This window comes from Paroedura picta, chromosome 8, assembly GCF_049243985.1.
Source record: "Paroedura picta isolate Pp20150507F chromosome 8, Ppicta_v3.0, whole genome shotgun sequence".
Classification (NCBI taxonomy): Eukaryota; Metazoa; Chordata; class Lepidosauria; order Squamata; family Gekkonidae; genus Paroedura; species Paroedura picta.
Window position 1 is genome coordinate 30,123,286 of NC_135376.1, and position 72,089 is coordinate 30,195,374.

The following is a 72,089-nucleotide window of genomic DNA, read 5'->3' on the forward strand; positions in this document are numbered from 1 at the left end:
GGGCTACGGTATCTAAATGAGAATCTCTCATACACCCCAGGCCAGCAGTTAAGATATGGAGAGGCATGGAGACCAAAGCCACGCCTCCCATGTACTTGATATGCTGAGGTACAATGTCTCTGTACACAGAGGCTCCATTTAGACATTACAGCAATTAGTTACTGAAGGACTTATTCTGTGTACGTATGTCTAATTTACTTTTAAAGTCATGTAGTGGTCATCATGTAGCAGTGAGTTCCACAAGATAATGCACTGTGTGAAGAAGTACTTTTGCCTGTCTTGAATCTACCAAGCATAACCGATTTTGGGTTTCACTGTGTATATTATGAGGAAGCTTTTTATGTTTATTTTTTTCTGTGTCATGTATCATTTTATAATTCTCTTTCATGTCCACTCCTACTTATCCCCCCCCCACACACACACACACACAACTGAAAAGCCTCCGCCATTTTAGCTCCTCAGACTGACATCCATTTGGGTGTTGCGCTGCCTTTTTTCAGTATTCCTGCAAAGAGAAGGAAGCTGATAAATCTAGTTTCATGCACTGCAGTTTTCATGAAGCTGAAAACAAACAAGATTGCCTTTAAACTAGCGTTCCTTCTCTTTTCCAGCACTACACTGTTTCATGTCTGAAAAAGGTAAGGGGGAAAGCTTTCTACTTGAGAATCATTGCCAGAGGGAACTGAAACCTAGGTTTTATTGCTTCATGGGGCCTGAACAGAGCATATATACTTTTGATTTCACATAACTGGAGACTGGGGATAAAATATCACAGATCTAGGGCAAAATAATTTCTCACAAAGGGCAGGCCTCAGTCTTTCTTTCTTTCTTTCTTTCTTTCTTTCTTTCTTTCTTTCTTTCTTTCTTTCTTTCTTTCTTTCTTTCTTTCTTTCTACAACCCCCATCTTGTCTTAAAATTTAATTTCAACTTTAACAAGTTGAAACATGTGCTCTTCCTGCTGCTGCTCTTTTGGTTAGTGAGAAAAATATTTAATGGCTGCCATTGCAATTTTCTTCTGGCTGACTTTTGGGGGAAACTCAGAAATGACATCATGTTGCTCTGGGAATTGCCAAAAACTCAGTGGCTTTATGGCATGTTTGAAGTCCCAAAGGGGGTTCTTTCCCCATCCATTAGTTCCTTAGTTGGCATGGCTAAAGCAGGATATTATCATCTGAAGCATATAAAAGTAACTGATGGATGCTCAGTACTTTCTAGAAGGGGGTAAACATCTACTTACTCTGACCTGGATGACCCAGGCAAGCCCAATCTGATCAACTAAGTAGGCGGTTAGTATTTGGATGAGTAACCTCCAAATTCCAGGGTCACTGTGCAGATGAAGGCATGGCTAACCGCTTCTATTAGTCTCCTGCCTTGAAAACCCTTTGGGGTCACCATAAGTCACCTGTGACTTGACGGCTCTTTACGTGCACAGTAATATCTACTTACAAGAACTGAACAAATGAAGAAATATAAATATGACATAACTGCAGTCTCTCTCCCGACACTGTAAATACACTCAAAATATGGCAATAAGATAAATCATTGGAGCTGAAGTTGCATACATTTGTAGCCATAACTTCATGGAGGTACCACTGAAATATTTTTCAGGCTTCAAGGCACCAGGAAGTGATGTCTGATGGCTACACCTCCTTGCCACTCCCCCCGAAAGTGAAAGGCACCTTGGCAGGCAAAGGTTTAAATGTCTGGGGGGCATCCCAGTTCTATCCCTTACAGGCCAATCATTGGCTACTTTGAGAGGGCATGGGTCAACCTGCCCAAATAAGGGTAGAATTTTGTTTTGTTTTTTAAATTAAAAACCCTTTTCCTTCCCTCTTTACTTGGCAGGCACAGGGTGGAAGGGTTCTCCTCAGCCACCATTTTGAAAAACCCCGTTGCCATGATACCATTGAGGGGTCTTCACAGTACTGTGGTTGGGAAACCCTATGGTAGAAGAACAGTTTCCTGACAGTCTCTGGCTTTCTTCCATCTAACAACCCATTATGGGATTTCCTTTTCCTCATCCCAAATGTTTCTGCTCATTATCATTTGAACAAAGTATTCCTCTTTATTTCTAAACTAATCTTTCCCCAGCAAATGCTGGTATTTTTCCAGATGCTTCAAGCAGGTTCCTTTACTAAGAGCATCTGGAATTTTTCACTGGGTATGTGACATTCAGCTGTCTCTCAGCGATACCAAAATCTACATATCAATTGCTTTGCTTCTGTGGAAAATCTGGTTTCACAACAGCCAGTCCTACCTGGAGAGGCAGCTTTCAGCTAACCTTTGAACATAAACAGAAGGTGGATTAGACATTTTCCACCAAAGCAGTGAATTTTACAAAGGTTACCTGCAGGGTGAGAAGTCATTTTATCACATAAGGTATTAGCTTTTGTTTGGGAAAATAGGCACCTGGGAATGTAAGACATAAACTTCAAAAGCCTTTTAGAGAAGATGGTTTAAGCTCCACTGTCTTTTGCACTCTATTATTATGCTGTCAATTACATTTATTGTCACAATAGGTTTCTGAAGGGGATGTTTAATGGTCATAATTTGAACAAAGTTATTTGAAATCTCCTTTGAATGTCATAGTATTATCTTCAGAATACAACACATTTGATAGCAATAAATACATTATGAAGCTGAAACAAATTTAAATCAGCATTTACTCTGTTTTAACGCGTGTTTTGTTATATTATTTGAGACATTATAGCATTATCGTCATTTTAGCTCACAGTAATACATTGATTAAGAGCCTCTTTTGGTGCAGAGCGGTAAGCAGCAGAAATGCTGTCTGAAGCAACGTCCATAAGGTTGGGAGTTCAATCCCAGCAGCCGGCTCAAGGTTGACTCAGCCTTCCATCCTTCTGAGGTTGGTAAAATGAGAACCCAGCTTGCTGGGTGGTAAAACGGTAATGACTGGGGAAGGCACTGGCAAACCACCCTGTATTGAGTCTGCCATGAAAACGCTGGAGGGCGTCACCCCAAGGGTCAGACATGACTTGGTGCTTGCACAGGGGATACCTTTACCTTTAATACATTGATTAGTAATAAAAAGTCAGGTTTTAAAAACAATCATGATGAACTATCTTTGGGCATGAAAGGGAATAGATTTTCCCTCTGTTTTTGTTTTCAAAGGGGGAGGGGTGCAATTTGAGGCTCGAAGAAAATTACCTGAGAAATCTGTGTGGAGGGAGAAAGCCTGTGTGGAGGGAGAAACACTCAACAGTCTCTGTAGTGTTTTTCCCACCCTCACACCTGCCCTCCTCTCTCCATTTCCAGATCAAGTATTTGTTTTTAAATGGTGTGGTCCGTGTTGCTGCAAGACCACAAAGCTACATGCCCTCCATAAGAATGAAACGTTCTCCTTGTTGTGCTCATTAATTTTGTGACTCAGCAGCCAAAACAGATTCCTGTGTGTGTTTTCTGGTGGTGGGGTATGAACGGGGAAAGAGGGGGAGGGGCGTGTGATGAAGCTGCCCTCTCCCTATTAGCTTGGCATCCATGCTCTGTGTTTTGAATTGTTACTGTGAACACACAATCAGGGTTCAGTTACCATGGCCAGTTTATCAAGAATGTACCCAAAAATAGAGACTATTATGAGAATCCCGTAAAGAGATCTATGGGGGAACATTTCATTGTTGTGGCATGATCCCACGGCAATATGGAAATGTTAGGGTTTTTTAAAAAAATGTTTTAGTGTTGTGGCATAATCCCCCTATAGCATCGCGGAAGTACACTTTTTTTTCTAAATTAATTTTAGGGCTCAGCGGGGAAGGATGGGATTGGTGGCATGCGGTGATTGACAAGCCAAGGAGCGGGGGGGGGGGATTGGAGGGAGAGAAGTGTGGCTTGTTCTTCCTTGCTGCCTTGTTGGGAGGCAAAAGGCCATGACAAGGCAGCAAAATAACACAGGGATAACACAGAATAACTCCTGTAAGGAAGTTTGCAAACACATGGCTTCCAAATGCGCATTTGCAGGCAGGAGGCGGCACAAGTTTTCTGCCTCCCTGCGGAATCAGTCTAAGTCTCTTACTTGGATAGCCCTACAGAGTCACCACCACAAGTTGGCCATGGCTTGGCCACATTTTATACACATGCACCCTTTCAGTGGACCTTGCAAACATCATGGGGGATGCAGGGAGGATCTGCAACAAGAAGGTCAAGCTGCAGACAATTGTCTCCACATTGCCACAGTGGGAAGCACTGCCCGAAAGCAGAAAAGGACAGGTTTCCAAACCGGTGCCTGCATGCTGCTGAATTGTAAAAAGCACATTCAGAAGACATCTGACCTCCTCATTCTTTCTAGATCCTCCATTAAGAATTTGGCCCTGCTGCTTTCTTTTATTTGTTTAATTCATTTGTACCCCACTTCCCCCCCCCATGGGAATCTAAAGTGGCTAACATCGTTTTTGTCTTCTCCATTTTATCCACACAATGACCCCATGAAATAGGTTAGGCTGAGAGTATGACTGGCCCAAGGTCACTCTGCAGTTTTCCATGGCATAAGTGGGGAATTGAACCTTGGCCCTTCTGGATACTAGCCCATTGCTCTAGACCAGTGGTCCCCAACCCCTGGTCCAGGGACTGGTACCAGTCCGTTGATCAGTCGGTACCGGGCCACGGCTCCTCCTCCTTGTCCTCCTCCCCGGCTGCTGCCTCGGGGATTGCCCTGCCATTCTGCCACCAGCTCACCTTTGGTGCTCTCCAGTGGCCGCCATGGCTGGGGCTCCCCCTCAGCATGCACTGTGCAGCTGCTGCTGGCAGCGCCCCCCAGCGGGGGGCGGGAGGTCAGGGGTACAGGCGGGAAAGCAAGCAGAGCAGGGGCTCAGGCGGCAGTGGCAACATCCCTCAGCAAAAGACTACTCTCACCCCCCCCCCACAGCCTCAGTAAAATTGTCAAGCGTTGACTGGTCTCCAGTGATAAAAAAGGTTGGGGACCACTGTTCTATACCACTATACCTCACCGGCTCTCATTTTCTTGGCTACTTAGTTGACAGACTAGTAGGCATCTCGATTTCCTGTGACCTTTTCTGTGATTGTGGACTCTGCAGGTGTTTGTACTTTCTGTGCATCCAACTGCTGCCTCTTCTCCTACTATCTGAAGCTATGACTGTTTCTGATTCAGACTTTCTGATGCAGTAATTTTCCATCAGTTTCCCAAGCCTACCTGGCCAAGGCTACTTGCTTGCTTAGGAGGAAGCAGAGGTTCTTAGGTGTCAGTGCTTCTTTTAAAACCTCTGCTTTTCTTTTCAGAAGCTTGACGTCATGTGCTGATGAGTCATGGCTTTTAACAGAACTGCAAGCAGGGGCTGTAGGCTTTGTTTGCAGCATCTGCTCTGTTAGTCATTCACAAAAAGAAAGTTCATAAGAAGCTCAAGGGAAATGCTTGTGTGAAGAAGTAATTAAATTTCTATTTCCATTGTAAGAGCTTATTTGTTTTAGGTACAGAGCTGAATATAGACAAGGAGGTGATAGAGACCTCTCTCTCCACACCTTTATAAATAATCCCCATGCATTGATTCAATAACTTAGATTTAATGAAAGCCATTGTCACATCCAGAACTATTGGTCCATACATTTGATTCAACCTTGGCGGAACAAAAGTAGCTTTTAGGCCAGGTTATAATTAGCATAGGCCCGTCCAATCCAGTGACAAAAGTGCTGGCTGTAGTGGAATGGATAACACAGTTTGATACATTTGGATGCAGCATGAAGTTATACCTCTAAGCAAGCAGCTGTAAATGTTCCTCAATAGAAATAAAGAGAACACAAACTGGGGAAATTGGAGGTTGCTTGACTAAAGTGGGACTGCTGATTGAAAGAGATTCTGCAAAAGCCAGTATCGGACAATGAGAGGAGATTTGGTGTACAATAAAGACCTCGCTGGGTATAACACAAAGAACAAGGTCCATGCTCCTCAGACACTTTCTGATGACTGAAGGGCTCTTTTTTTTTTTTAAAGGGGAGGTGATCCACTGATCACCCCAAACAAATTTAGGGGGGGTTGGTTCTGTGGCCTAGTGGGAGGAGGGAAGCAATGCAAATCATCACCCTTTCTGAAGGAAACCAGAAGGGAAAGTGCATAGAGCAGGACTGCAAGCGACAGGACAAACCATGGTACTCAAGCCTGAGTTGGAAGACTCAAGGGTAATCTTTGTTACAGTGAAAATTTAGTCCAATGGCACCTTTAAGACCAACAAAGATTTATTCAAGATGTGAGCTTTTGAGTGCAGGCACTCGTCCTCAGACAAAATGGAACAAGGATTATGAGAGTACAGATATAAGGCAAAAAGTACATTCGTGGCAAATGTACTGTGTCATAATATCCATATTATGCACTATGGTAATTCTTTGCTAAAACGGCTAAATTAGTTAGTAGCAAAGATGAGTTAGATGCAGGTGAGTTAGATGCAGGACAGAAATATGGTAGACACTGGAACCGACCCAATGGAGGCAGAGTTGTCAAGGTAGCACATTGGAATCCATAGTGACACTGCCAACATGGAATGGCATGCCAAATTGGCCTGAGTTGATCTGGGCACAATGATGCATGACACAGCAAAGGAAGAAATCAACACAATGTCCTCAATTCTGGACAGGACTGTGGCATGGGTGGTAGGAATTCTAAAACTACCAAACTCCTGAAATCTCTGGAGAAGGTGATCCATAACTGGCATTGCACTGGTACATCTCCAAGGTGTAAGGATGTGACAGATGTGTTCCAGGTTAGGAAGGGTCAGGGGGACATGCATAGCTCCAGGCAACTCTTGGTACAGCTATTGAAATGTTGTCGGGAGAGGAGAGAAGTGTTGAACAATAAACAAGGGGATTGTCTCCTGACATTATCCAACATATTTTACTGGACTGCACTGTTTATTGTCCAGCGAAAGCATGTTATATCTCTTATTCCCAAATGGAGAAATCATTCAAAAGACCTGATCTGCCAATTTTTATTGAGTGATAAAGATAAGGATGTTGATGTCACTTTTATTGTGGCTGAATTTCTGTCTTAAGTATTTAAATTCAAACTGATAGATGTATTTTCACTAACTCTGCTCATCTTGTTCCTAACCTGCTTTATGAAAAAAAAATGTATTGTGTGTGTGTGTGTGTGAGAGAGAGAGAGACAAGGGGAGTGACACTTAAAAAGCAAAGGGAGGAAATACCCAGGAAATGGAAGAAAACAGAATGGATGCATGTTGAATCTTCATGGAAGCAGCACAACAGCATGACAGCCGACACCACTGTGGTCCCCAAAGGACTCTGCTCTGCTGTATAAACTATATACATACATTGTTTTTAGGGATGCCAGCCTTCAGCCGGGGAACTGGGGATCCCCCGGAATTATAGCAACAGGCAACAGAGGTCAGTTCTCCTGAAGAACATGGTTGCTCAAAAGGTAGATTGTATGGCATTATACCCCACTAAAATCCCTCTCCTCCCCAAACCTGCCCTCTTGCAGGCTCCACTCTCAAAATATCAAGGTTTTTCCCAACCCAGAGTTGGCAAGCCCAATTGTTTTCAGAAAGGGATCATGATTTTGTGGAGTCACATGTGGAGAGCCAAAGAAATGAAATGCTTTTTAAAATTATGAAACACAAACACAAACTTTTGTGTTTAGATTTTTTAACACCCCACCCCAATCCCTCTACAAATGTTCTTTGACTTAAACAGAGGAGTAGCAGTCATTTAAGGGCTCTCCAGCAGACCTCAGGATCAGCCCCTAAGAGCCAGATAATATTTCAGTCTCCAAAAGTCTCCTTCATTGGGTATTTCCTTCAGCAATGAGACAATTAGTGTCAGTTTATCTAATTGCCTGGTGGTTTACTCAGTCTGGCCCTGCAATTTTAAGCATTTCCAAAGGAATCCATTTGGAATTCTTAAGGTCTACTTTGCTTTAAAAAGAAACTTGTGGGATGAAGTGATAACTGAATACAGGCAACCAATCCCAATGGTGTCATTTGAAGCTGAAAGAGAATAAAACGTAGCTAGGATAATGAGGGGTACGGTCATGACTATATGCTATTTTGTTGTTGTTATGTGCGAAGTCGTGTCCGACCCATCGCGACCCCATGGACAATGATCCTCCAGGCCTTCCTGTCCTCTACCATTCCCGTATATGCTATAGAGAGATGTAATTCTTGCTTGGAAGAGATTCAAAATAATTTTCTGTTCTGCAAAATGTGTATAGAAGCTGCAGGGTGTATCCCACATTCTGTGTGATGCATTCATTTCTTTTTAAAAAAAATCTATTCTACCTGCAAGTTCAGGAAGATTTTCTTGTAAGTGCTTACTGAGTGATTCACATACTGTGCACTCAGCAGGAGCCTCATTTCTCCCCCCTGCCCCAAAATCCATAGAAAGAATGCTCTAAGATGTACAAGCTGGAGCTCTGTCTTTCTTCTGCACATTGTCAAACACTTCTCAAACTTTCAGAGGCTTTAGCTAGCCCAGATCATCATATACAAGTTCAGTTCAGGAGCTGAATGCAGGATAGGCCGAAGCCAGACATTACCTGTCACGTGTCTTTTTCTCTGACATTTTGTCCGAGGAGTTCAAAGCAGTAAACTTTTCTTTATTACTTATATATTTACGTATTTATTACTTTTTTAGTTCAATATTTCTCCAGGAAGCTCAGGGTATGTACATGGTTCTTTTCCATTTTCCTCTCACAGCAGCCCCGTGAGCTAGGACAGACTGGGAGAGTGATGCCTCAAAGGCCACCAAGTGGCCTTCATGCCAGAGTGGAAATTATAAAGAACTCAGAAGAAAAAAGGAAATCACAAGGCACATAGTAGTCTTCTCTATGTTTATAGATGAAAAGGTTATAACATAAAGTCTAAATCAGGGGTAGTCAAACTGCAGCCCTCCAGATGTCCATGGACTACAATTCCCAGAAGCCCCTGCCAGCGAATGCTGGCAGGGCCTCCTGGGAATTGTAGTCCATGTTCATCTGGAGGGCCGCAGTTTGACTACCCCTGGTCTAAATGGTCAAACATATGATCAAACATAAAGAGTCAACCAAAACGGGATCCTAGGTTAAGTGACCCGCTTTCTGTTTTATCTTCGTCAGTGGTTGCTCTTCCAATATACTGTCACAGTAGTAGTCATAGTATCACATTGGCAAAATGCTCATAATCGTCTGGGGATTTCATGAAGTGCCAAAGAGTGGAAATTATAACATGAATTTTCCAAAGTCCACCCTAAAGCATCATTTATAAGTAGCAGAGGTATACTGGGGCACAGTGGCGGGTTTTTGTGTGCCACATCCTCCTTAATTATGGCACAGCTCTAGAAAGCAAGCAAGCAAGCAAGCAAGCAAGCAAGCAAGCAAGCAAGCAAGCAAGCAAGCAAGCAAGCAAGAAAGAAAGAAAGAAAGAAAGAAAGAAAGAAAGAAAGAAAGAAAGAAAGAAAGAAAGAAAGAAAGAAAGAAAGAAAGCTTTATGTTCTGTGATCTCTATGGTCTTTGCTCCATGGTATTCTGCTGGTCAAGACTCGGGAAGAGACAAGATCAGGATCTGATCAGGATTCTGGTTTCTTTGTGTATCATAATGGAACCTCAGGAAGACTCTACAGGTTTCACAGTAAACTGATTCCAGCTGCTTTTGGACAGGTTTATTTAAACAGGTTTATTTACATATATATTGTATGCCGCCATGAGTCTCTGGAAAGTGGCGGGATATAAGTCTAAATAATAATAATAATAATAATAATAATAATAATAATAATAATAATAAAATATGCAACTTGGAACTAAAAACCCTTATTACAACTCTAGCAACCACATTAGGGATGCAAGGCTCTCTTCACCAACTATGGTACTATATCCCACTAAGGTCCTCCTCTTTTCTGAACTCCAGGATCCTCTCCTAAAACCTCCAGAACCCAGAAGTGGCAAACCTAGATCTTGCTCCATGTTGTAAAACTCTTTGCTGCTTTGCAATTCCTCTTTCCTTAGTATTATGCACTGTAATAAAGAAATCCCTCAACTTTTGAACTGTTAAACATCAGCTTTCTTCTGAATCCACAAGTGCACACTTAATTTGCATAAAATTCATGCCTGCCTCAGTGGAGAGAATAAGTAGACCGTGTATGGAGGTCCAGTATAATGTGTAATAGTACTGTGGAACCTCCTAAAGCAGGGGTAGTCAACCTGTAGCAAACACTGGCAAGGGCTCATGGGAATTGTAGTCCATGAACATCTGGACGACCACAGGTTGACTAACCCTGTCCTAAAGGACTGCTTGCCCCCACATGAAGCAGTCTGGCAACTTCCGCCTCCTTTGGAGATTGCATCCCCAGCATCAGAAGTCAGGTGTGTCAGCGTCCATGGAACCATGTGAGTTAGGAAAGTAGGCAGGGGGGAAAACTGTGGGGCACAGGGGAAGAATGAGAGGGAACTGCTACAGGAAGAGATTCAGCAAAGAAGATAAGAGAGTGAGTTCAGGAAACAGAAGCAGAGTTGCTCAATAAGGCTTTTCCTTCTCAATCCTGCCTGGCTGTCACTGAATACCTACCCCACTTGAAACGTGGTGGCAGCAGTTAAACAGCAAGGAGCCCTAATGAGAAAACGGAAGTGTAGCAGAATGACGGTGCTGCTTCTTCTGTCTTTTGATCAGCTTGACAACCAGAAATCCAGAAACTCGGGCCTGCAAGTATAGACATGCACATGCCCACTGGTGCTAATTGTGCATATATGACGACAGTCTTCAGATTAATGACGTCTCTCCTGTTTAGAATCTCTCACGTCCGTTGCTTTAGTGAAAACTAAATAGATTCATGACCTTTCCATGAGTGTTCTTTTCCTTTGCAATCCTTTCCTGAAATTCGTTTAACTGTTCAAACGGCAGAATGACAAGGAGTCTTAGTTTAAGCTTGCCAATCGTGCTATCATTGAATTTCGTGAGCCTGATGAAGCATTGGTCATACCCATTTGACTAAACTTCCCCACCCACCCATATCTACCATGAAGTGATGTGCAGCCTTGAGAAATAACTAGATCCCCCCCCCCCAGCACTTGTAATGACATTCAATTCCCCTCCCCTGAAACTCTATTACTACAAGTGACTGGGGAGGGGAAGCAAGCACCCTTACAACTGGGCATCAGGTAGCAGCAACACTGCACATTGAGTAGCGTTTCCAACAGCCTGGAGGGAAAATAATGTCCTTCCATTTTTATAGAACCTTAACAGGGGATTTTACTTGCCTTCATGCCATGAAAAACTTCACCACTTCTGTGCATTAAGGCTCTATTAAAGGGATAAGACTTATTTGCCTCCAGATTGGTGGGTGCCCTACTTGGTTCTTCTCTCAGGGTCCCCAAGCTGCATGGGGACTCCTTCTATGGCGCTGAAGTGGTTGCACAAATTCCATAACTGTGTGGGAACTGGAGATGTGAAACAAAAATACCTTTAGACCAGAAATATTTCAGGACAGAGAACTGCAGCATGTTAGCAAGAATCAGTGGGGAAAGGAAACCAGGCTGACAAAGAGCATGGTGGCAATCAAAATGGACACTGGCCAGAATGTTGCATGGTTGAGGGAGGTGGTGTGGGATCAGGGATCATGGCGACAGCTATGCCATGGGATTGCCAAGAATTGAACATGACTGAATGGCTGATAACCACGACCACCACCACCAAATCACTTATCTCATAGGTAGGGTTGCCAGCTCTGGGTTGGGAAATACCTAGAGATTTGTGGGGTAGAGCGTGGGGAGGACAGGGACCTCAGCAGGGTACAAAGTCATAGGATCCACCTTCCAAAGCAGCCATGTTCTCCAGAGGAACTAATCTGGGACTCCTGAAAATCAATTGTAATAGTAGGCGATTCCCAGGTGGTGCCTGGGAGTTGGCAACCCTACTCATAGGGTAACACTTATGCTTGCCCCAAGTGATTGATCAGTGACATCGGTGCATGTATGAAAGTCATGGGTGTCAAAGATGACATGTTGGATGGCAGTGGAAAACATTGAAAAGAAGGAGGGAAAAAGGATGATCAGTCAGAGGATGAAAGATGGCCAAGGGAGATGAAATGGACACCTGGGCAGGTCAACAGAGGTTGTAAGTAGGAATCAGGGTCACTGCAAGAGGGGAGGAAGAGGCCAGTGAGGAGAGGATGGAGTCCCTGCTTGTTATTTTCTAATGTTAACTTCCTTAATACATTGCTTAAAAAAAACAACCTTAAACAGCTAAAAAAGGTATAATGTGTCACTTCATCAAATGCCTGTGTCATTTTTTACATATTGAAACATCATATCTGTCAAGACACCCCCATCAGAGGAGAACCTACCATTGACTGATAAACAATTTGCTTGAAACTTGCTTGATGGTTCTGCTCAAGTGCTTTCCTGCTAAATAGGAGTTCAGCTGCTAAATTACAAGTCTCCACACAACAACCATAAGAATAGAGGAAGTATAGGAATGATTTTTGTCATGATTATTCATTGTTACTTACATACATCTTACTGGTAGAATACGAGACAGCCCAATGCCAGCAAAACAAAACAAAGCCACTAGCACCCTAAAGATTAACAAAGTTTATCCCAGTCTTTAATATCCATGGGACTTTAGTTTTATGGTTCTGCAATACACTAACTGGGCTACTTCTCCAGAATTATGCTAGCATGCATAGGTCTTAAATGGGAACGAGTCAGAAAGTCAGATGTGGGAGACCATGGCTTGAATGTCCATTTGGTCATGAAGCTCACTAGGTGTCTCTGGAGCAAGTTCTCTGTCTCTCTCTTTGTGTTAGTTTAACCTTCCTCACAGAGTTGTTTTAATGATGAAATGGGGGTGTAATTTCTATGGATGCAGCTCTGAGGTCCTTGGAAGAAAGCATGGAGAAAAACATGGTATTTCTCATCATGCATTCTTAGAGTCAAAGCTCTCGTTGGTGGGTTGTCATACAATTTATGGTTACAACAATGAAATGAAAAACCTGTCCCATGGCTTGTGACAACTGAAATATTTTAAACAAGAAAAGAGTTTCCCAAAAGTACAAATATTGTTCTTCTCTTTATTTGTAAGGACCAGGTTTTTCATCTCGTATTCTTCCTGCAAACCATCCCTTTCATTTCTGTTTGTCCTTGTTACATACAATTTATGGTAGCAGGCATCATTCCCACTCTGAAAAAGAAGAATATTCAATTCTGTATTTATATCCACCGAGAAATCTGTGCTTCTAATTCACCATCTTAGGTTTGACACAGTTCAGCTTTACAACTCAAGGTTGTGTAATTTCCCCTATTGTTTATAGGCTGCTGTACTGCATTTACAAAAAGCAAACAGGGTGGGAAAGATTCAAGAGCATAACTAAAGGAAAGAACTATTCACGCCAACTCCCAGATGAACCAATCAGTCCAGAAGCATGTGCAGGCATACCCAAGGAATGTGAACAGGCACAGCAGTGCACAGAATGTGTGCCACTGGGAAGCATGCATGTGCTCCCACCGCAGCCCCATCAACTGCAGAATTCAGTAGCCCCTCCCTCTGCATTTCTCTAGTTCTGAATTTCCTCAGAAAACACATGACCTCTCTTCTTGGGCCAGAAATCTTCCTAATTTGATGTCAAGGGTCTGATGCGGGTCTCCCCAAATCTGGAGGCAGCTCCAGGGCATAGCAATGGCCTCACCCGAGATTCATCGTGAAATGAAAATTAAGTGCTGCATTCTATGAACAATTCACTGCTTTGATCAGTTGCAAGAACCTATTTCGCTCTCTCTATGCTGTGCGGGGGAGGGGAATTGGGTTCTTTTGTATTCATCTGCCCTCACATATTTTCCCCAGCATACTTCAGAATGTAGGAGCCTTTATTTTTGCATGCCGGCTTTTGCATTCAGCATATCTGCACACAAAAACTTCACGGTGCTCATGGGAAGAGATTTTTTTTGTTTGTTTGTAGCAAAGCGAGACTTGCTTTTCACTCCCCCTGATATTAAGACATGAATGCTGCTCTTGAAATTGACAGTGATGTGCCCACAATATGAAATTAACTTCAATGAATGGCTGATTTCATTTCAGCTTGGTTTAATTAGCAAGAGTCACAGCATGTCACCCAGCTCGGCATCTGAACATCTCCAGCCTAAATTGCTCTCAAAGATGAATTAAAATATATTGCCAGGTAGAGCTGTTTTGTTATGCTATCAGTGATAATCTGGAGGAGGAGGAAGGGGTGCACAAAGCAGAAAATATTCCTCCCAAATTCATGGAAGATCCTGATGGAGTCTAGGAAAAAGTAACGGAAGGAAAGTTGTGCTTACTGCAGGAAAGGCTGACTAAAACATCCCCTCAACTTATGGAAGGTCACTGGATTTCTACCCAGTCAGAGACTGTGTGTGTAAGAAATCATGCAGTACTGGAGAAGTTGATTCTCTTCTGCCTCCTGCTCTTATCTTTTTGAGGCCCATTGTTCATGGTTCACCTTTATTTGCTGACTAGAAAGATAGCCCGCTGTAGGAGGGATACAGCGGGTGCTAGGAACTCACATGTCGGGGTGTCCCACGGCGACGGCTCTCTGCGGCAGCTCCGTGTGGCGGCGGCTGTCTGCGGCGGCAGGGAGGCCCCGGCAGCGGCGACAGGGAGGGCTGCGGCGGCGGCACAGAGGCCCCGGCAGCCGCGCTCTGCGCGACTGGCAGGGGCTCTGTCTGGCGGCGTCCTGACGTGGCGAGAGGCGCTTCGCGTCTCTCGCTGCATCAGGCCACTGGGGAGGGAGCCCCCGGCAGCCACGCGGAGCGCGGCTGCCGGGGGCTCCCGCGGGCGTCGGCTGCGTCAGGGCGCCGGGGAGGGAGCCCCCGGCAGCCGCGCAGAGCGCGGATGCCGGGGGCTCCCTCAGGTAGTGGCCTGACGCGGCGAGAGGCACGAAGCGCCTCTCGCCGCATCAGGCCAGGAGCAACTGTGAGCCGCGCTGCGCGCGGCTCGCAGTTGCTGGGGCTGGGAATCAGAGGGACCAATCGGCAGGCACTTCGCGCCTGCTGATTGGTCCCTCCGATAGTCTGTGCAGAGGAAGGGTCCAATCCGGACCCTTCCTTATCACAGACACATCCCGCCCCAGAAACCCTTAACGAATTATTTAATCCACTGCGCCCGCAGCGCCGCGGGCGGTGTTCAGATGTTCCAAAACAGACTAGGAGAAAGGTGAATGATAGGATTGGGGTTGGAACAGGATGGGAAATATTCCACTTCTTCTGTTGTATATCCATTATAGTAGCCTAGGAGCCAAGCCTGTTGCATTCAGGAATACAACGGGTACTAGACTGAAATGGGTATAATGCTATGGAAACCCCCCTCCATTTTCTCCAGAGGGATTTGCCTTCTAAGTCTGGAGATAAGTGATAATCCCAGGAGATCTCCAGATCCCACTATTCCCAAATCGCCAGGGAGCTCCCAACCCAGTACTGACAACTCTAGTTTCAAATATTGTACTGTGAAATGCTCAGCAGAATGACCTTCATCAACATCTTTGGCTGTAGTTCCCTGAAGGTCAGGGAACACACACAGAGTGCATCTGGAAGGATACTTTCCTGGGAGAAAGCCACCCTGAGGAGACCTTCTCACAGACTGATCATGAAAACATTCAGCTATTTTACAGCCTGTTAAAATTGCTCATGAGATGCTTGGGACTCAGGCGACTGAGTCTTATACAATCTTCTCTTGTATCCCTAGCAAATCCTCTTAGTCTGTTCCCAGTGAGACTGGAGGGGTTGTTTTGATCGTCTCTGTCAGGGAAAGCTGCTTCCTGCCAATGAGCTTCCCCCACCTTGCACACTGCCAAGCGCTGGCAGCAGCTCCGTGGATGGCCTTCTCAGTCTGCAAAGCTGTTTGTGTTGCTCAGGCAAAAGCTGACGAAGAACACAGGGGCTGCCTGCTGTGTTGTCATGGGAAGTGCCACGATTGCCTTCTGGTGGGGGCAGCAGTCAGCCAGCCTACCAAAGGGGAGGGTCACAGAACTGTCTTCCAAAGGGAACATATGGTTGTAAACTACACGGTGGCCATGTTTGGAAAGATGGAGTAAGCAGTCAACGGTATTGCTATTGAACAGAGATGACTCCAGCATATTACTATCCTGAGCAATGGGGTAAAGGAGGATTCCAGTTGGTGAATCCACTGGCCATCAGATAGGGCTGGTTTGGCTCACCCAGTTCAGCGGAGGTGCTACTTGGAATTGGCCTGGATGGTGCGGCATTTTCCCCACAATTATGTATAATCTCAGAGGGAGAAGGAAACTTCAGTAAGTCTGCTCAAAACATTATTTGGAAGAGACAATTTGGCTTTTTCAGTGCTGACAGCCAGTTGGGATTTGGCTGCTGAAGTGATTGGCACTTGGCTCCTCTAGCAAAAGAAGCAACCAAAACAACCAGGCAGGTGCAAACAGCACTTTCCCCAAAGGACAAGGGTAGGAGAAGGGCCTGTAGATGCTTTTGGCAACTGTGGCCATTGCAAGCAATGAGGGGCGTGTCTCCTGACTGATTCCTCCATCACAGGCAAACATATGAGGCAGGAGTATGATTAGTTGATTAGTTTGAAAAGGTAGAGATGATTTCAAAGTACAGAAAGGGAGAATTGTATGCTGTTGATTTGAAGAAACCATTTATCTTTTTTGATTTCAGTTTTTTAAAAATAATAACAAAGAGATGCACCATGAGTGAATTTAGCAACCTGGAGTTTACAAGGCCCTTATATTCTAATCAAGTACTGCTAGTATCCTAACAGTCATAAAGCATTGTTTTCTTACAGATGCAAAACATAGTCTTTATTTTGGGACTCTTCAGATGGCAGGCCTCAGAATGAAGCACAATATTGGATGCACCTCCAGTATTTCCCATGATAGCTTTCATTCCCCCATCTTTCAGGCACAGCATGTCTGTGCCCTATTATACAGGTGAAAGTTTTATTTTCTGCGTTCTGTACACTATTGGCACACACTGTTTTTCCAGTGATGGAAATATAATCAAACTGCTTGTGTGAGAAGAGTTTCAAAGACAACAGAAGATTTATCAGTATAACTGCTTGAGTGCTTGTTTGCTGATTAATGTTCAATAGCATTTTAATGTTCAATAGCATTTGACTATGGGAAGCAAGCAAACACAAGAGTCTATATCCTCCTACAGCAGGGGTAGTCAACCTGTAGTCCTCCAGATGTTCATGGACTACAATTCCAATGAGCCCCAGAGCTCATGGGAATTGTAGTCCATGAACATCTGGAAGACCACAGGTTGACTACCCTTGCCCTATAGAATTGCTCCAGCTGCATGTTCCTCCAGATGTGTTCAACAACTGACCTACAAGAAAAAAGGAAGTCCTTCTTTCTTCAAAGCATTTGGACTTGAAATGGTTACAGAAATTCTGTTTCACTGCATTTGAAGAAGGGTGAACATAAAATCTTATACGTAAAAATATTGGGGGGTTTTTTTGAGGAGGAGGCAGGCAATGACAAACCACCTCTGAGCATCTCTTGCCTTGAAAAGTCTACAGGGTCACCATAAGTCTGCTGGGACTTGATGGCACTTTGCACACCCACAGCTATAGAATTCAAGTCATTTTTTGCTTCTTGCCATCCTAGAGCTCTTTGTACCTAAAGTACATGGAAAGAACATACTATTGGTATTTTTTCTTCTTTCAGTATCATTATTAAGTACGTGTGCTGCAAATCTGAGAAGCCACTATAAAGAATTTCTGACTGTTATGTATAAGAAAATGATAATATATTCTTCTCAAATTGTATGCACTGCACTACAATTCTGGACCAGTTTCCAACAGATATATTTTAGGACTGTGGATTCTTTCAATTATCACTGTTACCCATTTTTCACAGAGCTGTTTGAAGAACAACATGAAGATCTTGCCATCTCAACCAATCAATGGCACACATGAGAAGTTATTGCTGAGACACATAAGAAGTTATTGCTAGTCTTGTAGATGAACTACCTATGATTCCCCCTCCCCTTTGTGACTGATTATTTTAATTTGAGAAGTCAGCCAAGGCATACTTATGGCCAATAGACTGACTCAGATTGTAGTGCCTGTGGAAGGCACTTCTACTTGTGAAAGGTGGAGGGTCCCTCATTTCTGCTAAGTCACACTTTCCATCGTAATCTTTCTGGTTTCCAGTAGGAGCTTTTGGGGAGTGGGGTGCAAAAGCAGTGACAAGAATAGGAAATGGAGAAGATCCATTGCATGAGTAGGGGCATACATGTGATCCTCCACTACCAAACCATTGTGAACAACACTGTGGTGAATAAAGTTGTATCCAGTTTTGCCTGAGTGGATTCTCCTGGTTTCTTTGGCATTTAATTTATTTCCTTGTTTCTTCAGAAACTTTTCTCCTTGTAGACACTCCTAAGGACTTATATAGGCTAAATATTACTTTGCATAATAAAATATTATGTCAGTCCATGATGTGATAGTACATCCAGTCATCCCCACAGCCGTAAAAACATCATAGAAACAAACAGTGCCAAATCCAGAGCTGTCTACCAAAGAGAACATATTGTTGTAAACTACAAGGTGGTCATGCTTAGAAAGATACTTAATTGGCATAAGTGGTATCTTGTTATCTAAATACGTGGCATGAGGGGTATCTTTGGTGGTATTATGTTCAATACTGTAGTGAAAAGAAGTTACTAGGCTGACAGTTTGTAGATCTTCGTATGCAGTTATTTTCCTCCTCAAGAGACGGAATATGTCAAATCTATCAATCACATTTTTATCCTGTCCTTTCTCCAAGGAATCCAGGGTGGTGTGCCTGGTTCTCCCCCTCTCCATCTTCTCCACAAAACAACATGGAAAGGTTGGCTAAGTTGAGAGAAATTGGCTTACTCAAGATTACTCAGTGAGCTTCACAGCTGAGGTGGAATTTTGCCCAGTTCCATTATTCCACAACACTGTCTTCACTGGCAGTCTTCAAGCAAAGGCTGGATACACACTTTTCTTGGATGCTTTAGGATGCTTAGGGCTGATCTTGCATTGAGCAGGGGGTTGGACTAGATGGCCTGTATGGCCCCTTCCAACTCTATGATTCTATGATTCTAACATCCTGGAATTTAGCAGGGCCTGCTATTAAGACACTTGTTGGCTAGGTAGTTGCTCAAGTGTGGGGTGATGCTGAAGTGTGGGATTTTAATTCAGTCTGATATTTGCAGAAGGGAAAGTAACATTCTACTGAGGATCTGCAGTGATATCCCCCTGAAGAAACTTAATGTGAAATTTGCAGGGGTTTCACATGTATGGAAGATGCTCTCCATACAAGGACCAATTTTTTCCCTATTTTCTTTGTTGACTACTACAATACTAATCAGATACAGGGTCTAGTTCCAAAAGGAATATAAGAGCATAATCTCCCCCCCCCAATGGCTTCATTTAATTAAATTTGCCCATTAGTTCCACAGATTTTGTGTTCAATTTCCAAAGCATTGTTCTGTATTGATTCCTGGATCAAGCAGTTCTCCAAGTGGTGTTATGCAGGGAGTTTTTATGCTACTTCCCCAAACAATTTTGAAAGTGAAGGCATGTTCACACATTTTTAAACATTTTCTTTAGTGTTCCTGCAATGAGCCCTCTTTCCTGAGCAATATTTGAATTGTTGTCTTTATATCTTTGTATGCATTTTATATCTTTGTATGCATGGTTTTAATGGTGTGGGTGTGTGCTTTGGGGGTTGATTTACAGTATGATTTATCGTGCATGTTTTAATGCTATCTACAATGCTACCTGTCTTCTACCATTCCCTGGAGTCCATTTAAGTTTGCACCAACTGCTTCAGTGACTCCATCCAGCCACCTCATTCTCTGTTGTCCCCTTCTTCTTTTGCTCTCGATCGCTCCCAGCATTAGGCTCTTCTCCAGGGAGTCCTTCCTTCTCATGAGGTGGCCAAAGTATTTGAGTTTCATCTTCAGGATCTGGCCTTCTAAGGAGCAGGCAGGGCTGATCTCGTCTAGGACTGACTGGTTTATGCGTCATAGAAAATGCCATTCTGGACTTCATTCATTACAGTCCTTACAGACTGGCTTTCCAAATCTACAGGGAGGGAGCCATGTCCATCTGCTGTAGCAGAATGAAACTAAAGTCCAGTGGCACCTTAAAGACTAACAACATTCATTTCAATATGAGCTCACATTGAAATGAGTTCCTCCCTTGAGCAGGGGGTGGACTAGATAACTCTGGAGGTACCTTCCAACTCTATGATTCTGTGATTGTATGATTCTATGAAATGAAAAGTCTTTGCAAAAGGAAGCTCACAGAAAACTACTTTTGGTGACACACATCTATAGCTTTTATTGGATCCATCCAAATCAGTATTGGCACAGCATGGGAACAGATCCAACACTAGGTGACATGCCTGCTACCCAATAGCCACACGGCAGCCCATTCGATGGGGGATGAAACTGTGGTGTGGTAAGTCCCAGGATCTATGTGGCTGCTGGTGAGACCAAACCAAGGGTAAAGTGGCCGCAGTCAGGCATTTAAATAGCCAAAGGGGACTCGTGGTGCAACAAGCTGACCCGCCCTTCAGTCAATCCTGTGCCTACAGACCATGAAGACATTATTATTAATATTATTAGATTTATTGTCCACTGCTATCAGCAAAGCCATCTAGCAGCAGGTTACATATGATAAAACCCCACAATATAAGATTAAAAATAAAAAATTGAAATAATCTGGCGGCGAAGTCCCACCCTCCATGCCTCATGGGAGAACTAAGGGGGTGCTGACCATCCAGGCAGATAGGTGAATAAGCTTCCTTGAAGGGGCCCCTCTGATCTTCAGAGCCCTGGTCTCAATCAAAGACCTGGCAGAAGAGCCCCACCTTACAGGCCCCGTAGAACTGTTAATGCTCCTGAAGGGCACTCAGTTCTTCTGGGAGCTCATTCCATCAGTCGGGGCCAGGACCGTAAAGGGCCTGGCCCACACTGAGGCCAGGTGAACCTCCTGAGGACCAGGCACCACCAATAGATTAGTAGCAGCAGAGCACAAAGCTCTGTGTGTGTGGGGGGGGGGGACATAAAGTGACAGGTGGTTCCTCAGATATGAGGGTCCCAGACCATGAAGGACCTTAAAGGTAAGAACCAAGACCTTGAACTTGATCCAGGCCACAACTGACAACCAGTGCAGCTGCCTCAGCACAGGCTAGATATGGGCCCTCCAAGGTATTCCCGTGAGGACCCTAGCAGGTGCATTTTGTGCCAGCTACAATTTCCGGGTCAAGGACAAGGGAAGGCCCATGTACAGTGAGTTACAGAAGTCAGTTCTGGAGGTGACTATCGCATGGAAGTGACCATCACAGGAAGAATGCCTGGCAGGCTACCTTTGTGACCGGCACCTCCATAGAAAGGGAGACATCAAGGATCACTCCCAGATTCCTGGCATAGGGCATGATGTTAAGTTGCGCCCCAGCCAAGATGGGTGAATGCACTTCCTGTCCTGCCGCCTTCCTTCCCAGCCACAGGACCTCCGTCTTGGAAGGGTTGAGTTTCTGGCAACTCTGCTTGAGCCACCCAGTTATGGCTTCCATACATCTGGCAAATAGTTTTGGGAGGGGGGAGGAGTCCGGGCGGCCATCCATGACAAGATAGACTCCACAAGGGAGCTGAAACACGCATGATACCTCTTCCTTCCTGCAACCCTCTGTGTCCAGTTCTGCAGGAAGGAGAGCAGCCACGAAAGCTACAAGACTGCCTCCTTTATCCACAAAGTCCGCATTGAGCTTGAGGCGCGGTTGGGCTTTTGCTTGATTTTGACAGGGGATCAAAGCAGTTGCTGCTCTTCTGGCTAGCTTTAGCACATGTGCACAGTTGCATCAGGGCACTACAGTACAAACTCAACAATTTTAAAAGATCAGAAAGACTCCTATTGATCTATTTCAATTCTTTAAAAAATCAATGCCCACTTTTTCCCTGAATATCTCAGGTCCCAAGGTGGGTAACAACAAGGTAAAACAATGTTATGAAACAAACATTGGAAATGAGAGAGATTTTAAGGGCCATTTCGCACGGCTTCAAAGTAGCACAATGGTTGCTATTTGGAAACGCTACTAATTTGCCATAACCCACGACGTCGTAGACAATCTGCAACAATCCTGAAACCAATCAGCAAAAAGCGCTTCGTTGTGGCGCTTTCAGGGGAATCCAGAAAAGTGGATTCACCCTCCGGATAGCGATACACTCCTGCAACCAATCTGCAACAGTAGCGCTAAAGACCTGTGCGTTACCATTGTTGCTGGTTCTTCAAAGTCCCTCCCCCTGGCTCTCTCCTCCAAACTTCCGGCGAAGCGATCGCCATTTTTTTTTCTCCGAGCGAGCGGGGATAAACGCACCGGCGAGCCTCTTTCTGTTTAGAGGCTTCCCTGGCTTCAGTCCTTCACCTTTAGTCACTAAGCACAAACCACTGAAAAGCCCGTTTGCTGAAATAAAGTCCCTTTATTTTTTACAAATAAATTCAGCCGAAAATCGGGCCCGTGAGAGGGGGGGGGATTTTTTATCACTCGAGGCAGCGTGCAAACGATCATACAATCAAGCGACAGCTCACATTAGGCAGCTGGATGGGTCTCTCCATAGCAACGAATCTACCTAGATTCGTTGCTATGGGTCGTTTTTTTTTTTTTAAACCTTTCTTAAAGGGAAAGGGGCTGTTTGGGAGCATGCTAACGGCTGCCCATTGGCTACTTGACGGCCAGGGGCGGGACAAGCTTGGCAATAGCGCTTCCTTTCTAGCGATTTCTGCCGAGACCGGAAGCCTGTGGGAAACGCTAAAAAACGCAACTGATTCCACTACAAAGGCAGGTATGCATAACGACGAATTCCACTATTTTAAATGGCGATTTTTCATTCCGCAAACAATTTGCAACAAAGATCCCTGTGCGAAAAGGCCCTAAAAATCCCTCTAAAGCTAGTCTAAAAACACCTTCTGTCCCACTCCACTTTTCAGACAGACCCCCAGACTCCCTGAAATAGCTGTTTTGCAGCCTTGCCAGAAAGCCAGGAGGCTCACATCACCCGCCTTGTCCAAGAGGCTGTTCCAGAAGCATCTGTAAACAGTGTTCGCTGTTTATGTAAAAGGCTAAGCCCTTAGTGGGCAGAGAGTGGGCAGGACCAGTCCAGGTGAGGGGGACAATCACCAGGACCCCTCACCAGGATAGACTGGGAATGGCTTCCCCTGGGCCTGCCGAGCGGGTGCGGGCCTACACGGAGGGCCCAGGGGAAGCTGCACCATTGGCCCCTCACCAAGACAGAGAGCATTTCTAGCCAGTTGGGTGAGGACCCAATCGGAAGGCACGAAGCAACTTCTGATTGGGCCCTCACCAGCACAATCCAGAGCTCTGGCCAGAAGCTGCATCGACCGCTGTGAGTAGGCAGTCAATCCGGCCGCTGGGCTTGCTGCCGGGGAAGGGGGTCGGGGAGGGCTTCCCCTGGGCCCGCCGAGCAGGCCCATCACCTTGCACAGGTGGTGAGCCTGCTCGGAGGGCCCAGGTAAAGCCGCACCATGGGCGAGGCAGTGGGGGGCCAGGATGGCTTCCTCTAGTCCTAGTCGAAGGGCCCAGAGGTAGCCACTGAGGCGGAGGAGGCAGTGGCAGGGGGGGCCCTTCAAAGCCCGTTCTTAGGAACGATCTTTGAATCTAGTAAGTCAATAAAGTTGCTCTGGGTTGGGGAATTCATTGGGATCTGGGGGTGCAACTAGGGGAAGGAAGGCTTTGTGGCGGGGGGGGAGAGGCCACAGCAGGTTACAATACTATAGTTTCCACACTCCAAAGCAGTCATTTTCTCCCAGGGAATTAATTACTGTAGTCTGGAGATCAGTTGTAGCTCTGGAAAATCTCCAAAGGCTTGAGGCTGGACGGTTACTGAACATACCTGGGATGGGGGGGGGGGTTTGACAATAGACTCAGCTGGACTTCACAGCTGGTATACACAGGTGGCCTCTAGGTCCTGAAGGTTTTTAAAGGTAAGTACCTTGAACTGGACCTAGAAACTAATAAACAGACAGCCAAGAGACCTCAGAGTAGGAGTGAGGCTGTTCTGCCAGCTAGCCCCAGATAACAAATAGACTGCTGCTTTTTGCACCAGCTGTGTTTTCCAGATTCTCTTCCAGGACAATCCCACATAGGAGCTGTTAGAGTGACCTCTCCTTGTGGTCACAAAGGCACGGATCAGTAGCCAGATCAGGCATGGACAAATAGGGAACCAGTTTCCTAATTAGGACTCATCTACAGCTCAGCCCAAGATGATCATGCAAAAAGATCAAAAGAGCAATAAAACCAGCAATTAAAATATTAGGAATCTTCATCCCCCACTCTGAAGGACTAAAAATAAATGCTATTTCAATCTGAGGAAATGATTGCATTGAGCCATTTCCCCCTCATTCATGCTTGCTGTCTATTTCTCTGTTCCTTACATCTTCTGAACAGCATGACTCAGAATTTCTCATTGTCTTTTTCCTCTTCCCCTTCTCCGGTTTTGGCTTTAAATTCAGATGTCTGACGCAAAGAGGCACTGAAACCATGACAGCTTGATCCAGCCAAGTTCCCAGAGGGAACTTGATCTTTGCTAGCTGGTACGTATTGCTTGCTCATAGCAGTTATGTAAACGAGATATTGATATTTTGATGCATCAGAGTTTGGATGGACATACCACAATTCTACAAAGGAGCTATGTTTAACTTCATAAGGAGGAAGTATAGATGGGAAGGAAAGCACTGAAATACATCCTGGTTATGGAAAGGGACAGGTTTTTCAGTTGGTAGTGGGGTAAATTGCTTTAAGGGTTTAGAAATCAAAATGGCACTTCCAGCCCTAATGCATGCAAGCTCTCCACTTGGACCAAGGTCATGAAGAACTTCCCACATGCACTGGTCCATTTCCATTGGACATCAGTACCTAGGCCATGCTTTCCTATGCCATCACTCACCTATGTGCTAACGTAAATAAATGCATGTGGCATTTAAATAAGACCTGGCACATGTAGAAACCTTAGATAGATAAGGATTATTCTTGTGTGGACTTCTAATCTGGCATGCCGGGTTCGATTCTGCACTCCCCCACATGCAGCCAGCTGGGCGAGATCTTGGGCTCACTACAGCATTGATAAAACTGTTCTGACCGAGCAGTAATATCAGGGCTTTCTCAGTCTCACCCACCTCACAGGGTGTCTGTTGTGGGGAGAGGAAAGGCGACTGTAAGCCACTTTGAGCCTCCTTTGTGTAGAGAAAAGCGGCATATAAGAACCAACTCTTCTTCTTCTTCGTCGTCTTCATCTTCTTCTGGCTATCTTCAGTACAAAACCAGATTTGGACAGGAGAATAGATGTGAAACAAGAAGAATAGGTATAAAAACCGTGTTGGTTACTAGCTCAAGCCAACCTGAAGAACTGTGGTATGCTCAGCTAGCCTGATTGTCTTGTGTACACCTTCCAGACATTCAATATAAATGAATAGCAGTTACTTATTTCTTTGAGAAATACCAAAGTGGCCCTGAATGGTGTGGGGGTAGACTCGATCTCCGGTTACCCAGTTAGGTACCTGTGCAGGCTCTCTAATGTGCAAAGCATCCATTATTTATGCCTCCCCTGGATAGTTAACCTTGGGATCTTATACCCATACGTGCCAGGGTCCCATTTCAGGGCAGCTTTCCTAAAGAATAGGGAGAGATAAAATAAGGGAAATAAATATTGTTCTTATTTAAGAGATAATGGGATAGAGAAAGGAAAATGGGATAGCAAGAAGAGCAAAATGGTTCAATTAACAAGAAGAAGAAGAAGAAGAAGAGTTGGTTCTTATATGCCACTTTCCCCTACCCGAAGGAGGCTCAAAGCGGCTTACAGTCGCCTTCCCATTCCTCTCCCCACAACAAACACCCTGTGGGGTGGGTGAGGCTGAGAGAGCCCTGATATCACTGCTCGGTCAGAACAGTTTTATCAGTGCTGTGGTGAGCCCAAGGTCACCCAGCTGGCTGCATGTGGGGGAGCGCAGAATCGAACCCGGCATGCCAGATTAGAAGTCCGCACTCCTAACCACTACACCAAACTGGCTCTCAAAAGGAGCTGTGGGGCCAAGACAGCAACTGACCCACCCCCGAGGCCCTGGCAGTGGCCGCACCAGACCTGGGGCCTAGGCAGCCACTGTATGAGCAGGAGAGGCCTTAGGTGTGGCTGCCCTGCCCCCAAGGTTTTGGTAGCAGCCATGATGGCCCCAGGGGCCTAGGCAGCTGCTGTGTGATCAGGGAGGCCCTAGATAGCGGCAGAAAGGTAAGCAGAAAGAGGAAGGAAGAGGGGGAAGGGAGTGTACATGTGTTTGCTTGGGGGTTAGGTAGGTAGGTTGGGAAACCAACATGTAAAAGTGGGAATGTGTGGGGGAAAGGGAAGGGTGTGTGTGAGTGAGTGAGAGAGAGAGAGAGAGAGAGAGAGAGAGAGAGAGATAACCAAGGAGGAGGTTGGGAAACAAACAGGTAAGGGGGGAAACAGGTGGGGAAAAGGAAGGGAGTCTCTGTGTGTGTGTGTGTGTGTGTGTGTTTGTGTGTATTTGCTAGGGAGTGAGAGGGATCTGACCAAGTAGTCCCAGAGCAGGTATGTGTCCCACGTACCCTCTGAGTGTCAGGCTGTCAAAAGATTTTTTTTCTATTCTCAGCTGGTTAGATAGTGGCTGACAGTGAGTCCCTCATTCAGATTCTGCCTTGGTCACTAACTCACCAGCTGCCTAGATGCTGTCAGTTCCATCTGCACTATGGAGATAATGGGCCTATTTTATAGAGTTGTAAATGATAAAATGATTTTTGGAATCCTTGAGGCATCGACCAAAATGAGCATTAGTTGATCATCAGTGAGGCAAATAGCATCATTTAATGGGGAACTTCTTCAGTCCTGTTGGAACACTGGAATTTCTACCCTTATGACGTCCTTGTGGACCTGCTTATGACCTCCTCTCTAAATGCTTTTATTGTCCTTTTAGTACAAGAGCCTCAAGAATGGATGCAAATCAGAAAAGAAATCAGAACCTTGTGTTCTGGCACTGAGGTCCAAGGTATAATGTTTGCAAACCAAGATGCCTACTCTTTTACACAGAAAAAAACAACAACCCATGATGTTGAAATTAAGTGGCAGAATATGGGAAGACATGCCGGTGATTTATTGTACAAAAAGCACAAACCACCAACTACTCTGAAAGCATCTGCTCCTGCAATGATCTGTTATAAAAACAAACGAAAATCCCGGGGCTATTTTTCAGAGTAGAATGCAATTTTCAAAGACGGCAATAGTATATATTCTTCAAAAATTCCGCAGCTGCAGTGAATTGCAGCTTATTTTTCACTGTCATTAAAATGACACAGAAACCAATTTGCTTCAGAAGTGATAGAACCCTGTTTTATTTTTAAGTAGCATCAGACTTTGGCAACATCAATTATATAAGCCAGGAAATTGAAGTTAACCCTTCACAAGCTGCCAATTCTACTGTGCTGGCCAATGTACTTTCATAATTTCACTCAGATAAAAATAGTTTATGATATCATAGCACCATCTGGAAACCTTTCCAAAATGGAAGTTCCCTCATAATGGTACCTGTAAACACTGACTGTCTACTCAGCTGTCTCTTTTCTTCTTGCTTAAATTGCAGGCTTGGTGTAAATATATTTCTTTGAATTTATTTCTTCCAGTGGTTAATCTCCTACCTCCAGAAACTCAGCATGGATAACTGAAGAACAAAAAACATTTCCTTAAACAATTTAAAAAAGAAAAAGTAATTTACCACGGAGCCCTAGATATATTTCCCAGTTAACGCAGGTTCCATTCATGTTAGATTAGAAGCCAACTTAAAACACATTTGATTTAAGCCTCACCTGTGGCAATATTTTCAGGCCTGGGTTTGGAAGAGATCTACCAGTATGTGGCATCTCATTCATATATTTATAACCATAGTAAATGTTCTAAAAGTACCTGGTCAGGAGATTTTGAGTTTGATGTTTTAATATTCTAACAAAATGTTCAATGTTAGGCACATTGGGGCAAAGGGAACTGGCCATTAGCACTTCCCATTACACAACATTGGTTTGACACATGTAAGGATTCCATCTCCTGGAATTATAGCTCATCTCCGGACTCTCTATGCATTTCTTCACACCATATATAAACTACAGGCCCTTGCTGGTATTGTAGACTTCCCACTGCTGGCTTCATGTATATCTTGTGGTCATGCAACTGCACACAGGGGGTGGAGGAAGGGTTACGAGTGGACCTTCCTTGGGGACCTCATTATTAAATCACAGACCAATGTTTCTGAAAAGCCATCAAAGTATTGACTTACACTTGAATACTGTAGCTAGAACTGTATTTGTGAGACACTGGAAACAAAATATCTTTCCTAAAGTACAAGAATGGAGGGGGGGGGGTGGAAATCAGGGACATTAATAGATTAATCAGGCTTATCATCTTAAGAACACACCATCAAGTGAGGTACCATAGCAGCTTTTTCATTCAAAAGGCTGGAAGAATTTTCCCAGTGAAGTCTTTCTTATACTTCTGTTTTGGCTCAACTGGCAGTTAAAAGGATTTTTGGTTGCTCTACAGGGATTGATGTATTTTCACCCTTAATAGCTTATTTCTGCAAGCGTACTGTTAAATGATTAAAAACCCATTTCCTTGACATTCTGTCACACTCCAAGAAACTCAGTCTGGACACAGCAGAGCAGCCAGATAAACTAACCTTCCCATATGTGACAAAGGGATCGCTGACTCTTAAGAGATTATACCGCCCAAATCTCTTTGATCTCTAGTGCTGCTGGATTTGGATCTAGCTTGTCTACTGCAACCAAGATGGCTTCCTTCTGAAGTAAACTCCTTCCCCAAGGAAAGAACATAGACTTGCCCCCACCTGCAATGATGACATTTGTACACTGTCTGAACCATGAGTTTGTTTGACCTGTCCACTGTTGTTTTCCTTTTGGGGAACATCCAGCCTTACAAAACCATTATTCCTAACTAGATTCTATGTGGTATTTTCTTCATTTGATCCTTGGATATCCCATATATATGACTCCTGTCCTTCTGCTTTTTCTCATTTAAATGCTAATGCATTTGTAACTGATCCAGGCTGTCATTCATGCCTTTCCAGCTTTAATTGGCCTGAGGATTGGCTTCCCCAAAACCCTGTCCTGGCATTTTGTCTCTCATATGATGTTGATTGGTTCACATCACTAGAGGTGTACAGATGCTCTGCCAAATAATAAATGGTTCCTGAGTCTAAAAGAGACTGGGGGGAATCAATTTCTCCCCCTCCTCCCATATCCAGTCAGCCTTTTCAATTTCAGTTTATTGGATGGGTGGATAAGCAGTAACCCCCTAGGCTATCCTAGGAGTAGAGACCTGTCCATCACAGTCATTTGAGGATTCTAGGCTTTTCAGAACTTCTGTGAGCATTGGTATTTTGAACAAGGGCTTTGTGTGTGTGTGATGGTACCTGAGTATTGAATACCAAACCTTTTTTTCGGGGGGGGGGGGGGTTGGGGGTTCCTCAAAGTCCCGGAGGGAGAGATTAGTGGAAATTGGTGCAAGTTTGTATATGTGTACTGGTATTTTTGTTTGTTTGTAACAAAAAGCACTGCTTAGACCTCACCTAAGTAACGGAGAAAGAAAGCCTGCTGAAGTAATCTTGTTTCTTACTTTTTCCAGTTTTATTAGAATTTGCATTTAATCAGAGCCTTGTCTGACTAGAAATAAACAAGAGTCTTGGGTCCCTTCAAAGACTTACATATTTGTATTCCAACCCCGATTTTTGACACTAACAAGTCTGGTGAGTGTTAGGCTGTGGAGATCTGGGTTCAAATTTCCCCTCAGTCAATATGATCTCACAATAAAATTGCCTCACTTGAGTCAGGCCATGGGTCAATCAATGTCACCCTTCTCTGACTGCCAGAGGCTCCTGGAGTCTCAAACTAATGTTTTTCATGCCATCTACTACATGCCTTTTAACTGGAGGAGTTGAGGTTGAACCAGGGATCTTCCTAATTACAAAACAGATACTCTACCACTGAGTCATCACAGCATCTACCCATGAAGCAAACTGGTTGGACATGGGCCAGTCTCACACTTTCTCAGTGGTTCAAAGAGTTGTTCTGAGGACAAGATGTGTGTGGGGGTGATCTATGATGTTTTAGGACAAAATGGAACAAAGGAGAACCACATGTCCTATTCTAAGCTCCTTGGAGGAAAGGTGGGATATCATGCCATAGACAGATATTCTAGCACATGCTTTTGTTGGACTGAATCCCATTTGAATTTATGTTGGAATAAATATTCATTATTCTTTAAGGTGCCACAAGATTATTCTTTATTGTTGCAACAACAACAAGAACAACAACAAAACCCAAACAATAACATGGGTAATCTTCTCTTAAAAGCCTGCTTAGAGTGTTTTGTTATGTGTTTCCTCGATTAGCAAGATGAATTCTGAAATCTGGCTGATACTAGAAGGAGGCCCTTAGCCTAGTGATCCCCAACCTGTGGGCCGCGAACCACATGTAGTCCTTTGACTAATTGGAGGTGGGCCGTGAAGGACGCCTTCTCTCCCCCCCCCCCCCCCGGCCCTTTACTTCATCCCCCACGGCCCTTTACAACACACTTCGGGTGTCATTGTCTCCCATCACTCCCAGATGGGACTATCTCATTGCAGAGAAACAAGCTCAGGGTTCCCATTGATTTGTCATTGTCATGAGTTAAAATTTCCATGAAAATAAAATGTTCCTTAAGTTCATTGTTGTGGCGTGTCTGTATCTTATTTTGAAGGGATGTTTAAACATTACCATAGCGATCAGAGAGCGTTAGGGCAGTGGTTGAGAGTAGAAGAGTAATCTACCCGCTCCCTCACCGGGCCTCAGTAAAATTGTCAAGCGTTGAGTGGTCCCCGGTGATAAAAATGTTGGGGACCACTGCCTTAGCCTTAAGGACTTTATGACCTATTACTTGTTTTATTTTCAACTGCCCAAAGACTCTGGTAGAAATGGTCCTTGCTGGAAGATTTAAATTTGGGGCTGGCTTGGAGTGCTTAACTGCCATGTAAATAGAATTGCCAGAACACATGAAGCTGCCTTATGCCAAAGCTGATCCTTGGTCTATCAACATCAGCATTGTCTATTCAGGCAGGCAGAGGTCCACATCACCACCTGCCACCTAATCCATTGCTTTAGAGATGCCAGGGATTGAACCTGGGGCCTTCTGCATGCCAGGCTGATGTTCTACAAGTGAGCCACAGCCCTGCCCCTTAAAGGGGAGAAAAGAAGGGTGAATTAGGGGGGAGAGGGTGAAAAACAGTCATCTATTTTGTTTTTACCACTTGCATTGGATTCATTGCTGTTTACTTCTTTGAGTAAAAAATAAAGCATTGCAGTTGGGGACGCAACAGGAAAAGCAGAAATTCTGCCCACCATTTGTGAATGATGCAACTAGTGTCTTTACAGTTCAGAGGGCCATCTCCACCCCCACCCACCCACTCACCTCACTCATCATAACAGTAGACATTGGCTAGGAGATCTAAACTGTAAGTGCAAATCCATTAATGTGAGTTGCTGAGGCATTTGATTACATAGATTTGGCCTTTCAGCATGGAAAACATGTGGGCAGGTATGCAGACAGAATCCATAATGTGTGACAGACTGTTTTGTGTTTACTGGAACAAAATTGGCATAACTATTTCTCTGTAATTGGCACTGTTAAGACAACTTTTCATGTTCTCATAATAACCAGTGACCTGGCCTAACAAGATGAAAAGTTCTATAAAGCTTAGAGGCAATTTATATATACTTAGAAGCAGCAGATTCTATAGCTGCTGTACCACGGTGGTTTGTGATCTCAGATACAAGGTATATGAGCATATCCATATACATGCTGGCCTTATCCATACAATCCTTTGGCTTCAGAGAAAAGATGATGTAAATGTTATACCCATGCATGAAAATGTAGATATGCAGCCCCATGAAGCAGCACAAAATGGCCAACTGTAGCTGGGGGCCCAGAAGATGCCAGAGAGGCCAGGAGAAGTGTTCAGTCACTTCCCAGTCAGGCAGCCTACAGGTCAGTGGGTGGGGCAACAGGTCAGTGGGTGGCAACCTGTAGGAAGGACAATGTGGCCTACGCCAGAGGAGCTGTGCATGCCCATGCTGGAGTTTCAGATCCATCTTGGGTAATTTGGCTATTGTGGCATGAGGAGACCTTAATGGATCATGAGAAAGCAGCTTGGGAAGAACAGGGCTGTGTGCCAGAGCAGCATCAGACTATAAAGACCAGCTGGGAAGAAACAATTAGAGGGATGGAACAATTAAAAACAAAGAGTGGCTGAGCAGGGAGGAAATTGAAAGAGGTGGGAGTGTTAGTGGAAGCAGTGGAGAAAGGACAGCTCTAAACAAGGAAGCACCATAGAGCCTGTGTGTACTTGGGGTATACCAAATAAAGGTGTATACCAAGTAAAGGTGTATAATTGAAGTTTAGTGCCCAGCAGTGAGTTTGTGAATGCAAGTTGAGTGCCATTAACATTCCCCTTTCACTGGGAGGGAGTGTGCCCACATATGTTGAGCGTAGTTAGAAGAATAGTGGCCACATCTATGGACAGGATTTGCCACTAGTAACCAGGCTGCAGTTCTGTGCACACTTACTCAGGAGAGACTCTTAGTGAATGCCATGGGACTTCTTTTCACTTCAACCTTCTGCAAATGGCTTATTGTGGCATCATCAAGGCACTGAGGTGAGTCAAAGATAGGAGTGGAAAGGGGAAGGCAAAAAACAACAGCACAGCAGAGAAGCTGACATGGGAAACAATGATGGGAAGAATAGATTAAAGAAGAAGAGTTCACCAGGAGACTGAAGTCTTCCTTGTAGATCTTTGTGTGTGTATGTGCGTGTGTGAGAGAGAGACAGAGACAGAGACAGAGAGACAGAGATAGAGAGAGCACAGCAGCAGCAAGGCATTAAGATAGCCTGCTGACATAATTATCAAATGATGGGAGAATCAGATGATTTTAGCTGAGGCAAGTCCAGTCCTTGTGGTGGGAGCCTTTCAGAATGGAGCCAGGTGTTTTGTAGTTCTCAGACATCAATGGTGGGGGTTCCAGGATGTACCCAAACCATTTAACAAAAAGGAAATGGGATTTTCCACCTTAAAAATGCATACCATTGCATTTAATTTATTTAAGGCCTTGTCTTGTCCTTTAATGTGGTTGCATCAGGACCACAGCCAGATCTCCTTGCAGATGGGGCTTCCAGAAAATGAATGAAAAACTAGTGATTTCTTGACAGTCAATCAACTTTTATAATCTTGCTGCCAAGCCCAAGTCTATTTATTAGTATCTATGAACACAGTCAACAATGGATGAACACAGCTAATTACCTTCAAAAAGTGCTTACCTATTCATAAAAAAAATCCACCTTCATTTGGGAAATCACAGGTTAAGCAGACCGCCATGTTTACACGTCTGAAGTAGGATGAGCCAGTGGCCCAGGCAGGACAGTGGAGTCATTGGCCCAGCCTGGTATAAACCTGATTTGTGGTTCAAGGAGACCATCTGGATCAATCATGAATGATAATGGGCACAAAGGCTCTTACTTGGGCATTTGGTTCTGTCTGATCCCAAATTGTTGCTAAGGGGGAAAACAACAGGATGGTATATATTTCTTCTGGCCAGACTGAGATATAAAATAGCCTCGGATATAATGCAAAGAGAGGCTTCTATATATATATAAATAAGTTTAGTGTGTTGCCATCTTCACAGTAGACATTCACAGTGTCTTGTGCCTTTTAATTTCATAACATTTATTGGATCAGAAGGTAGATTCGTCTCAGTGTTTGCATTTTATTCTGCAAAAGGTCAAAATTGTCAGGAAAGATGTATTTTGCAATGAGAGGTGAGTACTTTCTACCAAAGAAAAATAGCCACAATGGAAAAGGCAGGAGGCAGAAGGATTTAAATTATTTTAACTTCAGCCATTCCAAGGCAAAGTGCATGTTGTAATGTGATTGGTGTGTCACAGGACTTTCTTACCTCTTGGCTCATTCTGAGGGCAAAGCACTAATGAAAAACTGGGATCCACTGGAGTTTTTCCTTGGGCAGAAGGATTTCTGGCCATGGAAATTTCTCACCACCACCCCTGTGATGGCCTGAAATTCTCACTGAAATCCACTTCCTGTGTTTATGTGCGCGCGTATGTGTGTGTGTGTGTCCTTCTATCTTAGAATATAAAAGGAGGATCATCAAACCACAGATATACAGAAAAGGGCTCTATGGTGTATCTCCAGGAATTACTCTTCCATAGGAACTCACCAGTTTTATTCAGCATTGCTTTTTGAGGGATGTGATTCCAAAGCTTGGACCTACACTGATAAATATAGGCTGGATAGTTGCTTTATACCTGGGCATGGATGTTAGTATTTGTATCTGGGTTTCTCTAAAACAGGAGTAATCAACCTGTGGTCCTCAAGATGTTCATGGACTACAGTACAGGTGCTATATCTTTCCAGCAGCTAATACCAGACTGGCCTAACACCTGTATTTTGTAGCACTTGACTCTTCTGGGTCATCTTAAAGGATTGCCTTGCTGAGAGTGAATTATTGTCAAATATATTTGATATTTTCAAGAAGTTAATAGTTAAAGGTCAGTAAGGAGTGACTTCATGTCAAAACAACACAGTCCCTATTATCAGCCAGTTTCAAGACATTTGAAATATATCTTGAATATAAATGTATAGGGAAGTCGATCTTGTGCAGAAATATCTTCTACTTATGAGATGTAAAGTAGGTTTTCTCTCTATACTCTGATCTATTGTCTATTTGTTAAAAGTTACAGTGAGTAGTTATTAGCTATTAAATCTGAAGTCTAAAATATGGAATACAAATGTACACTGACAGAAGAACCATTGCATTTTATAGACAGTGTTTTACAAACTATAATGAGGCAGGTGTTTGGGAGAAGTGATCTGTTTTATACATTCTGTGCTAATTATTTTTATATACACCATGGAGTAATACGATACCTTTTCCCTTTCTGTATCCCCTTTATACCTTTACTTTGTTTCCTAATTAAAAAAAAAACATAGTCCCAGCTGCATATGAACACCTTTTATTTTATTGATTGGTTTATTTTATTGATTGGTTTATTTTACATTTATTCATCCTCCCTTGGGGCTCAGGGTGGTTTACATAAAGACTTAGTGGAACAGGAACAGTACAGAGAAATGAGTGGCTATAAATAACAATAATAGTAAACAGTAATAACAATACAACTCTAATATGTAGCACAATGGAACAGTAGTGAAAAGAAGATCATTGCAGCATGCTGAGGGCCCGTGGTTGGATGGTTCAGATGATGATTTACATGGGAGGGAGGCTGAGGGGCAGAGGAAGGGATGGTTCTGGTTTACCTCAACCAAATGCCTTACCCTTACAGAATATCTTGTCCTTTTTACACATGTTAAACAAGCAAGTGTCCTGCATCAGCCATCAGGCTATTGTGCAGGATTGTGCCAGGAGCTTAATAGAACTGGTCTGCTTGAAGCTGGAGAGATGCTATAACATCAGGCAAGGCTGTGAGTTTGGCCAGGGAAGGGTAGGAGGATGTAGGTGTGCTTGGTTTTATCTTATAGATTGTGGTGGCCATGGTTTTTCAATGCCTTTCAGGTAGCCAAATAGAAAAAATGTCAGGATTTATCATTACGTGTGTCAATGCAGGTTCATGACACTGAAAAGAGGAAAAGATGCAATGTTTACCAGGGTTTATCGATCCTGAAGTTGTATAGATTTCACAAGAATTCCGCTATGACTTCTCACCAAAATAACTTTTTAAGAAGAACCCTATTTGAAAACAACAGTAACAGTAAAAAAAAAAATCTTAATACAAAAGTCAGCCAGGGAGTCTATGAACTGGCATGAGTCTGAAAGGTGTGATCATTCATTTTTCTAGGGAGGAATTCACGGCTATGTAGCTGCAACAAATGCAGTTCTCCTTAGCAGAAAGCAGGTGGCGTAAACGTACAAAGGAAACCTCTCAAAAAAACACCCCCAAACGATGCTTTTCTCTCAGCAATTCAGTTGTGCTTTGTTGGGAGCTTTTTTAAAAAATAAATTGGACTGAGGTGACGTCAGTATGGCAGTGGAAAGTCAGGTGATGTACACTATAAGCAGAGGGAGCTGTCCGGGTGCTGAAAACAGTCCACAAACTCGCAGCTGACAGATAACCAAGAGGATGCTTTAGGAGGCTTCTGCACACAGGTAAGCAGATTTGTTTCTTTTCAAACTGCCTAAGGGAAGACCAGATGTGTGTTTGCCCTATAGTCAGCTTCTAGCACGAAGACCAGGCTAAAGCAACAAAACTAGATCATTAGGAACTGTCTGAAAATGCAACCAGATGCACTTCAGTCAGCGCAGTAACATTATGTTGTTGTGGGTCGTGAAATCTTTCCTCCTCTGCTTATGACCTGATTATAGATACTAAATGAGAGAGAGAGAAAAAAACAGAGGGAAATGCTGCTTATTCACAACACCAATGCCAACAAATTAAACTGTGACTACATAATGAAAGAGGAGACCAGCAGTTTCAGTTGTTCTTAGTTCATCATCAACATGTGTTTATGAAACATTCGTCTTTATGACCAGCATCAATGTAATTCATTTTAAAAAATAAAACCACACAGACCTAGATTTGATCTTGGTAGCATTTTGGTTTTCTTGGGACGGGGATATGACTTTTAAAGAAGCAAATATTCCCATTCTATTCAAATTAAGACAGTAAGTATCCAAGTCAGATGCTTTGGATGAATGCATATTACTTAAGGGAAACTGTTGATGAACTGTTGCACAACTGATCAAATTTCATTTCTGAAAACTCCTGTCCAGATTTTGAAAAATTTGCCATTTGGTCCAATGACAATGAATTTCTGTCCCATGATCTCTACATGAGTTATTCACTAAGAATAATGGTGTTTTAGTAAGTAGTTATTTGTAAACAGAGTGATTGAATCTGAGTACAATGCGAATCCACGGGAAGTAGTGAAATGGGAAATAATGCAGCTACCATGGAAACAAATAGTCTTCTTTATCTTCACTTGCTTAAATTAAAAGTACAGCTAGAAATAAATCACATAATGGATCACAGAAGCAAATTACATTTTTTAAAATATTAATTTTCAGTGATTTTTTTTTCATATTTGGAGCTTGCAGTTATGTTTGGTCTGGAAGCTAGAAAAAAGTGATTTTGTTTTTAAATATTCAAAGTTCTGTAATCTAGTATCACTGCACAAAAAGATATAATCCATAACAATATTGGAAAGAAATGAAGAAAAGAAACAATGCAAAGAAACTGCTCTTTACTGGCTAAATCCTTGTCAGACCCTCTAATTCAAATGCCTTATGTATATATATGTTGCACAATTTTAATTTCATCTGCAAAGCTTTACTTTGTACAGTTCATAAGTACAAGAAATCTGCTTTTCTGTAATGTAGTCAGGAGGATCTGGTGACAGACAGGGTTGGAATCTTTTCTGTAACCCATGAAAGGCATTCCCCCATTCTTTTAAGGGCCTTCATAAAAGGGACTCTTACTCAGTGTTTTGCAGTGTTTTGGAATCAATGTTTTCTCTGCATCCTTCATAGAGAATTAACAAATTATTAGTTAGAGCACGGTGATAGTCAAAGGGCTCATTTGTTGCATAGTTGGAGGGGAATGAGGCGATACAGTGGCACAAAACACTACTTTAATTACCTCAGTATGTGAAATTATTTCATACTGCTTTGCAAAAAAGCCCTTATTTGCTTGAAAGGCATGACAAGTCTGCTGTAATTTTCTACTCCAAGTAGTGGGCGTGGGCTAGCGTCGGGGATTTTTCTACTACAGGAATCACTGCCATTCAAAGAGAATATTTCACAAAGCGCAAAAGGAGAGGGGGCAATCAGTGAACTGAAAAAGGTGAATTGTTTTCTCTTGGGCGTAGTTTTTGTGGGTTGTGGTTGGTTGGTTGATTAAAAGAGAGTTCTTTGGAAACAGTAGATTTCCTTGGAGTGAGATTTCAGTTTGGAAGGGGGATTTAGTCTGTCTCTGATTGTGGCAATTTCAATAAATAGCTTTCTGAACACTGAACATTTTGTGTATGCTTGTGTGTTTGAGAGAGAGAGAGAGAGAGAAAGAGAGAGGGAAAGAGGCACAGAAAAAGAGAAAGAGAGTAGAAAGAGTATATTTTGACAGTAAAAGAACAGTATAGACCATGCCTTTATCTCAGCTTTAATTTGGACCAGCTTTACTCTCTGCTTTCAGTGTCCTTACTGTCTTCAGGAATGTATGAAACAGAAGGAGATGAAACAGCGCTGTAAGGGCAAGGATTTGTAACTCTGAGTAACAGCATAGTGCTTTCCCTTCATTAAAGAATCATTACAGAAAATGCCCACATATTACTGATTCAGATGAAACTAATTCTTATTCTGAGGTTTAATCAGAAATGAGTTCCATTAGCAATTTCTAGAAATTCACCAGCCTTCCAGTTCATATTCAATGAACTACGTAGCTGATGATCCACTCCTACAGATGTTACTGTGTGCCACAGAGTATATGAAACTCCAAATAAATTAACAAACATTTGACCAGTCATGAGACATCATAGTGAGGGTTGGTATACAAATTGAATGAATGAATGAATAAATAAATGCTCATTGCAATAATGATCTTCACAAGTGACTATATAGATATACTTCTCTTTGAAAACAACCTTGCCACTCTTTCACAAAGATGAGAGATGGCCAAATAACACGGCCACAATGTTGCAAAGAAGGTCACTTAAATAATGGAAATAAGTGGGTTTGAGCACGATTAGCTTGGTACTGTCCTATATTTTGACAGATTTTGCACAGTTGCTTGTTTAAATCCTTGGAGGCAAAAAGAAAAAAAAAGATTCAGTCAAAGCATGTAACTTGCATATAATTGTGAGTAGCATTTTCAAAAGCCCTGTTTCCAGAAATGATCACCTTTAAGCCTCTTTAACTAACAGTTGTGAGGTTCCTGCAGATGGGTTTTCTCTCCCTCACAATATTTCTAAAATGCAGCTTGTTATGCCTATTAGCCAACCATAATTAATAGAAACTATAAACTTCAAACTATGTTTTAACATAGCCTGATCAACTCCTCTCATTTTAGTAATCTGTTTCAATCCAATCCTTTTCTGCAAAGCTATGTCTCATTCAGCTGAGTGAATTAGCAGCCCATAATGTTGTGTAGCTGCAGATGATATTGAAGACTAACACTCAATAAGATCTCGGTTGAAGAAAATCACCAGATCCTACCTAGGTTATATCCTTATTGATGAAATAATTTAATTCTTGGTTTGGTAACTACTTCCTCTCAGATCACCTGTCTCAGTAGTTGCTTTGTTACAGAATCTGGAATTGTCTTTGGCAAATGATTATATGAAAGTGTGTTCTGCTAAATCAGGCCATTGGTCCATCCAGATCAGTATTCTCTGCTTTGATTGGCTGCCAAGATCCATTGTTTATGGAAGATAAAAGTCTTTCCCAATCCTTGAAATGAAGATGCCATGGAGTGAACTGAGAACTTCTGTGAGCAAAGAATACACCTCTTATTGAGCCATAGTTGTTTCTCAATGTTGTAGATTATAATTTACTGTATACACTTGATTTTATACAGTGACCTAACTTTATCTCTCTGTGTTAATTCTTATTTTCTTTATTTTAAGGAACATTTTAAACATGGCCAATTCGAAAGTCTCCCTGCTTGGAACAGCCTTGCTTCTTGCCCTTCTTTTTGCTCTAAACTGTTTTGCCAATGCTGCTTCCTTTCAACGTTACCAAAACATCCAGAAAGATCCAGATTACCTAATGAAAAACTTGCAAAGGGTCCCAAGCCCAGATATGATCAAAGCTCTAGAATATATTGAAAACCTTAGAAAACAAACCAGCAATGGAGAAACAAGTCCAGATTACAACTCATATCAAGGTGCCCAGTACATGCTGCAGTCAAAAGAAAGCAAAGACCAGAACTACTTACCAGATAATCTAAGGGAAACTTTGTCAGATGAGGAGTCACAGTGGGTTAAGGCAATGTTGGAAGCTCTAAGGCAAAGAGAAAAGGAATCAAAGGGGGGCCCAAAAGAAAATAAACCATATGGCATGAACTCAGATAGTGTTTTTCTAGATGGAATGACTGATGATTATGATGACCGCTCTTGGGTGGATATGCGACACAAGCATTCTAGGAAGCCACATTCTTATTTTGAAGAAAATTCAAGAGACAGTCCTTATAAACGGACAAACGAGATAGTGGAAGAACAGTACACACCTCAAAGTCTTGCTACTTTAGAATCAGTATTTCAGGAGCTGGGCAAAATGATGAGCCCAAGTAACCCGAAAAAAGAAAAGTTTGAAGAAGAACAGAAATTGTATGCTGATGATGAAGAAGATGCCTTTAAAGGAAACAACATTGCTTATGAGGATGTGGTTGGTGGAGAGGACTGGAACCCAATAGAGGAAAAAGTGGAAAGTCAAACCCAAGAAGAGATAAGAAACAGTAAAGAAGAAATTGAGAAAAATGAAGAGGAAATTGATGATGAAATGAAGCGATCAGAAATTCTGGATGAAGCTGTGAAAAGCAAGAACAAAGATCAAACATCTGATGATGTTTCAAAGTTGATGGACTATTATTTGAAAAAGATGAGCAGTGATGGAAGTGATATCTTTAGAGTCAAGCAAAGTGAAGACAAGAGAGCAGCCAGACTTTTGAGGAAGCAACTTGATCCTCAGACTATTTATCAGTTAATAGAAATATCAAGGAATTTACAAATTCCACCTGAGGATTTAATAGAGATGGTGAGAGCTGGGGAGAAACATCAGAGTGAAAAGGAACAAGAACCTGAATTTCCAGAAGATATAGATGAGATCCCTGAAATAAATTTAGACAATTCAGATATATTAAAAAATAAGATGAACTCTTTAACTGGTTACAGAAAACAACAGCTTAATTTTATGCTGGATAACCTACCAGAAGACCTCAATGTTGAAGATATAATAAACCTTCTAGGAACTGAAAATGTCAATAACCAGAAACCCTCTTATCTTAAAAATCAGTTCAACCAAGAAAATGGTTTGCCAAGAGTGCCCTACATTCCTGGAAGATCTAAAGGACATCAACTTCCCAAAGCTTCTTGGCTTAGCCGTTTGGAAAGGCAGCAAATGGAACAGGACACTCTAAATGAGAAGGAAGAAGACTTAGCAGCCTACGTAGCTAAGATGCTGGCAAAATATCCTGAAGTTATCAATACAGGTCAGGTGAAACAAATTCCACTCACAGTCTCCTCTGAGGATGACTTGCAGGAGGATGACCAGTTTGAACAGGCCATCAAAGAACACTTAAACCAACTGGGATCTCATGAATCGGACAAACTTGGCTCATTCAACAAAAGGCTCTCTATGGCCCAAGAAAATGATGATACACAAAACAGGCCATATATGGATGAGGATGTGCTAGCAAAGGTTCTGGAATTTCTAAACCAGGATAAGTATGAAAAGGGGAGAGAACACATTACTAAAAGGGCGATGGAAAATATGTAATTGTCCAAATATTATTTATCTTCATTGTGTTTACCTCAGTTGTGATTTAATTTTCTTAAACCATTCAGGGGCATGTTCAGACATTACACTTAGCAGCTTCATGCACTTGTGGGATTTCTTCTGGCATCTGCATTTTCATGAGCAATGCAAAAGGTGAAATAGGGCCATGTAGACCTCAGCCAACTGTGACCTCTAATATACATTTTAGGATATCACAGGTCTCAGAGATTTTCACAGCAGAGATCACAAGCTCCCAGAAGATTCAATGAATTGCTCTTGCAAATGGACATGCTCAAATGAGTCCTGCAGAGGAAAAATGTGACCCAATTCAGAGTCTGAATTGGTCCTAATGGTAGATGGTTTGACATTCAACGGTCTGTGTAAATTCTTCTGAGCTGATCTGTTGTTTATGAGTATCTTTAAATGTTCTAAATCTTGGGTCAAATGACAAATTACTTCAATTATTTTAAGAAACAGATTTATGAACTAAAGTGAACCTGTACAAAAATAGGATAAATCAAGATCAAAGCTGAGCAAGAAATCTAATACAAGAAGTTTTTTAAATTAATTGAAATATTTTGTTATTGTCTGTAGTGTTTTTTGTGAAGTACTGAATAAAAATAAAGCATTATATATATATATATAAATATAGTTTTATTTATAAAGCCTTTTCTATCCCGTGTTTTACTGTTGATGAATAAATATTATTTCTGGACAATAGACTCCTTTGCTTTGAATTTCTTGTAGAGGATCTTGTTAGCCCCAAATAATAAGAGGATCTGTACATGTTTATTTAAGACTAAGCCTTGTTGAGTTCAATGGAGTTTATTGTCGAATACCTGCACATCAGATTGCAGACATGTAGATAAGATTCATATCTATGGGGAAATCCTAAGCAGGCCGACCCAAAAGTAAAGTGTTACAATTGCAGCCTTTATTAGATAAGTTTTCTTGGATGAGACTGTAGAAACTTTGGATTCTTGAAGAGTTCTACTATGATTTCTTCTATAATCATCTGAATTCTTTGCCAGTAATTGGTCCAATATAATCGGTCCATTGACATGATTGAAATCTAGTTTGCTGTCTCATTTCAGACAATGTACCTGAGGCCAGCTTTCTTGTTGGCTTCAGTAGGAGTAACACCTAAATTCTAGATCCATTGACACCAGTCTTAAGATCAGTATAACAGATTCATTGTACTGTTTGCATCATTTCTCTTTGCTGTCTTGTTTACATGTCAGCATAGAACAGAAAATAATTTGTATGCAATTACATTTTGAAGAGCTGAGGCCACTTAATTTTTCTCAAGAGGGGTTGACAATTTCCAGTGATTCCCCCTACTACAGCAGACTCTGATTATTGTGTTCCTGACCACTGGGAACAAAATTCCAGGGTATGTAATGGGTAGGTGTAATCACTGGAAATTGTTATTACCCCTTAGGAAAAGAGTTCTTATGTCCTCGTGACCGCATGGTTGAACTCAGGCCACTATTTTAAGTGGCTGGTTTTCATGAGAAGAAAATCGCAAATGCTCATGCAAAATATTACTTTTGAGATCACAGTCATTTGTCCTGGTCCTGGTTGTTTCCATGCCAGCAGTGGCTTTTCTATCCATTTTACTGTACAAAGCAGATTTCTGTGTAGTTGTTTTGTTTAAATCAGGGTTTCACAAAGTGGGTGGTATGCCCCCCTGGGGGCGGTAGAAGGATCCAGGGGGGCCGTGAGGAATTTTGGGGCAGTAGGAAGGCAGTGAGGTATTTTGAGGCAATAAAGGGACAGAAGTCCTGCTGAGGCTCCTAGTGAGAAATATTCCAAGGTGGCTTGCCATTGCCTGCCTCTGGGTAGTAGTGACCCTGGGCTTCCTTCCATCCCAGTGCTGATCACACTTAGCTTCCTAAAGGACACAACACCTTCAGAAGGTGGGTTGCATGGGATCATATTCCTGCTGAGCTCCTCCCCCTCCTCAGACTCAGTCCTTCCCAGGGTCTACTCCAGATCTCCAGGAATTTCTTAACCCATGGTTAACAACACTTACCCCAAAGTCTCCATCTTTGGGAAGTTGGAAACGCCTTATCCTGCTTGCTCCTGACTATGGGATTTGCCATTGCTTGTTTCTTCTCTCTTCCCATTGTTCTTTCTCCCCACTGAGGACCCAAAGTGGCTTTTACAAATGACTTTTACAAAGAACATATATATTTTTTCCTGACTAAAATATGGTCATGGCACAATATCCAAAAAAGGAGTGTAGGCAATATAGTGTTTTGAATTTGCAGTAGTCCTAACCTCAGGAAAGAGGTGTGTACTTGTGTGTGTGTGGAGGGATGTGGCCTGGGAACCAATGGGGCAGCAGCCTGAAAAAGTTTGGGAACCACAGGAAATGGGTGCACAGAACAAATGAGTCATCCAATATCGACATAAGTGCACATGTATCACTGTGTCAAGACTATGTAGGGCACTTAAAGAAATTAGTGGATGACTTCTAATTTGATTTCTAATTTGATTTCTAGTTTGGATCCAATTACTCTTTTCTATTGTTAAGAGCCTGTCCAAGGAAAGAAGCCTTCCTCCAAGGAAGAAACTCTTCCTATGCTTGAGCAAGAAGAATGTTTCAGCAGAAAACAGTTGTAGGTTCCAACCCAATTTCATGAAGCCCAGGATAGTCTTTGGCATAGATAAATGTACCATTTTTAGCTAACCTCTTGCTTATATGGTTGCATTTATATAGATTCAACACTTTTTTAAAAAATCAAAAATTCTACATATGTTTTTCTTCCTGATAAAGTATTTCTACTGTCATTTTACAAGGAAAACTGAGTCCTAGTTTACCGAGCTATTATTGTGTGGCTTTTCAATGAAACCAAGAAATGGGAGCTTTCAGTGTAATCTGGAAGTCTTTTAATTCAGAATCATGTTATAGACATGTTTCCAGTGGCAGAGTGCTTGGCTGAGTTATTCCGTGAGAATACACACACACACACTCACCATCACAGGGGAAGAATGAGGTGTCTGTAGATAATGTTTGTACCCCTATGATTGGACATTTATATTTAAACGTTAAATTGTTCTGTTGTATACTTTGCTGGTGATCAAGAACTTTTCCAGTCTGCATCTTCACTGATGATTGCATGAAAAGGGTAAATGCCTACTTCCCTTTGAATTACTCATAGGGATGCTCAGTAAATGGGGAGAAAATAGCAAATTTCAGCCGGAAATGAATTAAATTTTTTGCCCAGCTCTACACTCACAGATTGCCTTCCTGTAAACGACCATTTTATCCTGATTGACAACTTGTATGCATAAGATATGCAAAGGTCAAATACCCTTCCTATCCCCCTGATTTAAATGTAAGAATTAATTATGCACTTTACTTTCTCATCCACTGAAATAGATACAGATGGGTAGCCATGTTAGTCTGTCTGTAGCAGTAGATGAGCAAGAGTCCAGTGGCATCTTAAAAACAAACAAAATGTGTGGCATGGTATGAGCTTTTGTACAGCACCAAATATGATTCTTATGGGATTTGCCAACTCTTAATTGAGAAATTCCTAGAGATTTGGGGGCAGTGTCTGAGGCAGGTAAAGACTGAGGAGACGAAGGGGCTCAGTGTGGCTATAATGGCATACCATTTTTCCTTCAGGGCTACTTTCTGGGGTACTCAAGTCTGTCATCTGGAGGTTAGTTGAAATTCTTGGAGAACTCAAGGGCCCCTGTTGGATGCTGATAAACTCTACTTAGCATCCCTAAATTTCCCTCTTCGTGATTATGATATCTTATGAACAAACACCAAATCACCAGATCTAACAATTTGGTTGCCACTGTTTTGTCTTTCATTATAGACCTACCAATTATTATTAAAAGTATATAAAACCATTAAAAATTGAATGAGTGATTAAAATTTAATTTTATGTATTTATATTTCGATTTATAACCCGCCATTCCCATACAGTGGGAGCCATATTTTGGAGTTTGTACCATGAGTCATTTCAGATATCACAAAGGTACAAACGGGGGATATAAATATTTTTAAAGGAATTTAGCCTTGGCTTCAAATAGAAAATTAAACCAACACATTCACTGCTTTTGTCAGCAATTTTCTTTCTTTCTTCTCCTAGGATTCATTTAAAATTGCTCATATTTTTGAAAGCTTGGCGTGTTGTGTTTATCTTTTAGTGTGTGCTGAATGCAGAACTCATTAGCACAGTGTTCTCCCCTCTAGCTTGATTCTCTGATTCTGCTTTGGAGCAACAGGTTGTCATGGCAGCAGGCTAAAAAGCAGAAAAACTGGGCTTGCATCATTCATTGGCTGCCTTGTTGTGATGCAACTGAAAATGATGCATCAGAGAGTTTCTGAACTGGTCAATGAGAATGGCTTTGTGTGTCAACTCATTCCAAGTGATGCCCTGCACGAGTCTATCTCTCAGCCTTATTTCCACCTGTTGATCTTGTCCGAGAACAAAATCACATTTATTTTTTAAGTTTGCATTGCTTTGAAACACATCCTAGGAGGTGAGGTTTTCATTAAAGTGACTGAGCACAGTCATAGGTACCAAGGAAACACAAACACTCAAAACAAGCCTAGTCAAAACTCATTCTCATTCTTGAGGCAAACTCTTAGAAGAAAACAGACCCTGTACTGTACTCTGCTGCCACAAGATAAACACCTGTGAAGTTCATATGGAGAACCATTTTTCTCAAATTAGTCACTATCCTTAACAAGGGTAATTCTCAGATCAGTTCTCAGAATCATGGACCATTTACACATGAGGTCAGTATCTCAACTTTTGAAATACGATGCAGATGCCTGACAAAATTCTCAGAGCAGAGTCATGTGTCCACACTGAAGTCTTTCTCTGATTTTCATTTTCATTATCAAAATGAAAGCTGCTGGTTTCTGTACAAGAAGAAATGCTAGCTCGTTGTTTTCTTCCCCTCTCTAGGCAAAATGCAATCTGAGGAGTGATTTTAATTGTGGAAACAAAAGGTTAAAGAACAAAGGGTCAAAGAACCTCCCTACTACCAGTGCTGTCATGGAATCACTAACTGATTATTAGAAACACCAAAGACACCAAGCTGAAATAAACAAAAGGGAGTTCAGGAAAATGGAAATATGGACCTTAACATCATGAAGTCATTAGAAACAACTGATTATTGATCCAGATAGTATCTAGACTACAGTGCTAAAACTATTGGCCTGGCTGATGTGCATAGACCTCAAGTGATGTTGGAGAACATGCACAAGGGAACAGTGTTAGTTTGTTTCTGTTAACATGGATATTCATTAGTTAGCATACCCATATCTGCAGAGATCACAGGTATTGCCCAAGCAACATACAACTTGCTCAGGGATGGTATGTCATGTACAACAGCTCTCTGATCAGTGTAAATTCCATCCACAGATGGTTGCCTATCTGGACTTCGAATTGTACAATATCATCAGTGACACAGTCAACATGCGCATATCTGAACTTGTGGTGTTTTAATGTTCTCTTGTGGGGGGGGTGACAAATCTTTTGTACATTAACTGCTTTTCATCGTTTACAGTTATGCTGAATGGAGTTGTGACGTAAGAAATAGGAGAAGGATTATAATGACTCGTGGTTTTACTTCTCTCTCTCATCATGGCTCCCTATCTGCTGGCTCTTGTCAATCTGATCTAAAGTGATTCACAGACCACCTATGTGTACATATTTTACAGAAATACAAAACCATTTTCCTGCTGGTTTTGGCTCCATCCTTGAAACACCTGTCCATGTTAGCTGTGATTATTAATTAAGAGAAGATCTACTCAGAAGTTAGGTTAATGGTGTTCAGTGTAGCTAAAGCGATTTTTTGGGGGGGGGGATTTATATTCTACCTTGTCTTCAGAAACTCAGGGTAGATTACAACATTGCATAATACATAGCATCCTTATATAAAACTTAATATTAGAAACAAATATTAAGTTTCTGTATTACATTAAAATCTTAAAACATTAAATATTAAAACTGGCTGTCATACCTTCCCTCATAGACACAGAAGGGGGGAATCATTCAGAACTACAGTACAGGCTTTCAGCCTTTTGGGCTCAGACAGAGGGGCCAATGGTTTACATGTTACTTCTGGGCCCAATGATAGGAAGATAGTGGAAGGGCTCTGTCTTACAATTTCCGAAGAGCTGTCGAAGGTCCCACAGGGCTCTGATATCATTTGGGAGAGTGTTCCACCAGGCCAGAGACAGGGGCCAGGTTCTGGCTGAGGCCAATTTGATCACCTTAGGTCTAGGGACCATGATCAGATTTTTCTCACTCAAACATAATAAGAGAGGCAGTCCTGCAGATATGACAGTCCCACACCATTCAGGGTTTTAAATTGAGAACCAATACCTTGAATCTAATTGGGTTTCCAATCTGGAGCCAGTGCAGCTGGGAGAGCACAGGTTGAAAGTAGACTCTATATTGGGTCCAGTAAGGAACCTTGCCGCCATCTTCTGGACCAGTTGGAGCTTCTGGAGAAGCTTCAAGAGTACCTTTGTGTAAAGTGAGTTGCAGTACTCTAGCCTGGAGATGACTGCCGCATGGATCACAGTGGCTAGGTCAGGTGTTAACAGATAGGGTGCTTTCAAATGGGTAGCCATGTTGGTCTGAAGTAGCACAATAAAATCAGAGCACCTTTAAGACCAACAAAGTTTTATTCAAGGCATGAGCTTTCAAGGGCAAGCACTCTTCCTTAGCCTATGAACTACCATCATGACAGTGGGAATATAAAGCAATAGTTAATTTGTTAAATTAATAAACTGTCACAACATCCAAATACAGCCATATGATAATTCTTTGCCAAAACAGTCAGTCAGTACCCTTAAATTCAGTTGTAGTTCATAAAAACATATAGGAGAAATAAAATTGTCTATGTCAGTGATCAACAGGCTCCCACCCCACCATTTGCTCTGATGGCTGTTGGAACCATGTGGGCGAGTTGACTGGACCCTATACTGGTGCCTGTCGGCATTCCTGGGCATGCCAGTTGTGTAATTGTTTCCACTTCTGGGGACAGGGGCTGTCCTAGGAGTGTCAGTGACATCGGCTTTTTGGTGGGCTCTCTGGGACACTGAAACTTCCATGGCAGGGCATCTCATCCTGTTTCTTAGATCTCCTGGCTTTCCCTCCCACTCACTCTCTTTCCTGTCCCCAAATGTCTTGCATTATTGTTTTTATTACTATTTGTCACATCTTTGGCAGTTTGGGCATCAGGATGGATCTATTTTGGAGAGGAAGGCTGCCTGTGCACCCATTGCTTCATTTGGGGACCCCCTTATGGGGTCTTGTAAGTGGAGCCTTGAATGGCTTGCTCAGCTCAGGGACTCTTGTCTGGCTCTTACCACCAGATGGCAAGGGTACCTCACATTGGCCAGCACCTATGTGGCCCCCACAAACACTGTCACTCCGTGTCCCCCCCCCAGCAGTCAGGCTGGAAGGGATGGGTTTTCACTGGGCAACAGTCAGGTTGTTCAATGCCTGGATCTATCCCCATGCTACACTGATGTTCCTTGGTTTGTTCCCAATAAAGCTGTGTCCAATTTTCTTACACAAAATTATTTGTTGTGTTACATTTTTCTTCCACACATTCTTTCTGCAAGAGGCCATGGGCCCACAATTATGTAGTAGACTTGCTATATTAGCTGATATTAAACTACAACAAGAACAATAAAAGTATAATTCAGATTTAAGCTTGGAATGCTTTACTCTATAAACTTCTGTACATATCACAATGAAATCTCCCCAGGGACTTTTTTCTGTTTTAGCATTCCTACAAATAAGATAACAAATGTGGAGACCAAAATAATAGGTCTACAAGGCATAAGTGAACTGCTTTGTTGCCTAAGCATAGGTAAGAGTCACTAATGTTTTTTCATTCTCCAAGAAAGCGGTGGACGTGGTTAACTGACATGTCCCATAAATATTTTGTCTCTAACAATCACATCAAATATGTGTATCTCCCCCAGTGAATATGCAAAAATGAAGTAAAATATTTTCATTCCTCAACCCCCATGCATTACTACAAGTGGTATTTCAAGTGATTTAATGCTTTGTTGTTCTAGCTCATGTAATCACTTGCTAGCTATGATCGTATAAAGCCAGCCATTTATAAATGAGTTTGCACTAGGTCAGAGTAGTTTGTAATTGAGTTTATAGGATGTCATTTCAGAGAATGCCCAAGAGACTATAATTCATCTTATCTGCTTGACGTGAGATATACCAGTCTATAAGGCTTCTTTGCACTAAATGGTATTTACTGTTTTAAATTTTCAAGGCAGTAGTGACTCTACTGATCTCAATTCTTTTATTTTTCAATATAGTTTCATAATTACTGTCACTAATAGGGATGGACACAAATCTAAAAATTCAAACTTCCTGCAGCTGGGAGAAAGGAGGGAGGAATCACCCAAGAAAGGTAAAATGGCTTGTAGCCATTTAACCAGCCCATTCTGCTCCCCCCCCCTTCAAACTGTATTAGGTTTAGATTTAGATTTCATTGGTCAGTTTCAGTTTTCCCTGCTTCCAAGTGTGGGGAAGAGAAACCAATCACCAACTGGTGTAATGGCTTGCAGCCATTTCAACCTAACAGCAGGGCATATGTACCCATCAACTGCAACACTAATCTGTTTCACCCCTTCCCCCTTGGAAGCACAACTGACCAGTGAAATGGCTGGCAGTCGTTTAAGCCTTTCAGTGGGGCAGGTGCATCCATCAGCTGTTATGCTGAAATGGCTGGCATCCATTTAAATGTTAAGTTCCTTTCCCCCCACCTGAAAGCAGGGGCAAGTGAAACCAACTGGTGAAATGGCTCACAGCCTCTGGGGCAGGTGTTCTCATCAGTTGTTAAACTGAAATGGAAACCATTACACCAGTCCATTTTGCTTTTCCCTGCTTTGAGCCGAAACCAACTGGAGAAATGGCTCACAACCATTTAAATCTAACAACCTATGCAAAACCTTAACTCAGTCTTCCTCAAAATTTTTACCATTGAGAAACCCCTGAATCATAGAATCATAGAATCATAGAATCATAGAGTTGGAAGGGGCCATACAGGCCATCTAGTCCAACCCCCTGCTCAACGCAGGATTAGCCCTAAGCATCCTAAAGCATCCAAGAAAAGTGTGTATCCAACCTTTGCTTGAAGACTTCCAGTGAGGGGGCGCTCACCACCTCCTTAGGCAGCCTATTCCACTACTGAACGACTCTGACTGAGAAAAACTTTTTCCTGATATCTAGCCTATATCGTTGTACTTGAAGTTTAAACCCATTACTGCGTGTCCTCTCCTCTGCAGCCAGCAGAAACAGCATCCTGCCCTCCTCCAAGTGACAACCTTTCAAATACTTAAAGAGGGCTATCATGTCCCCTCTCAATCTCCTTTTCTCCAGGCTGAACATTCCCAAGTCCCTCAACCTATCTTCATAGGGCTTGGTCCCTTGGTCCCAGATCATCTTCGTCGCTCTCCTCTGTACCCTTTCAATTTTATCGATGTCCTTCTTGAAGTGAGGCTTCCAGAACTGCACACAGTACTCCAGTACTGAATCATTCTTCAGGCTTCGAGAAACCCCAGCGACAGTGCAGAATATGGTTGGGAAGCTCAGATGTATACATGCCATCCAGGCCCCTCCCCTTCCCACCCACCTCAAGGCCTATCACTGGCTATGTTTTTTTTTTTTTTTTTTACAATCATATATGGTCATATCACCTGATAAATGTTTAACAAATTAACTCCCACCAATTGGGTAGACTCTTCCAGGGCCATCAAGAAACCACAGGGTTTCACAATGCTGGTTGAGAAAGCCTGCCTTAACTTTTATTTTTTGGTATGATTTACTTTGTAGCCATTTGGGGATAAGCTAGGTCAGAGGGTTTGTTCAGCTCTGAACCAATTCTCAAGTACATGATCCTCATTCTGTTATTGGTGACTCAAACATCAAGTGATGACTTGAAGATGTGAAATGCCAATCCCAAATCATATGTCAAAGATAGAATTTGCATTCACGTGATATTACCTCAAGCACATTTTTTTTCTACCCAGGCTGTTTACATTCAGATGCCTGTGATGACCACATGGACACATGGATCAAACTTGGATAGGAAGCTTCAGGTCTTGCTGTGGCCTATCACACACAGCAAGTCAGGTGGTACCAAACACTCAAAAGTTCCAGGATGGCAATGATTTATTTATTTGTTAAGTTTGTATACCACTCCTCCCTGTGAATGGGCTTGGAGCAGTTCACAGCATAACATAAAATGGCAATAAAACATCCATAAAACAGTACTGATATTTACTCACACCCCTTTAATCATTTCTATCCACCAGTAGTTTGTCTGCTTATTGGTGAGGGAAGGGAGTACAGTATGGAAATAAAAAGGGGAAAAGAGAGAGGGAAAGGGGAGATCCAACTGGATTATAGGTTGTCATGGTCTCAACCACAGGCCTGGCTGAAGAGTGCCATTTTAGGGGCCCTGCAGAACTTCAATACCTCTGTCAGGGCCTGGATCTCAATAAATCAAATGGGCCTGAAACCATCTAGGAAACTGTGTCAGACCAGCAGAATATTTTCCCCCTTTAACATGAGAATGCAGACTTTGTAGTATATCACATTCTCTAAACTTGTGTATATTAATTTTGCCTAGAGTTGTCAAGTCTGGATTTGGAAATTTCTGGAGATTAAGGTACAGTGGAGTTTAGAAAGGAGAGGGACCCCAACCATAGCAAAATGCCATGGAGAAGCCATTTTCTCCAGAGGGACTTTCTTCTTTTCTCCAGAGGAACTCCCCCTGATACCTGAAGGTCAGCTATAATTCCAGGAGTTAACCAGGCCCAACAAAACTTTTACTTTGATTTTAAAAGTTTTACTAATTGCAATTCTAAATTGTGTGTATATTGTTGGATTTGTTCTTGTCAAAAATTAAATGTAGGAAAATGCATTTGACCAATCAAGTTCAGAATAGGGGAACACAGATCAAGGATAAGGAATCTGGTCAGAGATGTTCCTCTTATGGAACCCTATATATAAAATAATCATTCTCCTGATGACTTTCAATTTGTTGTGCTTGAAACTGTGTGTTTTAAGAAATATCAGACGAGTTAATAGACTTGGAGAGACTACTCTTGCAGTGGGAAGCATATTAGATATTCAGACTGAACACTTTAAGCTCACATGGGCTCAACAATTAAATTGACAATTTTTGCTTTTGTTGATTTTGTTTTGGTAGAATTATTGCCACTTCACACAACTTGTGTGTCTGTTTCTTTAATTGTAACAAGTAGCACAATAATGTCAGATTCCAGTAGCACCTTTAAGACCAACAAAGATTTATTCAAGGTGTGAGCTTTCGAGTGCAAGTAGTGGCAGAGTTTCCTACAACTCTGCACCTGCTTGAGGGATTACATCAGACAGACCATAGTAGTTGTTAGTAAGGTCTGAGTACCAAAAGAGGAACCATATTTCACAATGAGCTTTTGGACACTGGTAAATATGGTTTTCTACAATCCTTAACTTATATATATGTAAGTATACTGTTAATTAGTTTTATATGTTTAATTTCTAGATATAAATGTCAATTCTGATGAAGAATTTTCTTGAAAATGATTTATACCAGATACTGTTCAAGCCTACAGTGATTCTTATGAGAATTTTCCATTTGGAATTTTTATGAAAAGTTTGAGAATGAATGCTTCAGTTCTCATGCATATGCAGGAACAGGAATGATACTGCTGTATGAGTCTCTGCTAGTTCTTGTTATTATTATGTTTGATTCCAAAAGATAAAGCAGAGTATTACATATTAATTGTTACTTTTTGCCCCCATGTTTTATGATTATTATTTTTTTTACTCATCAGGAGATTGGCAACCCGGATCATGTCACCGCTGGGGTAGAAGATGAATTTGGACAGGGACTGCAGTCAAGGGAAGGCAAGAGTGAGCACCTCAGTTTCCTCACAAGGGAAGGCCCAGTGGTGAGAGCAGGATGCATCAGCTGCATCCCCATATTGGGAGAAAGGACATATCATGACATCCCTCTAAAATTCGTCTTCCTCCAAAGGCTCCCAAGCAGGAAACTCAGGAGGCAGGGTTTGTCTCATGTCATCTGCGGTCCCTGCAGAAGAACACAGCTGTGACCTTTCTTGTATCTACAATCTCTGTATCGGGTCTCATCCTTGAGTCGTCATACCTCCCTCTTCCTAGGCTGGGTTCCCACTGAAAGCACAAATCAAGGGTTGTATATGAACCAGATATTGATCACCATTAGGTCACTTTCAAATGGGCTTTTAACTACAGTTTTACTGCCAAGTGCTCGCTCTCTCTCTCTCTCTCTCTCTCTCTCTCTCTCTCTCTCTCTCTCTCTCTCTCTCTCTCTCTCTCTCTCTCTCTCTCTGTGTGTGTGTGTGTGTGCGTGCAAGGTGTTGTACCTTTCAAATGCATCTTCTGTAATCTGTTTGCCTCCCATGCTGTCTTGTTCTTCCCTGTGGTTCCAAAACACCTTTGAGCTGATGTTTCTCTAGGGCTGCCAAATCTGAATTGGGACATAGTCATAGAATTCCCCCTCCAATGCAGTCATTTTCTCCAGGGGAACCAATATCTGTAATCTGGAGATCAGTGACAACCTGGGAGATCACAAGGCTCCACCTGCAGGTTGGCAAGCCCATAGTCCTTTGGTGCAATATGTGTCGGCTGACTGCCCAGACTCTACAGACACGAGTTCTTGTTGCATACCTTGTCTCCTAGCAACAAATTAGCTGTGTGAAGTGGCTGATATGCCTCAATGGCTAAGCTGGGGCTTTTGCACTGCATCTCTCTTAAGGGATCAAGGATAATGTTGTGGCGACCAGAAGCTGAGTGTTTGAACTGACCCATTTGAAAGATATTCTTTGAAATGAGGTGAAGTGACATGAAAATTTATTTGCAGCTGTAGACCTACAATGACCCATTCAAATATAAGATGATCTTGCAATGAGCCAGCCCATAGAAACTGCATTCTGTTCAAACTATATTTGGTCTACTGTTGATTTAAAGCACATAAACACACTTTCCTGGCTAACAACAGCTTCCTATTTTCACCAGGTCAGGGAAGTAAGGATGCTGGCATCAAGGAAAGATGTTGTCCAAGGGTATGGAAGCCCCTCCTGTTTCCACACCCCATACCACGATGAATATTTCCTATGGGAAAGTATAACAAAAGACGCGGAAACAACTAAAATTTGCAACTAAGCACTTGGACCTTGAATTCCACTGGTTAGGAATGGTGAACCTGAACTGAAACTCAGCTATGCTATATTACTGAAAGTAGGATTCCGGTGGGCATTTGCCAAAAGAAGCAGTAAAATGTTATTTCAAGAAACAAATGTGCCTTTTTTTAGACATCGCCCTCAATATTGATAGTGCTGCCCTATGTGATGTCAAGCTACTAGGCAAGGAAAGTGGAGCAGGATGCAAAAATAATTACCCTGTCCCCCCCCCCCATATTAGAATAATTCCTGGGGTCTTTCCCTGACACCAGAGTCAGCTGTAGAGGAAATAATGAAGACCCCCCCCTTCCAAATAGAACTCCGTGGGCTGCTACACAGGAGACTGCTCACATCATAAACATTCTCCTACTCATTTGTCATCTATTGGTGATTCATCATCAGCCTCCGGTGATCTGATTAATGGGCCTTCCTGTTTTCCAGTTATTTTCTACAGCTCTCTGCTTTGATTGTAATAACTCAACCCTAGTAAATAGGTATCCAGAATTTGTCCCAGTGAGTGTGGAATGTTTCTGTGCAGTCTAAGGGGGCCAGTTCACACTGAAGCAGGAAATGCCTTCCTCAGTTATATCACCTCAGATGGAAAGTGGAATCTTGTCAGACGCAATGTTCTTCCGCTCACTAAAAACTCCCTATAGCTCAAAAACCAGCATGGTTGCCTAGCCTTCTCCTGTACCCCAACAGGCTCATTTTATATGCACAGGGAATTTTTTTTGTTACATAGAAGAGCATTCCATTATATAATCCCTAAAGTAGTACACTCATGTCAATGATGTACCTATTCAAGCCTCAGACTTTCTTAACTGGTGTGCAAAGATGCCTTCACAGTATACAAGTCTGTACTGCACTGGAGAATTACCAGATAGTACGTTCTTTGATTCAACATAGGAACCACTGATAAATGTATAGATCAGTTTGCAAAGAAGGACTAACTGCCATGTTGGTTGCAACTCTTATCAGACACCTCTGTGAAAGGTCACATGGGAACTTACATTCCTGACTTGATGAAGGGAAGAAGCTATTGTTATTTATTAATTTTGGGCTTAGAACCCTAAACCTGTTGAAATGTATGTGTGTCTGGAACACCAGGAACATTTAAGGATAGTCTTCCTGACCTCCCCCAAAAAACAGCACTGGCAGTGTGGAAGGTAGTATGTTTATTTGAAATCTTGCTTTGAGAGGGACCTTCCTGACATAACTAGCAACTTCCCCACAAATCCTTGGGCAGCAGCAGGCTTAGTTACTAACCAACACTCCAATATTCCCCCTCAACTACTATGGGTGCCAACCTCCAGGTGGTGGTTGAAGATGTTCCATTATTACAACTGATCTCCAGGCAATAGAGACTGATTAATCTAGGGAAAAAATGGCCACTTTGGAAGATAAACTCTATGGCCTTATAAATATGGCCATTGTAGTCCCTCCCCTCCCCAAATCCTGACCTCTGTCTCCACCCCCAAAGTCTACAGGGATTTCCCAACTAGGAACTGGCAACCCCTCCCCCAACACACATCTAGCATGTGCGAAAAGGATCTAGGAGTCTTAATAGACCATACATGAGTCAGCAGTGTGACTCTGGCTAAAAAGGGAAATGGGATTTTGGGCTGTATCAAACGGAGTACCGTGTCCAGATCATGGGAGGTGATGGCACCGCTGTACTGTGCTCTGGTTCAGCCTCACGTAGAGTACTGTGTTCAGTTTTGGGCACCCCAGTTGAAGAGGGATATAGACAAACTGGAGCATATCCAGAGGAGGGCAACAAAGATGGTGAGGGATTTGGAAACCAGAACATATGAAGACAGGTTCGAGGAGCTTGATCTGTTTAGCCTGGAGAGGAGATGACTGAGAGGGGATCTGATAACAATCTTCAAGTATTAAAAAGGGTGCCATATAGACGATGGAGCAGAGTTGTTCTCTCTTGCCACAGAGGGACAGACCGGAACCAATGGGATGAAATTAATCCAAAAGAAATTCCATCTAAACACCAGGAAGAAGTTCCTGACAGTTAGAGCAGTCTCTCAGTGGAACATACTTCCTTACGAGGTGGTGGGTTCTCCATCTTTGGAAATTTTTAAACTGGCTAGATAGCCTTCTGATGGAGAGGCTGATTCTGTGAAGGTGCAAGGGGGGGCAGGTTACAGTGCATGAGAGATAGGATTGTGAGTGTCCTGCATAGTGCAGGGGGCTGGACTAGATGACCCATGAGGTCCCTTCCAACTCTATGATTCTATGATTCTATGATCTACATCCACCCCCTCCAGGATACTTAACCTTATCATGCCTGGACTCCAGGCTGCCTCAGGTTGCCAATCTCCAGGTGGGGGCAGATGATATCTTAGAATAACAACTCATCTCCATACTACTTAAATCACTTTTTAAATTTTTTGAGAACATTTATTCTACTTCTACAGAAGGTGGACTGCATGGCATTATAAAATGCTAAGATCCCTCCTCTTTCTCAACCCCACTCACCCATGCTCCACCCTCACATCTCCAGGTATTTTCAAACCTGTAGTTGGCAACTCTAGACAGGATGGGGGAACCATCAGCCAGGAGAAACAGAGATTTGTGTTAATATTATTTGATTTATAGGACTGCCCCTCTCAGCCCAGGCATCTCGGGTCAGTGTACAAAAACACAATGATCAATGACCCATTCATTAATGGTTGACGTCCCTTGCTCCCAGTCCCTCTTATTACTCACCACACTATTGTCCTGTATCACTTGTCACATCCAGGTCTTATGAGGAAGTGTGATTTCAGGGGATGTGGAGAGTTCTTGGTGTTTATGGCAGCCTGGCCTCAACCAAATGCCTGGTGGAAGAGCTCCATTTTGTAGGCCCTGTGGAGGAGGAGGAAGAGGAGGAAGAGGAGGAAGAAGAGGAAGAGTTGGTTCTTATATGCTGCTTTTCTCTACCCAAAGGAGTCTCAAAGTGGCTTACAGTCACCTTCCCTTCCCTCTCCCCACAACAGACACCCTGTGAGATGGGTGAGGCTGAGAGAGCCCTGATATCACTGCTCAGACAGAACAGCTTTATCAGCGTGGCAAGCCCAAGGTCACCCAGCTGGCTGCATGTGGGGGAATGCAGAATCAAACCCAGCTTGCCAGATTAGAAGTCCACACTCCTAACCACTCTGACCGGGCCCACGTCTTTTCCAGGGCCCACATAGAGAGTTACAAAAGTCCATGGAGCCGGCAGACTGCATCCTTGTACTCAGTTTTAGCAATGGGTGCAAATGTATTTATTTGCCCTTCTTTGTTAAGAGGCAGTTTTGGAATGCCAGGCACCTTTTCAGCCTGCTCCTTTCAATCTGAGCTGCAAAACAAAGAGAAGCCAACAGCCTGCAAGTCTGCATGTCCCACACATTCCATCATGGGGCAGGCTGCAGGAAGCTACTTGAGAGCTGACTGGCTGGCAGTCAGTGTTGAGCCCAATCCTCAAAACAATCTTTGCTTGCTCCTTCCACCCAGGCACAAATGGTTCCTCCAGCCCATGGCTGGGAGCCTGTCTTCATATTTGAAGAAAACAATATTTGTCTGAAGGTAAATAAATAAGGGCTCTTGCCCAGACTGCCAATCCTGGTTCAATCTTGTCAGATCTCGGAAGCAAGGCAGGGTTCGCCTTGGCTAATATTTGGATGGGAGACTTCCAAGAGAGGGTTGCTAAGCAGAGGCAGACAATGGCAAACCAGATCTAAACATCTGTTGCCTTGAAAACCCTCTTGGGTCACCATAAGTCAGCTGTGACTTGAAGAAGAAGATAGTTGGAAAGTCCTACTATCGGCCATAATATATGTTTCCAGTTTTTTTTTCCAATTAGTGACTGGTTTTCAATGAAGTCATTCAATTCTTCTTGTGCAATTTCCTCATTCATGTTTCCTTGTTGGGAGCCACTGGATTATCTTGTTCTGGATAGATACAGTTCTATGTAATGGTACGTGTTTTTCAGAATAAACTTTTCATACATTTTCATTATCAGTGGGTAGTTGTCCTGCCCCCACCCTTTGGCAATATTGTGCTTTGTTTGGCGATAGACAGAAATGTGTATGCAGCCCTGAGCTGCTTTGGAGAAAGGGCAGAATAAACAACATGACAGACTGGAATGCCACGCAGCTTACACAGAGGGAGGTGGCTCTGCCAATTCTCTCTTTCAGTTGCAGACTCCCATTCCTTTGCCTTCCAGGGCAACTTTTCGCATAGAGCTGAAGTGAAAGCTGTCCCAAAATTCCATTTCACGATCCATGCCCCATTTACAGCTCTCTGGATCCAAGGCTGCATCTTGTTAAGTTGATCGGAGCCATCAAGTCTTTCTTGAATGAGAGATGATGCTGTAGCAGCAAAGCAAAGCGTTGCTCGCACTCAGCTTCTTCTTGTTTTATGTTGACATGCGAAGTTTAGTGAGGTTTAATAATTCATATGCAGATGGTACATGAACTGTGAATATGTCTGATTAAATGTATTTAATGTTTCTCATGAGAGATTTCTTTGCACAGCATAAACTCAGTGCATCTGCAAATTTCAAAGAAGAGCTGTATAAAAGGTGTTCTGCTTTCTGATTTTGTAACAAAGTGGTGCTGGGAGGAGAAACAGAGCCCTTTCCCAAAAGTGCATCGCCCAACAGAGAATGGTTGCATTATAATTACAGCTACGGATGGGCAAGAACTGGCTGGTGAACAGAAGCTCATCCTGAATTTTTGGAATTCACAAACCAAAGTTCATAAACTGAAGAACCAGGATGAACTACCACAAATTTTGGTATTCGTGGGGCTCATCACAGTTTTTGAAAAGCAGAGAATAGAGGTTTACCCCTGCTTTCTGTTCTTCAGGAGAAACAGCTGAGCTCAGAGCCACTTGAACCCTACTTTTAGCTCCCCACAGGTTTTCATGGGGAATAAAAGCAGGATCATTTAAATGGGCCTGCTTTCTGCTTCCCACAAAACCCCACAGGCACCAGAAATAAATGCTTTATGGGAGCACTTCACCCCACCTTTTTGCTGGCTGTGGCTCACCATAGCCAGGAGAAAGGGGGAAGAGAAGTCCCTTCCTGGGTGATCTGCCCTTTCTCCTGGATGCAGTGGACTTGCTGGGTAGGTTCAGGAGACAGAATCCAGTTAGGAGACAGTTGTTCCTTTGGATGACCAAAATAATTGCTTAAGGAAGATAGGGTGATGAATGAAATGGAGGCCCATACCCATTGCAGACCCACTGTTTTAGGAACTCTATCTGAAGAACTGAGTCAGATTGAGGAGCCGAGAGATTAAAGTCTAGGACTACTAGGAAAACTGCAAACTAAATAGTCTGCAGGTCCAGATGGCATATGTCTAGGCAATAAAATAAAATATTATCAAAAAAGAAAGAAAAGTGTCCTTTTGTAGTTTTCTTTATCTTTTTATTCCGTGAGACTTCTGTCAAAACAGCATGGAGGTAAAGTCCATTCCCAGTGAAATTCTTTCCTCAGTGACATGTCCTCTGCTTCCTCAATATTTTATCAATTTTATCAGAAATTTAAACATAGTAAATGTATAATAATGGCCACAGGCTCACATATGTTTAAATTTTTGATACCTGTACAATTGATACAAATTGGTTTAGTGCTATAGTGTTCAATTTAGAATGTTAAGCAAAAGTCCACAGGACCAGAGGGAAGGTGGCATTATAGGAAACAATATGGACATTTTAAACAGTGCACCACAGCAATTTGTAAGTGCAACGAAGGGGTTGAAAATGGAAGAAACAGTTTCCCTCAAAAGCGATTCAGCCATGCTTTGCTAACCCAACACAAGTGAGTTTGTTTGAACAGGTAAAGACATTCTGCTATCAGCCGGTTCCTAAAACTGGTCTGTCTGAAATGACAGAAAAAATCCATTCTAGCCGAACCGTCGATACCTCCCGGTAATGAAACCAAACCAAAAGGAGATATGTAGGATAAATAATTTTCTAAACTATTTATTCATTTGTGTCTTCTTTGTTATGATTTCAGAATTTTAATCAACAAAAGTCCCAAGAATTCTGTTTTCATATTTTCCATTTCTTAAATATGATCAACATTCAAAATGGCATCCCAGGTACTCTGCTTGTTTTCCTGTAACTTCATCAGTGATTGTTAATCTGTAATGCAAACCATATTTTATAGAATGGTTTGAGTTCAGAAAAAATCCATTAGCAGTCAGTTAATAAAATGGAATCCGAAGGCAGTTTGAAAATTGTCTCCAGTAAGCTTGTTTGATTTTGAACTTCAATTTCTCAAGAGGTCTGTTTATGCGACATTTGAGATATGTCCATTCCAAAAGCTATATGGATTCTTTTACCAGCTTTCCAGCACCTACCATTCAATTACTTACTCTCAGGAATGTTGTTATCTAAGATAATATAGCCAACAACCTCCCCCTTTTGGTACATTACCTAATTTTGATCTCATCTGCACTTGTTCACAGATATTCATTTGATTTTCTGCCTAAATATCACCATGAAGCGAGGCACAACAAGAGAATGTCAACACATGAGTCAGGAAATGAAAACTGGACCTGTATATGCACATAGATTTTCATTCCACTGGAACCACTGGAGCTTCTAAAAGCTTTCTAAACAGCTTGCAACATGCATGTATAAAATGCTATGGCTGAAATTCCCCAGAGATAATGGGTATCTGTAGGAGACAAAGCTGTAATTGCTCCCCAGTCCTAAATGTACTGATATGAAGACTGCAAGTAGGATAGCTACAAGTCTGTGGCTACAATTAAGGCACCTTCCCCACTCCTGAAATATTTCTGCAGACAGCCTTGCAATGGACTCACAGTAGATTGTTATATTTATGCAATAAGGGCAACAGATTTCATTTTGACTTCATAATTTCCTTTTCTTTAGTTAGAATAATCTGTTATGTGCCCGTAAACTGCCTCCCCCCCCCCCCCGTTGATATTCATATCTGAACCCATCAAGCATATGTATTTCTGGATACTTACAGCTCTCCGAAAGGCCTCAATAAACTAATAATGATAATGCTGATGATTTATTACATTTGTATATTTGCCTCCTGTGAAGCAGCTCAGGAGGCTAGTATTTACCCCTCACAAGTACTGCCCTTCTTCTGCACAAATCCTGCCGGTATTTACTAAGAAAATCCCCTTTCTGAAAATTCAAGCAACAACTGAATTCTTCTGTGTATTGAAACCGAACATTGGTTCACACATCTTGGCAATGACTAGCTGCAGTTTCCCAAACAGTAGTCTTTCCCAACCCTAGGATCAGCTTCTAGCTAGAGATGCTCGGGATGAAGCCATGGACTTCCTGCATCCAAAGCTTGTATTCTACCACTGAGCTATACTCCTGCTCCGATTACACAGGACACTATTCAAAATGATATGTCCATATTAGAAAAGGCAACGTCCAGGGCCCTGTCTAAATGTTGTGAAATATGATGAGAAATGCCAAATCCTGGATTTTGTTCGTCTCCTCTTCTTCCCAAACCATATTTTGATGATCCCAGTTTTCAAGGTGGTATGAAGTTTCTGATGATAAAGGCTATCAAGCCTCACATTGTGCCCAATTTTTCTAGCTGTCAATCAGTCTAAATGCACCTAAATTCGGCATTCAAGGAAAAATTGAATCACCACAATGTACATGACAATTTAAATGATTGCTCACGCTCATCTTTTCTGATTGAACAATCTTTCTTTGACATCTGAATATAATTATTAAAATTTAAATTGCAGATTTTATACCCTGATAGACATAGATCTAATGATGAGCTTTTACATTCTTTCTGGAGGGGAAATGAAAAATCTGTTCTTGTAGAAACAACTATAGCTTGCTGATACTTCACAACTCCTTGCCCTCCCACACAGACTGGGAATTCAGATTTATTCTTTTGTATGCAAGGTCTTGTTTTTTGTTATAAAAACAAAATGAAAAGTGACAATTATTTGTCCTAATAAATACTCTTTGGAATATGTGAAAGACAATTAGCACGGCTGAAATTGATAACATTAATCATTGTTTTATACAATTGCTATTACTTTATTGTTATACATCAATTAATCTACAAAAGGTAGGTATAATTAGTTTTTATATAACTAGATATGTGTGAAAACATATTTTGCTAACCCAGGTGATGGGAACACAGCAAGAAAGAGGTCACGTGTTAGAAATGAAAAACAACTGTGCAGTTTCTGAACCATTTTCTATATTTGCTAGGTCTTTCTATATTAGCTAGGCCTTTTCTATAGGCCAGAATACAGCCATTTTATAATCATAAGACCATAAGAAGAGCCCTGCTGGTTCAAATCAATGCTCCATCTAGTCCAGCATCCTGTCTCACACAGCAGCCAACCATTTCTTCTGGAAAACCAACAAAAGGGCACAGAAGCTGGGTCCTTCTCCTGATGTTGCTTCCTAGCACTGGTATTCAGAGGTTGACTCCCTCTGACTGTAGAGGTCCCCTTCAGTTGTCATGTCTACTAGCCACTGATAGACTTCTCCTCCATGAATCTATCTAATCCCCTTCTAAATCTGTTTATTTCTGTGGCCATCTCTACATCCTCTGGCACAGAATCCCACGTTTTAATTGCTCTCTTTTGTAAAGTATTTCCTTTTATCCATCCTATTGTCCATCAACTTCACTGGATGCCCTCGAGTCCTAGAATTCTGGGGAAGGGAGAACAGTTTCTCTTTGTCAACTTTCTCCACTCTGTGCATAATTTTATAAACCTCTGTCATGGCTCCCCTTAGTAATCTCTTTTCTAAACTGAAAAGTTCCAGAATTTTCAGCCTTTCCTGATAGGGCAGGTGCTCCAACTCCCTAAACATCTTGGATGTCCTCTATGGTACTTTTTCTAGCTCTGCAATGTCCTTTCAGAGATTCCTTGACCAGAAGAGTACACACAGTATTTCAAAGTAGGTTGCACCATAGATCTATAAAGGGGCATTTTATGTTCAATCCCTTTCCTAATAACCCCTTACGCAGTTTATCTTTTTCACTGCTGCAGCACACTGAGTTGATATTTTCACTGAGCCATCCATTATGACCCCAAGATCTTTCCCCCTCTCAGCCTCAGCCAGTTCAGACCCCATTAGCCTATACTGGTAGCTGGGATTTTTAAAATTATATATTTATTAATTTCAGATTAAATATATATAAAAGGAAATAATGAGTACAGAAAAGGCTGTTAAAAATAATATCACTCTTCAGTTATTTTATTTATTTATTTATTTTATTAATTAATTAATTTATTTATTTATTATATTTCTATACCGCCCTCCCCGGAGGCTCAGGGCAGTTTACATCGAACATATAAATAATACATGGAACAGTCTTCATTAATACTCATACATAATAATAACAGTGGTTGTAACAGAAAACAGTAGTCTAATACAGTAGTCTAATTTCTCTAGTTTAATACAGATTTCATATCTATTTATCAATGTAGTCTAGATAAAAGTGCCAAAGATCTTGGAATTCTTCAAGAGAACTCTGTCAGTTTAGCCATCTTACACAATTCTCCAAGTTTGTCAAGCCAATCTCTTATCTTAAGGAAATCCAAATGTTTCCAGTGCTGGGCAATTACAATTCTTGCCACCATTGTTGCATGGAAGAAAGGTTCTTCAGCATTATGAGAGAAATTAACAGGAATAAGGCTTATAATAACATATAACATATAATCAGAATACAAAGGAAACTTAATGTTCAACATTTTTTCTCAATCATCATGAATTTTAATCCAAAATTTTCTAACCCTCTTTCAATTCCACCACAGATGGTAAAAAGAACCAACTTTTTGATGACACCTCCAACATTTACCATCGTGTTGCTTAGACATTTTACTAATAACTTTCAGTTATTATATACATCTATAGAACATTTTGTACCAATCTTCTCTCAATAATTGACATTCCTTAAGTTTTATATCCTCCCCCCATCTGTTCCTGTTGCTTAAGAGAAATATTGTGGTTTTCTCACTGTATGATAACAAAAGCGTATATAATGGTCCTTGAATATGGAGTTTTGTTGTTGTTGTTAAGTGCGAAGTTGTGTCCGACCCATCGCAACCCCATGGACAATGATTCTCCAGGCCTTCCTGTCCTCTACCATTCCCCGGAGTCCATTTAAGTTTGCACCTACTGCAACCCATGTGGAGTTTAGCTTGGAATAAAATCATTTCAAATTCTGTCATTCCACCGATGGGGCTTGTCACATCCTTTAGCTCCAACTTAAGGAAACTGGGATTTTTTGTCCCAATGTCCATCACCGTACTCTGCTTTTCTGCATTTCTAAGGAGTACATACCTGTCTCTCAGAAACAACTATTTTTTTGCCCAGCTGGTGCCATCAGGGAAGACCTGAAGGTCAGTTATGTGTTAGAAAGAATAAGCACCCCAAAGGCACATCTGATGAGGACATGCAGTTTCCAAAGTCCAGATAAGGCCTAAAGGAAGGTCCAGTCTGTCTTATCACAACAGGGGCACTTGCAACACATACAGAACATGTAGCTATATGTGTTTATTCTGACTCGCAGTGGCACCATTGGCCTTTGTTTTGAACATGATCCCAGAATTAGCAAGGCATGACCTTTTCCTGTGAGAAAGGTGGCCCTGCTAGCAGTCCACCTGAACCATGGCAACCAGAAACACTGCCAGGTAATTAACTCAACTCAACTCAACTCAACTCAATTCTCTCTCTCTCTCTCTCTCTCTTGCTTTGTTCTCAGATCTAGACTGGAGGGAGTCAACATGGGCATTGCTAATTGCTTGCTATCTTTGAGGCTAAACAAATTCAGTTTTGAATGAGAACTTATCTCTGATTTGCTGGAAAGCAGGATGCAAGCACAGAACTCTCTCAACAGTAACTTTATTCTTGAGACTATATTCCCCCCTGAGAGCTGAGCAGCTCCATTTTGGTGTGAGCGTTAACCTGATAAACAGCTTTCTGCAGGCCACACCTGCAAGGTAGGACTGCATCATATAACAGTGGAGTCATTTTCATACCTGACATATCCCCTCTATGATCTGCCCTTTCTTCTGGATGCTGTGAACTTGCTCGGTAGGTTCAGGAGATGGAATCCAGTTAGGAGGCAGTTGTTCTTGAATAAATGCCCTTGCTCACAAGTTTTCCAGTAACCAGCAGGAGGAAGAATTTTTTTTACATTTTGCTGTCAGTGATGACATGACATCACGTTGAGGAAAACCTAGAAATAGTGTTTCTAGTAGTCTCTAGTAGTTAGGGTAAACTCTACGGCTGATCTCTTCACATCTACACCTAGAGATGCCAGTCCCCAGGTGGGACCCTAGAATTACAGCTTATTTCCAGACTAAAGAGATCAGTTCCCCTGAGGAAATGGCTGCTTTGGAAGATGGACTTCATAGCATTATACTCCATTGAGGTCAGTCCCTGCCCCAATTCCTGCCCACTCCTGGCTGCACCCCCAAAATCTCTAGATATTTCCCAACCCAGAGGTGGCAACCCAAATCATCTGTTCTGGAGCTGGACAGCAGCAGCAGGGTACGTGAGCTGGATTGATGTACAGTTTAAGTGTGCTGTAGTTTATGATCCTACAGGGTCCTCTAAATACAAACAATGATTGGGGTGTGGGGGGGTTATGCAGATATGAGTCTTCAACTGGTAGCTCAGTGGCAACTACTCAAAGAAACATCTGTTATGGGCTTTTTAAAAATCAAAGCTTTTATTTAATAGGATTCCATACTGGGACTCAGCTTTCTGATATGGAGCATTTTACTGTCAAAATTCTCTTAGTCCAAACACAGCCTCCTTCGCAAACACTAATCCCCAGTTCTTACTGTGCTGGGCTAAGGGTTAAGCAATTTCCCTGTGAAACTGTAGCTCTTGTCCTAGGACTGCATTATGACTTTCATGGGCTTTGGGCACTTATGACTTAGTATCCCCCTCCCACCATAATAATATCAATATTAAAAATATTTTTGATGTAACTTTAAATAATTCATTTCCCCCCTGTTTTAGACAAAATGTAATAAATTTTCACAGGCCCTAAACATTTCATTTTTTGCTGATGTGAGAAAAAAAAATATTTTCTTTGACCCTAAAAGTTCATTTTTCTTCTGATTTTACCCATGTTGTGGACCCCTCAAAGTACTGCGGACCGAGGCACTGGGCCTACCGTGTCTAACATATGAGGCAGCCTCTTCCGAGAGCTCAGCAAGGCCAAACAGTGGCAAGCTGGCTTTTAGCTCACCTCCCATTTTCCCATACCTGATTTTATTTTTTGTCTTTTCAATCCAAAGGGCAGAGGGTGACCTTTACATTTATTCTGGTTTATTGCTAACCTCATTTTTATGGTTCACAGGTGAGACATTTTTTTAAAATTCTGATTTATATAAGTAGTAACTGGGAGTCCAGTCTCCAGGTTCATTATTTTTTGCTGCTGCACCAAGATGGACTTGGGGCTGGGGGGGGAGGTATTTGGAGGAGGATGCAGAAAGAGAAGAGCCCTCCGGGGGATGAAGAGGTAAAAATCTATCTAAAAATAAATAAATAGATAGATATTCTCAGATTTTTGGGATGTTTGCTTTAGGATGATTTGGGCTGATCCTGCGTTGAGCAGGGGGCTGGACTAGATGGCCTGTATGGCCCTTTCCAACTCTATGATTCTGTGATTCTATGTTGATTCATGAAATGGAATGGTGCATTGCAAGAGAAATGGGAACTGCTGCTATAGTCTAATTCACACCTCTCAGGGTATTGATAAACAGCCCAGAGGCTTATTTCCAAGGTGGTGACAGGAATGCTGGCTGCTCTGGGTCTTCTGAGTTGTGTGGACATGGTCTGGTGGATGTGGTCTGCTGCTTCCCCAGTAACTGGCATGGAGAGATTCCCATCTTTCCGTGTCCTACCTCTGAAGATGCCAGTCACAGTTACTGGCAAAACGTCAGAGACTAAAATTACCAGACCACAGCAACAGCCCAGAAAACCCTCAACAACTCATTGATTCTGGCCATGAAGGCCTGCAACAATTAATTGGTGACAGAAATGTTTAAGGGCTCTAACATAGCTAACATCCAGATTTTTAATTTCTTGACATTTAGAAATGCACGCAGTGTGTTGCCTTGGTGACAGAACGGGTCCTAATAGGGCAGCAGTTCCTGTTGGCAACATCTATTGCTGCTGCATTAGTCATTCACAAAAAAATGAGTGAATCAACACAGGGGAAACAGCAGTGTGAGCTGCCATCCCATTTCCATTCCCATTATCAGCTTTCATCTGCTGTGTTCACTCCTCTCCTCACTGCAGGCTTCAGAAGAGAAGGAGCCCACTGGCCTCATAGCTCTCAAATAAATGTTACTTCCTGCATCCCTGGGCTGGTTCACAACTGTACTTTCATCACCTGATGAATAGCTGTGCCATCCTAAGAACACTTTCCTGTGCATAGGTTGTTGTTGTTGTTAGGTGTGAAGTCGTGTCCGACCCATTGCGACCCCATGGACAATGATCCTCCAGGCCTTCCTGTCCTCTACCATTCCCCGGAGTCCATTTAAGCTCACACCGTTTCTTCAGTGACTCCATCCAGCACCTCATTCTCTGTCGTCCCCTTCTTCTTTTGCCTTCAACTGCTTCCAGCATTAGGCTCTTCTCCAGGGAGTCCTTCCTTCTTATGAGGTGGCCAAAGTATTTGAGTTTCTTCTTCAGGATCTGGCCTTCTAAGGAGCAGTCAGGGCTGATCTCCTCTAGGACTGACCAGTTTGTTCACCTTGCAGTCCAAGGGACTCGCAAGCGTCTTCCCCAGCACCAGAGTTCAAAAGCCTCAATTCTTTGACGCTCGGCCTTCCTTATGGTCCAACTTTCACAGCCATATATTGCAACTGGGAAGACCATAGTCTTGACTAGATGCACTTTTGTTGGCAGGGTGATGTCTCTGGTTTTTAGGATGCTGTCTAGATTTGCCATAGCTTTCCTTCCCAGGAGCAAGTGTCTTTTAATTTCTTTGCCGCAGTCCCCATCTGCTGTGATCTTGGAGCCCAGGAAAATAAAATCTGTCACTACCTCTATTTCTTCCCCATCTATTTGCCAGGAATTGAGAGGGCTGGATGACATGATCTTTGTTTTCTTGATGTTGAGTTTCAAGGCAGCTTTTGCACTCTCCTCCTTCACCCGCATCAAGAGACTCTTTAGTTCCTCTTCGCTTTCTGACATTAGAGTGGTATCATCTGCATATTTAAAGTTGTTGATATTTTTCCCTGGAATCTTGATCCCAATTGTGACTCATCTAACCCCGCCTTTTTCATGATGTGCTCCGCATACAAGTTAAATAGGCAAGGTGACAGTATACAGCCTTGCCAAACTCCTTTCTCAATTTTGAACCAATCAATGATTCCATGCCTGGTTCTCACTATTGCTTCTTGATCTGCATATAGGTTTCTCAAGAGACTAATATGAATAAAACAAGACTCACCTCTCAGTAGACCTGCTTAGTAGGGCTTGTCCTGGAAATGCCTTGCCTGTGACAGGATCTCCACTATAGAGAAGTTGGAGCTTGCGTGAAGAACCATTCTGCTCATGGTAGTGCTTTCCTCTCTTTCCAGTAGCAGAAAGGGCCTGCAGGATCGAATCAGAACTCTCCCCTTACCAAAGTAGAAATCCTTTTGTATTTATTTTAAACCCAAACTCTTATTTAAGATGTCTTTTAAATTATTCCTGTTGTTCTTGTTAGCCGCCCCAAGCTCATTGCAGGACGGATGGCCTATAAATGAAATATTTATATGACCAGTCATTGTTGTGGAAGAAGAGGAGGAAGAAGAAGAAGAAGAAGAAGAAGAAGAAGAAGAAGGAGAAGAAGAAGAAGAAGAGTTCATTCTTATAAGCCGCTTTTCACTACCCGAAGGAGTCTCAAAGTGGCTTACAGTTGCCTTCTCTTTCCCCTCCCCACAACAGACACCCTGTGAGATGGGTGAGGCTGAGAGAGCCCTGATATCACTGCCCGGTCAGAACAGCTTTATCAGTGCCGTGGTGAGCCCAAGGAGCATTACCACTGAAACTCAGTTCACATGTTCAGGAAAATAAGACCACAATGAGATAGCAGAATTTGGGTGTGGAACCACATTTTGGAATTATTATGTTCTCCCCTCTGAAGAAGAAGAAGAAGAAGAAGAAGAAGAAGAAGAAGAAGAAGAAGAAGAAGAAGAAGAAGAAGAAGAGTTGGTTCTTATATACAACCGAAGGAGTCTCAAAGCGATTTATAGTCACCTTCCCTTTCCTCTCCCCACAACAGACACCCTGATTGTTTACGCACTAGAGGTTTCATGCCAGGCTGCAGGCTGGAGTTTTAGTCGTGGCAGGTTGCCTCACCTCTTCCCACACCCACAAGGGGGAGCATTTGTCCTGGTGCGCCGCATCTGCCCCCGATTTGTGTTCCTGCATGGGAACTGGAACAGTGAAGTTCCCAGTGCGTAAACGGTCCCTGTGAGGTGGGTGAGGCTGAGAGAGCCCTGATATCACTGCTTGGTCAGAACAGTTTTATCAGTGCTGTGATGAGCCCAAGGTCACCCAGCTGGCTGCATGTGGGGGAGCACAGAATCGAACCCGGCTTGCCAGCTTAGAAGTCCACACTCCTAACAACTACACAAAACTGCAGGTAGCATAGCAAGGAAAATGAGATAAGGGAAATCATTCCCCGTGCTATGTTCATTCTCATACAAAGGATTATGCAGCATTAGAATCCACCATCTAGAGGCCAAAGTAATTAATTCTGTTCTTACAGTTTATCATTCTAGTCTCTCTGCCCTATTCTGCTGCATGTATGAACCACACTTGACATTACATCACTATAAATAACCCATAGATGGGTGAACTCCTCATGAGAGTTTAGAAGTTTGTGACCCTACACTATATGGTTTTCCATATGTCCCTTTCAAAAAAAAAGAAAGGTAAGAAGGACCATAGAAATCAGGCATACCTTTGTATCTCCAAGCAGTGTAGAGATCCTATACTTGAGATTGCCATATTTGTGTTTATGAACTGGTCCTATAAAGAATGGCAGTTGATATTATGTTACATATCATTATCGAGTTTGAAGTCATTGTGTTAAATGTACTGAAGTATCACATTGAGTCAGTTTCAACCAACTGCATTGAAATGCTTTGTTACTGACAGGTAGGATCCTGGGATTTTGCACGGAAGGAACTGGCTGCCAGAGATAATAAGAAAGTGTCACTAGTCTATAAATCTTCTCAGTATCTGACATCTTGAATGATGATTGGCATGAAGCCCCAGCTTTCCCTTTCCATATAATTTCTTGCTCTTGAATAATGAAGTCTATATACATTTGATCCAGTGCAGAAGGTGACATAGGACATAAGCACAACAGAAGCATTTAACTGATAAAGAAGGAGCACAATGCAATGAAACAATAGGGCTTGAACAGCAGATGGGGGTTCAAACTCTTTCTCTAGGCTACTTCAGCAGGACCTCATGTAATTGATTGAATACTTTTTAAAAATAAATTCCCACACAAATAAACTACCACCATGGATATAACCAGCATAATCTAGACAGATTTCAACCGCAGTTTGGACCTCAGGACCAAAACTGCTTTGGTTGTCCTTACAAATTACCTTCAATGGAAGGCAGACAGAACATTTAATCTTGATGGTTCTCATGGACTTCTTGGTGACTTTCAGTACCATCAGTCATGATATCCTTTTGGAGTGTTTGACTGGCCTGGAAGTTGATGGAACTAAACTATGAATGGTTTAGGATGGTAACTGCTGCCACACACAGGTGTTGTGGCTTCAATCCATTACAAGCTCTTCAAACTGTGATCACTACTCTGGTTTCCCCATAAACTTCAGATTTACTTTGTATTGCCTATACAACTCTGTGTCTTTATTTGGTAGGTATGGATCAGTTTCTACCTCCAGCTCATTACTGACCACACTTGTCTTGCTGATTACTGACCACACACAGCTCACACTAGGGAGATCTTTTGGGGATGATCCTTCCCAGGCTCGGTTTGATATTACATCTACACCCCCACGTCTAGAAAAATCTGCTTGGCAGACTAGGGAATTTTGGCTGCCAATCTTGTAGCTTGTAGGGGGTCTTATGGCTTCAGGGCTAAATGGAGGTTTTATATGGGGGTGTTTATGGGGTTTTTATGTTTGTAAGCCACCACGAGTCTTTGGAAAGTGGTGGGATATAAGTTCAATTAAAAATAATAAAAATGACATTGGCATAGTGTGAAGACTTGCCCCTTCAGACAGTAGGGTTCCCTTCTTATTTAGCAATTAGTTGTTTTAATAG

General features: G+C 42.3%; 1 protein-coding gene and 2 long non-coding RNA genes across 3 annotated transcripts; all 3 read left to right on the plus strand.

Moving 5' to 3' along the window:
• Positions 1-529: 529 nt before the first annotated feature.
• LOC143843196 (uncharacterized) lies at positions 530-27,059 on the plus strand. Its single transcript, XR_013233490.1, has 3 exons — positions 530-638; positions 24,463-24,543; positions 26,932-27,059. It is a non-coding gene; the product is annotated as an uncharacterized LOC143843196 (long non-coding RNA).
• A 9,012-nt stretch (positions 27,060-36,071) lies between these two features.
• On the plus strand, positions 36,072-42,281 carry SCG2 (secretogranin II). Its single transcript, XM_077348897.1, has 2 exons — positions 36,072-36,226; positions 39,694-42,281. The coding sequence occupies exon 2, from the start codon at positions 39,707-39,709 to the stop codon at positions 41,561-41,563; it is 1,857 nt and encodes a 618-aa protein (XP_077205012.1). The 5' UTR covers positions 36,072-36,226; positions 39,694-39,706; the 3' UTR covers positions 41,564-42,281.
• An 11,139-nt stretch (positions 42,282-53,420) lies between these two features.
• Positions 53,421-61,724, plus strand: LOC143842608 (uncharacterized). The gene is made up of 3 exons (XR_013233218.1): positions 53,421-53,540; positions 60,808-60,892; positions 61,262-61,724. It is a non-coding gene; the product is annotated as an uncharacterized LOC143842608 (long non-coding RNA).
• Positions 61,725-72,089: the final 10,365 nt, after the last annotated feature.

What these genes read in the sequence shown, in the direction of transcription:
- SCG2 (XM_077348897.1), top strand. Translation starts at nt 39,707, where the DNA reads ATGGCCAATTCGAAAGTCTCCCTGCTTGGAACAGCCTTGCTTCTTGCC.